This window comes from Drosophila yakuba, chromosome 2L (genome assembly GCF_016746365.2).
Source record: "Drosophila yakuba strain Tai18E2 chromosome 2L, Prin_Dyak_Tai18E2_2.1, whole genome shotgun sequence".
NCBI lineage: Eukaryota > Metazoa > Arthropoda > Insecta > Diptera > Drosophilidae > Drosophila > Drosophila yakuba.
The window spans coordinates 27,398,063-27,470,151 of NC_052527.2; the positions used below are offsets into that span (position 1 = coordinate 27,398,063).

The following is a 72,089-nucleotide window of genomic DNA, read 5'->3' on the forward strand; positions in this document are numbered from 1 at the left end:
TTGCAATGCAGCAGATCATTTGCTACAGAATTGTAGCCCATTTGGGCGTCTCTCTGTAATGCAAAGGTTCGAGTTTGTAAAGTCTGCCTCCTTATGTATCAATTGTCTGCGAAAAGCCCATACTGTTTCGAAATGCAAAGGCAAAAAGTGTCGAGCTTGTGACCGCTCACACCATATTCTGCTTCATAGATATACAGTGCCTGAGAACAGTTTAGCGTTGCCACCCCCGCCAGAGACCATATCTCCTACTTTTATCCAAGATCAGCCTTCCACGTCACATGTTATGCATGCCACGTCCTTGGACAGGGTGATTTTGGCTACGTCAATCGTAAGCGTCCGTACGAAAAACGGAGAATACGTTTTGGCCCGAGCTCTGCTGGACTCTGGGTCTCAAACGAATTTTATTACAGAAGAACTGGTGAACCGCTTACAGATTCGTAGAGAGGAGTCGTGTATCAACTTACTTGGTATTGGCAAGTCCAATTCTCAAGTCAATGAAAAGGTACACACAGTGGTGAAGTCGCGAATAAATGGTAGTGAGTTCTCGTTTGATTTCTGGATCTTAAAGTCGATCTCCGGTGAACGTCAGTGATTGGAAGATCCCGAAGAACCTACCATTAGCAGACTCATATTTCTACAAGTCACAAAAAATTGATTTGTTGATAGGACCCTACTTGGTTGGGTTGTTTCGGGCAGATACAAGTCTGCAGTCCCGAAACAAGTTGTGAATAGTTTCAGTTGTAGTGAAGAACCTTTAGTATCGATTGACAGCACACTACAGAAATTTTGGTCACTGGAGGAAATGCTAAATCCAAAGAAAATTCTGTCGCCTGAGCACAAGTTATGTGAAGACCATTATAGGAAGACTACTCAGGTATTGCCATCAGGTCGGTTTGAAGTTAGTCTGCCGTTTAAATCTGATCCAAATGGATTAGGCAACTTCTTCGAGGTTGCAAAACGGCGATTTTTATCGCTTGAGCGAGATTCTAACTTGAAGAGCATGTACTTGGAATTCATGGAAAAATATCTCGCCCTAGGTCATATGTTCAATCCCTTCCACTCCACATTATTTCATTCCCCATCAATGCGTGTTAAGGCCCCAGAGTACGTCAACAAAGTTGCGCGTCGTGTTCGATGCGTCCTGCAAAACATCGTCTCAGGTGGCCTTAAACGACATCCTGATGGTGGGGCCGAATTCAAGAAGAGTTGTACTCCACTCTACTCCGCTTCCGGCTGCACAGGTATGCCCTGACTGCCGATGTAAAAAAGATGTATCGCCAAGTAATGGTTAATGAAGCGGATAGGAAGTTTCAACTCATAGTGTGGAGGAGAGATCCCTCTGAATCCTTGAGATTATACAAGCTCAACACCGTCACAAATGGTACTGGACCAGCCCCATTTCTGGCTATTCGGTGTTTAAAGAGGTTGAGTGAATCTGCTAAATGTTCATCCCCTAGAGCTGCCGACGTGATTGGATCCGATTTTTACGTCGATGACATGTTAACTGGTGCTGCAATTAAGTCTGAAGTGTCTCAGGTTCTTCAAACAGCAGGTTTTGGATTCACAAAGTGGTTTTCAAACTCACCTGAGGTCACTGCATCTAAGAGCACAGTTAAGTCGATACCTATCTCGGATTCAGAGTCAACTAAGGCGTTAGGAATATCGTGGCTGCCTAGCGAAAATGCCTTCAAGTTCAAAATTGACACTTCTGTCATGGGTCTCCGAGCGACAAAACGGAACATACTATCGGTGACATCGAAGCTGTTTGACCCCCTCCGCTTGTTAAGTCCCATTTGGATTAAAGGAAAGATCCTTTTGCAGGAACTCTGGCTTAATAAGTTAGATTGGGATGAGTCAATTCCGATGCATTTGAAAACAGCTTGGGATATGCTAGATGATATGAGATATCGATTCCTCGGTTCGTGCATACCGACCCATTGTCACCGGTACAGCTACATGCCTTCTTATGCGTCTATAGTCGTTGTTGTTTTCAAAGTCAAAAGTAGCGCCGCTCAAGACCAAAACGCTCCTAAGGCTTGAGTTATGTGCCGCTCACCTTCTCGCAGATCTCTGCCATAGAATCCAACCCTTATTAAAAGTCCCTATCGAACGAATTGTATACTGGTCGGACTCTGAAGTTACTCTTCACTGGATTCGATCTCATCCATCTTCGTTGTCGACATTCGTTTCGAACAGGGTAGCGGAGATTCAAGAATGGTCAGGAGAATCGTTTCGAGAGGTTGTGACGTCGACGAGATAGGGCAGTCGATCAGGTTCACTGGCCCACCATTTCTGAAAGACGAAGAAGAAAGGAAGACTGTGGTCGGGCTGACCGCTGCTGTGCAAACTTCCGATTTGCTGGATGTCATCGAGGGGTTTTCGTCACACCTCAAACTGCTTAGAGTGTTCGCTTATATGTTCCGCTTTATAAGAAAATGCAAAGACAAGAGTATATTTCGAAGAAACTCTGTCACCGACTAATTATAATGAAGCGTTTCATAAGATTATCGAAATAGTACAAAAGCACGAGTATCAAGTAGAAATTGAAACGGTTCGTAAAGGCTCCAAGGTCGGCCCAAGTCTTCAGCGATTGAACCCATTCATCCATGAGGATACAGGCACTTGTTGCAACTTTTCGTTGTTGCGAGTTGGGGGGCGACTAGCTAACGCTCCTATATCATATGATGCCAAGTTTCCCTGTTGACGAAACGCTCGCAGTTTGTGCAGAGCTACGTCCGGCATTTGCACCATTCCAATTTTCATGTCGGCCCTCGAGCACGTGTGAGCATCCTACGAGGATGTGCATTGCGACGGTGCATTGCGACAACGCGACGAACTTCGTCGGAGCGAGTCGCCACTTCCTGGCTCTTCGCGATCGGATCGAGGAGCAGGCGGACGCAATTCGCGAGTTCGCATCAAAAAGCGGATGCGAATTTGCGTTCACACCCTCTCGGGCTCCGCACATGGGCGGACTATGGGAGGCAGGTGTGAAAACTGCAAAGCACCTACTCCTAGGAGCGGTGGGCAGCGCACTTCTTAACGCCGAAGAGCTGGCAACAGTCCTCGTCGGGATCGAGGCCACGATAAACTCGCGGCCCCTCGGAGCGCTCAGCCAGGACCCAAGCGTCGGAGCGGCGCTAAGTCTCGGGCATCTGCTGACAGGCGGGCCGCTCATCGCAGCACCAGCACTCCGGACCCCGGACCAGGCGGGTCTCAGTTGCTTGCGGCGATGGCGGCTTGTCTCGTCAGTCAGGCAAACGTTCTGGCGGCGATGGTCCCGGGAATATGTCCTGGGCCTTCAGGTTCGGGGCAAGTGGCACGAGGAGAAGGCCAACGTCGAGGAGGGCAAACTCGTCGTCGTGGCAGAGGACAACCTGCTGCCTCAACAGTGGCTCCTGGGAAGGATCGTCGCGACGCACGCAGGAGAGGACGGCAAGGTCAGGGTCGTCGTGATGGAGCCATCTTCCGGAGGGCGATACACAAGCTGGCGCCCCTGCCGATTTGTTGAAGACGTGGAGGCGTGGCCGGTGTTGGCGGAACTCATATTGTCGGTCATTATTTATTGTTTGTTGTTTATTGTTGGCATGTGAAGTAGAAAAAATTTGAAGTCTAGTGTAAGTTAGTTTAGGACGAAGGCGGGAGCATAATAAAGTTCTCTCTCGCTCTTTGCGAATTCGCCCCGTCTTCGCCAACCTCTGTTAAGCTAGGCCTAAGAACACATATGTTAAATAGAGATGAAGTCGAAAAATTGAATTCAACACGAGCACATGCATTTTTTCGTTGTCGTAGTTCTGAAATTAAACCTAATTCTTCTTGCCACCAAAGTTCAATCTTTTTAATAAACTAATTAAAATCTTCACTGTCCATAACCCGTTGAAGGGTAGCCAGGGCTATTTTAATTTATTTTTGTTTCTAGGTGTGATAATAGTTCCATTCTTATGAGACCATTGAAATAAGAGTGCAATTTTAATTTCAGTAGAGTAAATTGGCCTTCGGCTTTGAACTCGGGTGGCATTGGGAGTATTGCTCTTTTCTCGATTTTGAAACTCTATAATGCTGTTGTAATTGAAGTGGAAATTGGCAGAATTGTACAATCTAGTTGGTTGGCAGATTCTGGGTCGATAAAAGAGTAAGTGGATACTGTATCGATAAGAAATGACAGAGGGAATTTTTCTTGGAGGTTTAGAATTATGTATGGGAAAGATGTTGCATGTGTGGTAGGATTTATGTATCCTGTTGGGTTCCTGAGGCTGGTGCCTGAAAACTTAGGTTGATAAAGGAGTGTTGGGTAAGTTTTTCCTCTTTCATATTGTGTAGCCCATAATTAGGTGTTTTGTTTTCTCTAAAATGGTTATTAGTTTTGTTGCCAGTGTTGGGCTGACGATATTGAGAATTGGGGATTGAATAGTGATTTGGGTGTATAATGAGTTACGGTTGTTACGGTTTGTTCGGTGTTGTTTTGCGTTGGGGGGTATGGGTTTATGTTATGCTATCGAACCCTTTTTATCTGGCATAGCTCGTAGGCTGCTTCAAAAGTCTTGGGGTCTTTCAATCTGATGATAGTTTTAAGTGATTCTCAAATTCCTGAATAGAAGGCAATTAGACAAACTTCACCATATAGTGTCTCCTTGGCTTCAATATTGTGGCCGAGTGTTCATTATTGGAAATAGTGGATATAAGTTGACTTTTAATCTTCGATAAGCCGAAGAACAATTGTCCTAGGATTAGGTTATTCGGAAAGGATTGAGAGGCTTAAGAGGCTAGCTTCGCTTTTCTTGCTAGAATATAAACGTAGCAAGATACTCTTGATATAGTCCCATATAAGTTTTGTGTTGGCTAAGTTATAAGCTTCGACTGCTCTTCAAACTATTTTATTCCTTATTGGAAATTTTTTTATTCATGGTCAAATTTTTTATTATAATTTGTTTGCAATAAGGTGTGCAAGTTATATGTAATTTTGTCGTTTTGTACACGGCCTTAGAAATCAATAACTTCACTGTTTATATTATATTTATATACCCGTTACTCGTAGAGTAAAAGGGTATACTAGATTCGTTAAAAAGTATGTAACAGGCAGAAGGAAGCGTTTCCGACCATATATCTTGATCAGGATCAATAGCCGAGTCGATCTGGCCATGTTCGTCTGTCCGTCCGTATGAACGTCGAGATCTCAGGAACTACAAAAGCTAGAAAGTAGAGATTAAGCATACCGAATCCAGCCCAAAGCTGCCATGCCCAAACTTTTGAAAAATGTTTTGATATTTTTTCATTTTTGTATTAGTCTTTTAAATTTCTATCAATATGCCAAAAAACTTTTTGCCACGCCCATTCTAACGCCCACATACCGCCAAAAACTGTCAGTGTTGAAATTTCTTGTTCGCACATCCACTGGCTGAGTAACGGCTATCAGATAGTCGGGGAACTCGACTATAGCGTTCTCTCTTGTTTGTATTTGGAATGTGTGTATGTTGCTTGGTTTGCATATACAGGGTCCGCCACGTTTTTTTTTTAATGCACTAAAACATCATCCGATCATCAAATTTATTTTTTCATATTAAAGTACAATCCTTCGGGTTACTTATGGAATACAAGTTCGTTCAAATGGCTGCCTCGGACGTCCTTGCAGTACGCCATACGGCCGACCCAATTTTTAAGGAAATTTACGCTGATGTTTATGTTGCAACTTTGTTTGATGGTATGACAAAGCTTCCCGGTTTAATGTCTTCTCTGTGTGTGAGCATGGTGGGGAGGGGTTGTGTATGGTACCGATGGGTCCGTAACTCGCGCCTCCCAAATCCACGCCCACTCAACCTTTGCTGACGGCATTTCTCCGTGCGATTGTGGCCATCAGCAGCGTTCACTTTGAAATAGGGCACCATCGCTGCCTCTTCTTAAGCTTCAAAAGTTCGCTGGAAGCTATGCCAACTGGCCGGACTTTTATTCTAGGTTTAAGATGATAAAAGATAGTCATCTCGCCACACAACCATTGAGAACCTACAGCATCTGCGATCCTGTCTGAGGGACACGGCCTTGAAAACCATTCGCTCATTGGAAATTTCAGAGGGCAACAATGCGATAGCTTTGGAATTGTTACAAAACAGATTTGCTAATCGGCGTTTAGTTTTCAGGCGATTGTCACTGTGATTTTGGGGCTAGGGGCAGTACAGAGGTTTTCAGTTTCAATGCTTCGCGAGCTGTCGGATAAATTCAACGCTAATATTTGTCCGCTAAATAGAACGGGTTCAACGAAACAAATCTGAGGACGCATTATGGCCCAAGTTTTTGTCTAGACGCTAAATCCGGGGAATCCAGCGAAATAGGAGGAGCATTTAGAGATCCAGTCTTTTAAAATGCATTTACTACGTGGGAAACAATGGAATGCGTAGGTCAGCGTTTCTTGCTACAAGTCTCAGCCCTTCGATTTTTGCGTTTGGCAATGATTCTAGCCACTCAATATATTGTTGCCAGAGCTTAATAAATCTGACCACAGCTTTGAATAAATTGCCTCAAGACTGGTCATCAACTGAGGCAGTGCAATTAAAGCAATTGAGAATGAGCTTCGTCTGCTGCCCCTTTAGAATTCTGTTGAAAGCCACGCTTCCATTATATCGGGTCCCGCAGCTTTGCAATCAAGTCGCTCTGCTTTCAATCGTACCCCAAGCATGCACATCAAATATAACACAAGAAAAATAAAAATAATAAATAAATAACACAAAATAAAATAAAATAAATCGCTTGAATTCGCTACCATAAAAATCATATTTCATTTTGCAAAAAAAGGCTAATAAAGAGGCTTATTAGCTCAACAATTGTATATACGTATCCAGCGTATATAAACATAATAGTACTAAAAGTATACGCCTTTTTAAAGGCTTGCTCCTATAATATTATTAATATTCTACTATATTATTATACTTTATTAAAATAATAATTATTTAAATCTTATTATTGTTGTTCTTATTGTTTTTTTTTCACATTTAATCATAGTCTATTACATAAACTGTTCCATTAATATAAATATTAAAATTATACTTTCTAAAAAAATTATATTTTTATACATAAATGAATATAATTTTAATAGAGCCACAAGCGTATGTCTTTTTAAAGATCTAATACTATTTATTTATTGATATCGATGGATTTTTTTGACTGACAATTAAAAGAAAAATTATATTATTTTTTAATCTTTTATTTTACTTATTCTTATCATATTATCAGCCGATACTCGGAGCCGTTTTATAAGACGGCGAATCAGCGAGAATTGTGCTGAGAATTACAATATCTCCAGGTGAGGGCCAAAAGCCTCTCGACGTAATCCACGAAGCCTATTTTGAAGAACTGGCATTCCCTATATATGCATATATGCTGGCATTAAAAGAACATCTTCAGAAAGTTACACAAACATAGTTAGATCTGAATTTAGGAATGTAGATAGACAAGGTTGTCGAACTGATAAGTTATTCTTCAATTCTACGAATTTAGCATTGATACAAATTCGAAATAATGTCAACTTGCTTACGTAAGCGGAGTGATGAATGGAGATTTTCCTTAGAGATATTCGCACGTCTCCTGCTCACTGGAAAGAAAAAAGCTGTTAACTATTTTCATTACTCTATCGGCCGCTGTAACTAGGTGGATAGAGGTGCTAGTACTGATCAAATGCAATCTGGATAGCGTTAATATTAAGGAAGAAGAAACCTAAAATTTGCAGTTTAGGGAAAAGGCGCACCAAGACGGACGGACGGGCAGACGGACGGACAGACGGACATGGCCAGATGGACTCGGCTATTGATCCTGATCAAGAATATATATACCTTATATGGTCGGAAACGCTTCCTTCTGCTTGTTACATACCTTTCAACGAATCTAGCATACCCTTTTACTCTACGAGTAACGGGTATAAAAATCGAGATTTCCTACTTTTCAATCATGCAGATGATATTATAAGCCATTTAAGCATATTTGAAAATTTTCATTCTGACAACTATTTGAAGCTCAGTTACGAGGAGTTCATAAATGCTTTCAGGTCTAGTTTGAAAAAACAACAGATTTTTCTGAAGAGGCATTTGCAGAAATTCAAATTGGTGGCGCGCATACGAAAGATCCAATTGTCCATGACTCTGGCGCACAAATCGGGCTATATTTGATCGATTGCGTGGCGCATGTTGACTTTAAAAGTATCAATATGTTTGCGGCTTGTTGGCATAGTAAGTTGACTTTGAAGGTATCAATATGTTTGCGGCTTGGTGACAATTAAGAAATTGCTCGTGCAGAACATCCATCGTTGCGTGTGCTGTGTGGCACTTAGTGCCGTCCCGGTAAAACCATATGTTGTCCAGATCCATATTCTCGATTTCAGGCTAAAAGACTTTGGTTATCATCTACCGGTATCGTTCACCATTGACGGTTATCGTTTTCGAAAAAATATGGACCAATCGCGCCTCCGCCCCAAAATCTTCACCAAACAGTCACTTTCTGCGGAGGCATTGCCACTTGGTAAACTTAGTGTGGATTGAGTTGCGATCGAAGACTCTTTGAGTATAGACGTGCCTAGTTTATGCGGAAGCTGCGCTTTAGCTTTGAGTTCGTTTAGTTCTTGTGTTACAATCATAAAATACAACAACAACAAAAATACAAAAATTATTGTGTGGTTGCTGATGAGCACCAACTAACTGTTGTCGACATGAGTGACAGCGACGAAGACCTTACTGTCTTGAACTGGCAGAGAGTAAAATCAAAGCCAAACAAGAGACCATGCCTAGTCTCCCCCGATCTACGCAGGAAAAAAGCTTCTTTGGACGACTCACCAAGCACCAGCGCCAATAAATTCGCTCTCTTAAGCGACGGATTGCCCAGTCAAAGAGTAAACGAAGATAACAAAAAAGCAGATCTCGAATCGGTAAATGAAGACAGCACTACGTGATGGACATGTAAGAATAATGGTTAAGACTATCGAAGATTACAGAAAATTAGTTAAAACACTTAGTTATGATTGTGTGAAGTATCACACATATCAGCTTAAGGAAGAAAGAGCATTTAGAGTCGTTGTTAAGAATTTGCATTTTTCTACAAATATAAATGAAATTAAAAGCGATGTAGAGTCAAAAGGTTATGTTGTTAGGAACATAAGTAATATTAAAAGCCGTGTAACCAAAACGCCACTGAACATGTTCTATGTAGATCTCGAGCCAAACAACAAAAACGGAGATATATATAAAGTAAAACACATTGGTAACGCTATTGTCAACATAGAGCCACCCCGCAAAACCAATGAAATTGTTCAATGCTATCGCTGCCAGGAATTCGGACACACAAAATCGTACTGTGCCAAAACGTACCGATGTGTAAAATGTTCTTCTCGACACCCAAGCAACCTCTGCCCGAAAAATATTGATCAACCAGCAAAGTGGGCCAATTGCAACGAGGAACACGCCGCCAGCTACAAAGGGTGTAGAATTTATCAGGAACTTTTGTCAAAAATATCAATAACTAATCGAAAATTTTTGAATAGCAATAAAGACCAGAGTAAAAATGTCTTAGGAAACTCTCAATCTTTTGTTCTGCCTAACAAACCAACATATACCCAACAAAGTAACGATTATCAAACCTACGCCAAAATTGCTTCAGGGAATAGCAAAACAAACACTTCACTAGAGAGAATAGAGCAACTTCTAGAAAAACAGTCTGAACTTACTAATAATTTACTTAACATGATTATGTTACTTGTAAACAAACTATGCAAGTAAATCTAAATATCGGTATATGGAATGTTAATGGGCTTTCCAACCATGTAAATGAAATATCCATCTTTATGAAAATGAATGAAATTGACATTATGTTAATCTCTGAGACTCACTTCACCAGCAAATCATATATCAGAGTTGTTGGATATGATATAATCAGAGCTGATCACCCGTCGGGCAGAGCTCATGGCGGCGCAGCTATTTTAATTAAACAGGGCCTAAAATTTCAAATTATGGACAGCATTAGAGAAAACGCTATGCAAGCTGCCACGGTCAAGATCAAATGTTTGCATGCGGACGTATCTGTAACAGCGATATACTTCCCCCCAAGATTTTCTCTCAAAGAAGAAGACTTTAAGAACTTTTTCCATGAACTTGGAACTCAGTTTATAGTAGGAGGCGACTTTAATGCCAAGCACCCTTGGTGGGGCTCCAGATTGATAAATCCGAAGGGAAGAGAATTGTATAAATGCATACAAAATAACAACATAACAACTCTCTCAACCGGTAAGCCAACATACTGGCCTACTGACAGTAGAAAGATACCAGACCTTATAGACTTCGTAGCATTCCTTGGTATTCCACAATCACACATGCGCATAATGGAAAGCTTTGATCTAAGCTCAGACCATTCTCCAATAATAGTGACGTACAGTACAGTAGCTTATATATTGACAAAACCTTACAAAGTAATTTCTGCAAATACTGACATCAATGCGTTTAAAAGCTACCTGGAAACAAGTATCAGCTTGAATATCTCGCTAAAATCAGGAGAGGAGATAGATAAAGCTGTTGAACTTCTAACAAATAAGATCCATAAAGCAAGCCGTACATCTACGAAGCATCCAGTCAGAAACTCACAACCAAATCAACTCTATCTCTCAGCTGAAATCCGAAGACAAATACAAAACAAGAGAAATTTGCGTAAAAGATGGCAAGAAACCCGTTACCCTGGTGACAAAAGATCCTATAACAAGGCTGCATCTGATCTCAAAAAACTACTGTCAGCTTTAAGAAATGAATCCCTCGCTGAATATCTTAGAAACCTAGATCCACATTCTTGTAACCACGAACATAATTTATGGAGAGCAACCAAATATCTCAAGCGACCTTTAAAAAGAAACACAGTAGTCCGAAATAGTAATGGCGATTGGTGTAGATCTGATGAGGAACAAGCCAAAGCATTTGCACAACACCTACACTCTGTATTTCAACCAAATGATATTGATAACCCGCAAACAGAGAGAGAAGTAGATAACTTTCTCGAGTCACCATGCCAAATGAGCTTGCCCATTCGTAAAATCAGTATTGAAGTTACATCAGAAATTAAATGGTTGAATAATAAAAAAGCTTCAGGTTCGGACAAAATTGATGGTTCAACCTTGCAGAATCTACCACCAAAGTGTATACGATTTCTTACGCTTATATTTAATGCGATCTTAAGAGTTGACCACTTTCCAAGCCAATGGAAATGCGCAGAGATAATGATGATCCTTAAACCAAACGAGGCAGAAAATGAAGTGACATCGTACCGTCCCATTAGTTTGTTGTCAAACGTGCAACAAAAAAATGAATCCTCGTCGTTGTTCACTATAAAGGCTGGAGTCCCACAAGGCAGCGTCTTAGGGCCTGTTTTATACACCCTGTACACGGCCGATATGCCAGTTACTAATACCTGCACTGTGGCAACATACGCTAATGATACAGCTATATTAGCTACTAGTACATCTAAAGAGGAAGCCTCACAACTCCTGCAATCAGAGCTCTGCCTTATTGAAAGTTGGTTCCTGCTCTGGAAAATAAAAGTCAACGCCCTAAAATCTGCGCAAATAACTTTCAGATTAAGAAGAGGTAACTGTCCAGAAGTTTTATTTAATGGATCAGCAATCCCACAAACTAACTGCATAAAGTACCTTGGCTTACATCTTGATCGCAGACTAACGTGGAAAGATCACATTAAGGCAAAGCGTCAGCAACTGAGCCTAAAAACTTTGAAAATGACCTGGTTGCTTGGCCGAAAATCGTCAACCACTCTGGAAAACAAAGTCCGTCTATATAAAGCTATACTAAAGCCAGTGTGGTCTTATGGCATACAGCTCTGGGGTACTGCCAGCAACTCAAATATTGAGATCCTACAACGATATCAATCAAAAACACTGAGACAAATTGTTAATGCTCCATTTTATATCTCAAATGCAAATATTTATAAAGACTTAGGAATCCCTTATGTTAAAGATGAAATTAAAAAATATAGTAAAAAATATATAGATAGACTAAGAAATCATGAAAACAATTTAGCCATAAGTTTGATTAATAATAATACCAATGTAAGAAGACTTAAACGAACTCACGTGCTCGATCTCCCTCATAGGTAGATAAAAACTATTAAAACATGTGAAATATAGAATATGTAGTAGGGCTTAATGAATAACTACTACCACTGTTAATTTAATTTTAATTATATAATTTACTTATTGTCAGATTAAGACAGATTGTAAATAAAAAAAAAAATTTAAAAATGTAGAAGTTATCAAAATTTACCTTCAGAAGTGAGATATCTGCACCAGTATCAATGAGAAATGTTAGTTTATTTTGAGTTGATTGATTATGGAAAGTTACGAATATATTAAGACTATAATTGATGGAATGAACTTTAACATTTATTGGCTGTTTCCTAAAGGGTTCTGTGAGTTTTCCGACGTATTTTGCGCGATTCTCACATTGCTATTATTATTATTATTACCCTGGTAGTACCCTGGTTCCACATCCTCTCCCTTGGTTTTGGCCTCTTCTACCTCCACGGTTATTAAAGTTATTATTGTTGTTGTTATTGCTGCCTCGGTTGTAATTGTTGTGGTAGTTATTTCTTTCACGATTATAACCTCGGCCTCCTCTATTATTATTATTTGCACCTCGTTGATAATAGAGTATAGTGTTACTCTGACCTGTTATCTCTGTGCAACTGTTTACAAATTTGGAGATAGCATCATTCATGTTTGTGAATGTGCCTGCTTGCATGATAAGTTTTACCTTATCAATGGAGCAATTCTGTGTCATTGCTTTTACAGCTGTTGTAGTGCTGTATTTATTCGCAAAAGACTAGCTGAGACCTTCACTGATATAGGCACCTTCAAGGGCCTTTGTCAGTTTCTCCACCTCTTGGGTGTATTGGTTAGCCGTTTTATTTCTCTGTTGTAGAATGAGAAGCTTGGCAGATATCACTTCTACCGATTCTCCTTTTACTGCACTTGACAGTTGTGTAATGATTGCAGCAATTGTCTGCTCATTACTTATAAGGTTTCTTACATGGCCTTTAAGTTTAGTTTTTTTTAGGCTTATCGCAGTCGTTTCATGTGTGCTCTTTAAGCTGTCTAGTAGACCTAGAGCATCCAAAAAACTTTGTAGACTTTCTGGTTTACCATTAAACTCTGGTATCAGAGATGTGGCTAGCCTGATAAAGTCTGTCACTGTCTGTGCCATTTCAGATATTGTTATTGTTTCGGATTTAAATTCAATTCGGTCGCTTCCTTCTAGTGTTTCAATGTCACTATCGGACTCAGCGCCGCCTGATTGTACAGATTCGTCTAGTTCTTTGAACTGGTCTGGGTTGAATTCAACCAATTGACTTAGACTTTCTGGTACATCTATCAGAATATGCCTTCTTTTTCTGATATTATTTAATCTTGTGTTTAGGGATTTTATAACCCTCAAACATTTATTATTATGTTCAGATGTGAGTCTATTTGCATATTTATTTACTAATGTAACTATATTATTATATTCTCTTACAACTATCTCTACATGATTTTTCAAAGTTTCGGATTTTATTACTGCAAATCTATTGATACATTTATTAGACTTTTCAAACCTGTAGCGAATATCGTCTATTTGTTACGCTATTTCGCTCCATTCCATTCTTGTCGTAAAAAAAAAGTTTTTATGAAGCTTTCTTCTACTCTATTTTTTTTTTTAAATCTGGTCTAAACGATTTGCCCTATTCATATAAAGTTTTTTGATGATTTTGTTATGCTTAACATAAATTGTAAGCAGAAATTGTAGAATTAGCACTATTGTAATGATCAGCAATAAGATCCACAACGCATTTATATCGTCTGTGTGATCTATAATTTTTACGTTATTAACTACGTTGGCAGTATTGTCTTTTGTCTCACTAGAATCGCTAAACCATCCCATTTTTTAGTTTATATTCAATGAAACGTTTTTTGAAGGAAAAAGTGAGATTTTCTATTAATGAGTTTTTCTCATAATTATTATATTATTTTCTTCTTCTAGAAAATCAAAAATAAAAATTTTTACGTTTAAGAATTAAGAATTTTATTTTGTCATTTTTTAAAAAAAATTTTTGCAGACGTGGAAATATTAGTTGTTAATAAATGTGGTTGGCTCACATATTTGTTTACAATAATAAAAAAAATTGTCCAACCGCATTGTTAGTAAAAAGCCTAACAGATATTAGTGTTTTTCAAGCAGCGGTTTCCCGCATCGGCTTGGAATTAGAAATTAAAACTAAGGCAAATTGAGTCATTGGCATTTACATATTTATGCAGCCCGTTTGCGTTGTTTCGCACCTTGCGAAAGCTTGTTTTCAATGTTTTCCAGACGCTCTTGTAGCGTTGCCGGGATGTCTCGTCTCTGGCCAACTTGGTCATTTCCTTGACCAGTCGGCGTTGTTGTAGTAGCTTTACCCTTTTTCCGGGGCGTTTGTGCTTCTTTGGTTCCTTCCTTTCCTGCCTTGTTCGCAAGGATCCCAAAGAAGGTTCAGTATTTTAGAGTCAGAGCGTCTGCTCAGTTAGAGTTACCTTATTCGAATGTTTCTTATGCGCTCAACTTGGGCTGGGCTGACCCGTATATATAGTAGTTATTATTATATACATATAGTTCCATATACATATACATATGTATGCAGAAGGCATGCATATGTCATGTATGGTGTGACCACTTGAGCTGCAAAGTGCATGCTCAGCATTCCCACGCTCCGCGATCGGCTTATGTATAAGCGTTAGATCATATTACTTGAGCGCTGGAACACTTGTGTAATTGTTGGTGGTCTTTTGGGCACTTGAACGTTATGTTTATTATGACAAAGTGTCACAATGTTTTGAAGATAAGTTGTACCCATTAATTTGGTATATTTATAGGGTAGATATGCTACAATAGAGCAAAACATTGTAAACCATACAAATGCCTTTTAACTAAATTTTTCTTGGACAGACATACGTGTAGGAAGAAATAATAGCAATAGTTTGGATCTGACGATAGTCAGACCAAAGACAACACGGCTAATGTCGTGAACAACGTAAAAATTGTAGATCACACAGAAGATTTTCAAGCACTGCGGGTTTTACTCCTAATTTTGACAATTACTAGTCTGGCCCAGTTTCTTCTGACGTTATACGTAAAACATAACAAAATATTATAAAGGAGATATATGAGTAGGGTGAACAATCTAGACAGGGTTAAAAAAAAAAATAAGCTATACAAACAAAAATAGATATATATTATCATGAAAAAAAATCTGAGTGACAGATAAGGAACAGAAATTTAAATATAAAGAATATTTATATGTATATAAGTATATACTAACGAAGTATGAATATTTAAAATAGTATGGTATGGAACGAGTTGTGTAAAAACATAACGAAAATAAGAAACGAATTTGAAAAATCGAATAAATGTTTGTCACAAAACAGACCTATTCAGGGAGCGACAATAAAGAAACATGCGAATATTCTGGTAAATTCCTTCAATGAAGCACGAATACTAGTGTATGATAACAAGGATAGACTAAATCCAGATCATTGGTCTCAGGTAACGAAAGTTCTCATAAAATTTAAATCGAACTTGTTATCTATAAAATTAAAACTTGGTTTGGCTATATCAATACCAAACATTTTAAATTCACCCATAAGAATAAAATCAGACGAACAACCAGAAACAGATTTAACAAAAGATTCTTACAAGTCAGAAACAGAAATAGAAGAAGAAGACTTGAACAACTTAACAATTCCAGCTATATTAACACTAGCTGAATTGACGGAGCAAGAATTAGCAGAGTCAGACATATTAGAAATAGAAACAAAATCTGTCGTCATGGTGGACGAAGCAACTGCCCAGAAGGCATACATTAAAGACATTTCAAGGGCGATTCCGGAATTTGACGGTAAAAAGATCAATTTGCGTAGATTTATCAAGGCAATCATATTGGATAACCTGACAAGGGACCACATGAAGCTATTGCTATTGAAGTGATAAAATCGAAAATAATCGGAGCGACAATCTACAGAGTCCAAAATGAAGTTACAATTGATGCCATTTTCACGAAATTATGAGAAGTGGTCGTAGGAGAAATAACAGACGTAGTAAGAGCAAAAATGGCAAATGTTTACCAAAAAGGTAAAACAGCCACACAATTTATAAATGAAATTGAAAATTTACGCAAGTCTCTTGAATCTTCATATATAGATGAAGGATTGCAACCAGAACATGCTATCAAATTTAGCACAAAGGAAGCAATCAATACAATGACAAAGAATTGCGATCACGGAAAACTAAAAACAATTCTAGAGGCAGGAACATTTAAGACAATGGACGAAGCTTTAAGTAAATATATCCACTGCAGCACTGAGATGACAGGAAAGTGCAAGTTGTAGCGAACTACGAGCATAACTTCCCCGAGCAGATGGTAAATTGTAGTTGGGCGATCAAGCACGCGCTGGTTCCAACTACCAATTCTCGGTAGAGTAAAGGGGGGGAATATTTGACATCGCGACTACATGCTCGTCTCGTATCACACTCTTATTTATTTCGCGTGCTTTGGAATTGATCCCCGCAAAAAAACTAAAGGACTATCGGACGACAGGACTAAGGACAAACAAGGACATAGCACACTCGTACGACAGCAGCTGTTAAGCTGTCGACGCCCACCCTACCTTGACCACCACAAACCATTTGACATAACCGGTGATCCCTACAAGTATGCTATACTTTACACGACATACACCTTCCGTCGACGCATGACACCCCTAGAGAGATTTACTCTGATTTAAACATTATAAAATTTAATTTTTAACAAAGAATAAACTTAAAAACTGACAATGTTTTAACTGGAACAGGTTTATACAACATATCCTAAATGATTACCCTAACTTACTAATTTTAAACATCTAGATTTAACTTTTTAAAAGACTTTTTGGAATGTGGCGTTCATGTAGACATTAACGCAACAGATATATATGGAAAATGTAAAATTTTGGTTTGCTTAACAAAAGAGGAATATTTATGCTGGGCATTAAGAATAGGGGAAGTAGGTTATATAGGGATGTGCATTTTAATTGTTAAATTTTTTGTTTTTATTCTTTTAAGATTTTAGCAAAAAGCGAAGATTGGGGCAAGGGTAAAAATTAAAAATGAGCAATTTTCATTTCCATTTTAAAATTTCTCTTTTTTTTGAATTTATTATTGCTAAACAGTGAACTTGGAAAACAAGTAGCGCCGCAGTAGCTAATTATTTGATTTTTCTTCCGGCAGCTGCTTTCTCATTTAAATAAAACCTTTATAGTACTCACTCTGCATTTCCCACGATGAAGCGCTTCAAGTGGTTGCCTGTGGAAGAGAAATCAGCTTACACCGCCTTTTAATCCTAAGAGAGCTGTTTCTTTTTGATCTGCTCTTTTGAGCCGCTCTCCTACTGCGGTACTCTTTCTTCTCTTTTTACCTCATTCTTTTGCTCACGCCAGTTTAGGCGGGCTTTCGCTTATGTGGGAAGAGGAAGGAATATGGGATCAAGGGAGAAGGAAAGAAAAGAAAGGAATTGCCCTAAATGAATGCTATTTCTCTTACAACATAACTTAAATTAATTTCCTAACATAAGGTGGAATTTATTTTTTCCTATCGGAATAACTTATGCTGATCTGCTTGACTGTTTGCCGATCTGCTTAACAAGCAGTCGGTCAGGTGTGAAGCGGTGTAAGGTAAAATGGGTATATATGTAGATAATGAATATAGTGAATTCAATTAAATCATGTTTCTGCGCTTAACGGTGGCGTCTGATGCAATCCAGAATTAGACCTCCGGTCGACAATTTATGCTTCCTTCACTGGTCGCACTGGCAATGGTTATTTTCTTGAAATTAAATATTTTCCTTGGTGCCACCTGTAATTTTATGGCCTTAACAAAAAAATTCTGAACCACAACACACGCACAAAACTTACCCTCTAGGGGCTGGCACTAAAGTTAATCGAAATATAAATTTTCCGATTCACTGGGTTTTGGTTGAATTGGTTGAATTATCGAATTGTTGAATTTCTCTTTTTTTTCTGTATTTTTGAGAGATCACTTTTATTCTCGGATAGCTCGGACGCACTCTCGCTCGCTGGTTTAAACTCAATTAATGCCCAGTGGCTACCGCTTCGGGTCGGGACCCCGAGTCTGAACTCCAAAAATTGCAGTTGGAGAAATGTTCTACATGACGCCTAGTTAACATTTGTCCCGACCTTAAGAACGACCTAATTAAGTGCCTACTTTTAGGCCGAGATCACCGACAAGCTACCTTACAATTCCCCCCCACCAAAATCTAACTTGGGGTAAGGTATTACCACAAGGAAGATTCAAGCTTGTCGGGCGGATACTTTCTATTGCCGTAGGTCTTTAGCATGGTATCTGCCTACAACCTTTCCTTGGAGATCTCGTAATAAGCCGTTCCTAGCTTTTCCCGAACTCTTGATTTTATAAAGACCGGAGTCAGTTTTGAGCTAAACCCTTTGCAAAAATTGCTTTTTTGGAAGTTCCGTCGGTACACTTCCTGTCCAGGTCTATAAGATACCTCTCGGCTTCTCAGATTGTAGGACCGCTCGTTTCTTTGCCTTTGGACGTCCATCGCCTCCTGGGCGGTACGCATGATTATATCCCTCGAGTTGTCTTTATCAAACTGCACCGTTCTATCTTCCAGCAGTCCTAGTTCTCTAATAACTCGATACGACTTCCCGTCTACAATCATGTGCTGCCCAAACACCATTCTATAGGGAGTCGTTTTATGGCTGAGTGTAAACTCGATCTCAACGCACAACAGATGCTACTGAGCTTACTATCCCAGTTCTTTTGGTTTGGGTCTATGTAAGCTTTAATAGCAGCTAAAACAGATCTGTTGACCCTTTCTGAAGCGTTGGCTTGCGGTGCATAAATAGCGGTATAAGAATGCGCCACGCCATATTTTTCTAACAGGGAATTGAAAGCCACGGATTTAAATTGTACCCCATTGTCGGAAATGATTGTTTCCGGAACGCCAAAACAGTGGAAGATTTCCTTTTCAAGAAAGGGAAGGATAGCCTCCGTTGTGAACTTCTTTACGGCTTTAAGAAATGGGAATTTTGAAGCATGATCGACGACTATGAACAATCCTATATTCCCTTCTGAGCTACGCGGATACGGTCCTAAAAAATCGACATAAAGTCTTTGGAAGATCCTGTCTGAATGACCAGTATTTCCTAAGGGTGGCCTTAAGATCTGACTGGGGTGTTTGGTAGTTTTACACACCGCACACTTGTTGACAAATTCCTTGACATCTGCTGCTAAATTTGGCCAATAAAAATATCTTCTTAGTTTCTCCAACAGTGAAGTAGCTAATCCGCAGTGGGCTGCCATGGGATCTTCATGAGCTCTTTTTAGCAAGTCGGGAACTAATTCTTTGGGAAGCCAAAGTTTCCAGCAAGACTCATCTCCAACCTTTTCGTCTGCAGCGCATTCCGCGCGGCGATACAAGTACCCGTTGCTGGTCTTGACATCCAACAATCTGGGTGTTCCTGAAGAGACAGCTGACTTTAAATTTTCGTACTCCGTTCCCCTGAATGCTTTGGCCTCCATATCCACTAAACTTGCTACTTCGAAAGCGGATAGGTCGTCTGTAAAGGTCCTTGACAGGGCATCTGGCACCACGTTCTGACTGTCTTTTCTATGGCTTATTTTAAACTTAAACCCTTGTAATTTTAGGGACCAGCGGGCCAGACGGCAACTTAGGTCTCCTTGGGACATAAGCCATTTTAAAGAAGCGTGATCCGTGATAATACTAAATTCTTGTCCCTCCACATATGCCCTAAATTTTTTTTACTGCCAACACGGCTGCCAGACACTCCTTTTCGGTCACCGTGTAGTTTGATTGGCACCTGTTCAGCTTCCGAGACATAAAGGAGATCGGAACCTCGTTTCCCTCCGAGTCTTGCTGCATCAGAACTGCACCAACTCCTGTATTGCTTGCATCGCAGTGAATGGAAAAAGGTGCGTCAAAATTCGGGCTGTGTAAAACTGGGGCAGTGCACATTTTTTCCTTTAGCCCCTCAAAGGCTTCCTGAGCTTCCTTGGTCCAAACAAATCTCCGTCTATTTTTTAGAGTATCTGTAATTGGGGAGGCTAGCGCTGCGAAGTTTTTTATGAACTTATTGTACCACCCAGTCATCCCTGAAAATCGACGAACCTGCTTCATTGATTGCGGGCTTGGAAATTCGACTATGGCGGATATTTTATCTGGGTCCGTCCCTACAGTTCCATTTCCAATCACATGTCCTAGATATTTTACTTCTTTGATGCAAAAGTTGCTCTTCTCCACTTTTATGGTTAGTTTAGCTTTTTGTAGATAAGAGGCAACCTCCTGCAAAACTTCTATGTGCCTTTCGAAAGTGCCTGAGACTATAAGTAGGTCGTCCAGGTAAACGAACACCTCGTTTCTCAAGTCTGCGGGTATCACCTTATCCATCAGCCTGCACATAGTCTGAGGAGAATTTGATAACCCAAAAGGCATAACCACAAATTGGTAAAGGGGTCTCCCTGGCACGGTAAACCCTGTTTTGTCCTTGGAGCTTCGGTCTAGCGGGATCTGCCAGAATGCATCCTTAAGGTCTAAGGTAGTAATGAATTCAGCTTTAGGGAGTCTACTCAATATTCCATTTATTATGGGCATGGGGTATGCATCTTTTACCGTCACCTCATTTAACTTTCGGCTATCGATACAAAGCCTAACTTTTCCTGGTTTTTGCACCAGGACTACTGGGGAGGACCAAGCGCTGGATGACTCTTCAATAACCCCTAACTTGAGCATCCTATCCAACTCGACGTACATCAGTTTTTCTGTTGCAGGCGATACGGCATAGTGTCTTTGCTTTACTGGCTTTGCTTGAGCAACATCAATGGAGTGGGTAATCAATTGGGTCCTTCCTAATCCTTTTAAGGCATACGACGGGAAAAGTTGAACAACCTGAAGCAGCGTTTTCTGCTGGCTTTGAGTAAGCTCTCGAGCCGAAGGCTCCTCTAAGGCTGCCACTACTTGGTTGTTGCCACAGAAAGCTTCGGGTAGCAGCTGAAAGTGCTTCCAAAAATCTATACCTAAATAGAGATCCCCTGCTAAAGATGGAACTACGTAGAAGGTGATATTTTTATTCTCGTTTCGGAAGGACACCAGTGGTTACTCGGCTGGTAATTTTCTGAGATTGTCCATCGGCTGTTCTAACATCTGCGGTAAATTTTTGGCATAAAATATTTAGACCTGGCAGCTCTGTGGCCAGACTACCACCTATGCAGCTAACCGATGCCCCTGTATCCAATAAGCCCACTACTGTTTTTCCTAGCATTTTCACCTGAGCATACGGCCTAACGTCGCGAAGTTGCCCCACCATGGCTGAGAGAAGCAGCTTCCGTTCTTAGTTTTTTTCTTTTCTCCCTGCGAACTTTTGATCGGCTTGTATCTGTGACCTCTAGCTTTTGTTGGACCTGGTCCACCTCAAAGGTTGTAGATACGCTGCTACTAGTTTGGTTGAAATCGTTTAGTTTGTCATCGTTGATTTCGAAACCATCTGTCTGCGTGCCCTTGTGGCACGCCCTTGCTGGTTTTTTGGAGCGTAACTAGTACATTTACTGCATGACGGCTTATAAGTATCTGCTTTACCGCAACCATAACAGAAGACACGTCTATCCGCGGTGCACTCCTGATACCTGTGACCCTTTTCCTGGCAGTTCCAGCACTGCAATTCCATGGGCGCTAACTCTAGATCTTCCTCTAGATCTTCGAATTCCGATTCTGACTCGATCTGACATTGGACCTCGCAAACCTGTCACCTGGGTACCTGGCGTTGTAGAAACCCCTGAGGCTTCCCTACGCTTTGCATAAAGATTTCCCGAGTCCTAACCAACCTTCTTAATTCGGAAACGGTTTCGGCACGCTCGTATAAAATTTCGTGCTGAATATCGGGTTGGAGATTGGCTCGTAAGGTTTCAACCATAGCTCCTTCTGACATGGGCTGCGATAGTCTATCCGCAAGAGTCGCTATTACCCGGTAGAAATCATGGAATGATTCGCTTCCGCGTTGCTTTCTCTGGTCTATCTCGGCCCTGATATTTCTGTCAGTTCGGTCGTCCTTAAATTGCCCTTTGAGTGCGGCGCATAATTCATACCAGCGCACAACGGTTACACTTTTGTGGTAACGCCAATACCACTCGCTCGCAATACCCTCGAATAACGTACTGGCATTTTGAGCCACGAGTTGAAGATTACCGTCCAATGTTTGACCGGCTAAAGCTTCGACTCGGTAAATAAAGTCCTCGACAGCCATTGGACCTTTTCCTGAGAAACGTAGTTTCCAGTTAAACATTATCTGGGCGATCTTATCCGGTCTTAAGGAGGACATTGCTGACGCAGGTGACTGGTTAACGCTACGGGTTGGACCTACATTTGGTGAGCCTTGTGGTACTCCGTTAGATCTGTCGTATATTGGGTCTAGGAATACTTGGTTAGACGAAAGGCTTGATGCCTGAGCTTGAAAGCCCGCAGTGATCGCTTGGATCAGGCTATTTGTGTGTTGGCCCAAAGCGTCTGCAAAACATTTTGATTGTTGGGCCAAGGCTGCCGTAATGGCTCCCGAGATAGCCGATTTTATGCTTTCAGCCATTGCTGTCTGAAAATCGGTTGTGGGTTCAGTCGGAGGTGAAGGCTGTTCTTGGTTTTTTGGGTTGGACATTGTCGTTTTTTGTTGGTGCCTTTCTTGACTGGTTTTGGACCTAGTCAGAACGTTCGGTTGTGCTCTTGGAGTTTTAAGTTTTGACCCTGACGGTTGGTTTTCTAGGTCCCCGGACAAGTTTTCGGTGGACGGTAATGAAAGGGAACTAGAGCAGACAGGACAGATTTTATTTTTCCCCGATTTCGCAGTAAAGCAAGTTCGGTGAAATTCGTGTCCGCAACTGGTGGTTAAAATTTGGCTAGGATAAGAAATAGTTCTAGCGCAGATGTGGCATATATTTTCTACAATTTTAGATAAGTCTTCGGTGCTGTGTGCTAGTGGCATCTCTAATGAACCTATGCTATACACTGACCTATACTATACACTCAAGAACATATAATAAAATAAATAAATAAATAATGTGGACTATTAATACAAAAATTATCCTATTAAATAAATAATTGAAAGCACAAAAATAAGGTAAAAGAAAATAAATAAACAAATAAAAATCGGGTTGCCATGCAATCGTTTTCAGGTATCGTTGTGTAAAATTTCTTGTTGCTAAAGTCCTGACGTGGTTTAAATGTATGCTATTGACACTACTGATTTAAACAGAAAATTACTAGAATGGAAGGTAAAGGATGTTTTATTTAGACATAGAAAACAAATATCTTGGCTCAACACAAGGCAAAAGGCAACAAGTGGTTCCTTGATTCTTTGAAATCCTAGTGAACTTTTCACTAGTCCTACATTTAACATCCTATGTACATTAACCTTTTGAATTTCATTAATAAATGACAAATTATACAAAACACAAAAGGCAAAAGACAACAATTGGCTTGTACAATTTATACATTTAATTTTTATACCCGTTACTCGTAGAGTAAAAGGGTATACTAGATTCGTTGAAAAGTATGTAACAGACAGAAGGAAGGGTTTCCGACTATATAAAGTATATATATTCGTTCTTGATCAGGACCAATAGCCGAGTCGATATGACCATGTCCGTCTGTCCGTCTGTCCGTCTGTCTGTCCGTCTGTCTGTCCGCCCGTATGAACGCTGTGATTTCAGGAACTACAAAAGCTAGAAAGTTGAGATTAAGCATACAGACTCCAGAGACATAGACGCAGCGCAAGTTTGTCGATTCATGTTGCCACGCCCATTCTAACGCCCACAAACCGCCCAAAACTGCCACGCCCACACTTTTGAAAAATGTTTTGATATTTTTTCATTTTTGTATTGGTCTTGTGAATTTCTATTGATTTGCCAAAAAACTTTTTGCCACGCCCACTCTAACGCCCACAAACCGCCCAAAGCTGCTACTCCCACACTTTTGAAAAATGTTTTGATATGTTTTCATTTTTTTATTAGTCTTGTAAAATTCTATCGATTTGCCAAAAAACATTCTGCCACGCCCACTATAACGCCTACAAACCGCCAAAAACTGTGTTTAAGACTCTCCTTCTCCCTTCCACTAGCTGAGTAACGGGTATCAGATAGTCGGGGAACTCGACTATAGCGTTCTCTCTTGTTTTAATTTTATACAAAAGATTAACGAACAAAACAAAATTAAAAGGAATAAAAATAACAAAATAAATTATTACAACATTAAATGCACTAATTATGACGCGGCGTTAAAGCTAAATAGCTGAAACTCTTCCAGCAGTCAATAGGACAATTTAATATAATACTAATAATAATAAAACAATATGTGTTCCGATTCAGAAGCGGCGTAAGAGCCAAATGACTAATACTTTTCCAGCTGCCTGATTTAAACAATTTTCGGATTTCTAGATCGCGATTTGTTTTATGCTTCGACCACATACTTTTGTTAATGAACTTGTGGAGATTTTGGGGACGAACGTCTGATGTTATTGACGGTTTGAAAAAATGTTTATTTTTGATCTGGCCTCGCCGGATCGAACTGTCACCATGACAGAATCGGGCCTCACACGTTTGGGCGCCAAACGAATACTGTAATAAGAATACTGTAGCGAACTACGAGCATAACTTCCCCGAGCAGATGGTAAATTGTAGTTGGGCGATCAAGCACGCGCTGGTTCCGGCTACCAATTCTCGGTAGAGTAAAGGGGGGGAATAATTGACATCGCGACTACATGCTCGTCTCGTATCACACTCTTATTTATTTCGCGTGCTTTGGAATTGATCTCCACAAAAAAACTAAGGGACTATCGGACGACAGGACTAAGGACAAACAAGGACATAGCACACTCGTACGACAGCAGCTGTTAAGCTGTCGACGCCCACCCTACCTTGACCACCACAAACCATTTGACATAACCGGTGATCCCTACAAGTATGCTATACTTTACACGACATACACCTTCCGTCGACGCATGACACCCCTAGAGAGATTTACTCTGATTTAAACATTATAAAATTTAATTTTTAACAAAGAATAAACTTAAAAACTGACAATGTTTTAACTGGAACAGGTTTATACAACATATCATAAATGATTACCCTAACTTACTAATTTTAAACATCTAGATTTAACTTTTTAAAAGACTTTTTGGAATGTGGCGTTCATGTAGACATTAACGCAACAGATATATATGGAAAATGTAAAATTTTGGTTTGCTTAACAAAAGAGGAATATTTATGCTGGGCATTAAGAATAGGGGAAGTAGGTTATATAGGGATGTGCATTTTAATTTTTAAATTTTTTGTTTTTATTCTTTTAAGATTTTAGCAAAAAGCGAAGATTGGGGCAAGGGTAAAAATTAAAAATGAGCAATTTTCATTTCCATTTTAAAATTTCTCTTTTTTTTGAATTTATTATTGCTAAACAGTGAACTTGGAAAACAAGTAGCGCCGCAGTAGCTAATTATTTGATTTTTCTTCCGGCAGCTGCTTTCTCATTTAAATAAAACCTTTATAGTACTCACTCTGCATTTCCCACGATGAAGCGCTTCAAGTGGTTGCCTGTGGAAGAGAAATCAGCTTACACCGCCTTTTAATCCTAAGAGAGCTGTTTCTTTTTGATCTGCTCTTTTGAGCCGCTCTCCTACTGCGGTACTCTTTCTTCTCTTTTTACCTCATTCTTTTGCTCACGCCAGTTTAGGCGGGCTTTCGCTTATGTGGGAAGAGGAAGGAATATGGGATCAAGGGAGAAGGAAAGAAAAGAAAGGAATTGCCCTAAATGAATGCTATTTCTCTTACAACATAACTTAAATTAATTTCCTAACATAAGGTGGAATTTATTTTTTCCTATCGGAATAACTTATGCTGATCTGCTTGACTGTTTGCCGATCTGCTTAACAAGCAGTCGGTCAGGTGTGAAGCGGTGTAAGGTAAAATGGGTATATATGTAGATAATGAATATAGTGAATTCAATTAAATCATGTTTCTGCGCTTAACGGTGGCGTCTGATGCAATCCAGAATTAGACCTCCTGGTCGACAATTTATGCTTCCTTCACTGGTCGCACTGGCAATGGTTATTTTCTTCAATAGATATTTTCCTAGGTGCCACCTGTAATTTTATGGCCTTAACAAAAAAATTCTGAACCACAACACACGCACAAAACTTACCCTCTAGGGGCTGGCACTAAAGTTAATCGAAATATAAATTTTCCGATTCACTGGGTTTTGGTTGAATTGGTTGAATTATCGAATTGTTGAATTTCTCTTTTTTTTCTGTATTTTTGAGAGATTACTTTTATTCTCGGATAGCTCGGACGCACTTTCTCGCTCGCTGGTTTAAACGCAATTAATGCCCAGTGGCTACCGCTTCGGGTCGGGACCCCGAGTCTGAACTCCAAAAATTGCAGTTGGAGAAATGTTCTACATGACGCCTAGTTAACATTTGTCCCGACCTTAAGAACGACCTAATTAAGTGCCTACTTTTAGGCCGAGATCACCGACAAGCTACCTTACAAAGTTCCATTTTGTTTTCCAGAGAGGGCAAGGAAGTTGCAACAGAGGTAACTACCGAGGACGAGGAAATGGTCTAGGTGGTAATTATAGAAATAATTATAGCCACAATAATGGCCAATACAAAAACTATAATAATTATACCAATAGCAATGGCAGAGGACGTGGAGGATATAGAGGAAATAACTACCAGAACAGAGGTGGTGGTAACTATAAAACCAAAACCGCAATTTCTCAAATTAAAGCGGAAAACCAGCAGGCTCCCTTAGGAAATCAAGAACAGTAAAACAAAAGGTTCATACCATCAATCTCAATCTAAATATTTTCATTAAAGTACAAAATGAACACACTCCTACTTACATTTCTAGTAGACATAGGCGCCGATATATCAGTCATTAAAGAAAATTCAGATGAACTTTTGAATGTTGATCATAATAATATAACACAAATTACAGGAATTGGAAAGGGTTTAATAAATTCAATAGGTTTAACATTTCTCGAGATGAGAACCGGTAACTATATAGTACCGCACAATTTTCATGTTGTGGACGACAATTTTACGATCCCTGGTGACGCAATAGTTGGAATCGACTTCATAAAACATTCAATTGCCAATTAGATTTTACTACGGAAAGTGATTTTTTCATTCTAAGACCAAATAATATTTAACAATCAATACAAATACCAATTTTTCATAATATTGATAACACTAAGATAACCATACCATCTCGTTGTGAGGTTATCAGGCAAATTAATGTAAGTTCGGTGGAAAAACAAATTTTAATACCTAATCAGGAAATAGAAGATGGTATATTTGTGGGAAATTCGATATCAGATTCAAAAAACACGTACATTCGAATACTAAACACAACTAACAGCAATAAAATTGTAAACGTTATCAAAATCAATATTGAACCGTTAACTAACTACAAAATAGCAGATCTAAACGACTCCATAAGAGCCGAATCAAATTTAAGCAGATTAAAGAAAAACTTTCCATCTGCACATAAGAAAATGTTGACTGAACTGTGTTCACAATATACTGATATTTTTGGATTGGAGACAGAGCCAATCACTACAAATAATTTTTACAAACAAAAGATAAGATTGAGAGATGATGAACCAAGCTATATTAAGAACTATAGAACACCTCATTCACAACAAGCCGAAATATCGAGACAGGTAACTAAATTAATAGAAGACAAGGTAGTAGAACCTGTGAGCTGTATCTGAATATAACAGCCCATTATTACTAGTTCCAAAGAAATCCTTACCGGATTCAAAAGAAAAAAATGGCGTTTAGTAATAGACTATTGCAAATAAATAACAAGTTGTTGGCTGACAAGTTCCCCTTGCCAAAGAATAGATGACATACTTGATCAATTACCTCTCGTGCCTGGATCTTATGTCGGGATTCCACCAAATAGAGCTAGAGACGATTCTCGAAATATAACATCCTTTTCTACGAGCAGTGCCTCCTTTCGCTTCACGCGACTACCATACGGACTAAAAATAGCTCAAAATTCCTTTCAACGAATGATGACAATGGCATCTCAAGCATTTATGTACATTGATGGTTTGATTGTCATAGGCTGTTCTGAAAAACACATGGCCAAGAATCTTACAAATGTTTTTGGACTGTGCAGAAAAACAACCTCAAACTACATCCAGATAAGTGCTTATTTTTCATTTGTGTCTTGGACACAAATGTACTGATAAAGGCATATTGCCTGACGATATTAAATATGATGCTATACAGAGATATCCAGTGCCTACTGACGCAGACAGTGCTAGAAGATTCGTAGCATTTTGTAACTATTATAGACGTTTTATAAAAAATTTTGCAGATTATTCCCGTCACATAACAAGATTGTGTAAGAAAGATGTAAAGTTCGAATGGACAGCTGATTCGAACCCCTTAAAAAAGAACTAATGAATCCAACTTTGCTGAAATCCCCTTAGCAGAGTTCTGTATCATAACTGATGCTAGCAAAGAGGCATGCGGAGCGGTATTGCCCCAGAACTATAATGGTCTCCACTTGCCAGTACCTCATGCATTATGCAGCTTCACTAAGGGTGAGAGCAACAAGTCAACAACAGAGCAAGAGTTGTCAGCAATACATTGGGCGATAAATCATTTTAAACCATATATATATGGTAGACACTTCACCGTCAAAACAGATCACAGACCATTAACATACTTGTTCTCGATAGTTAATCCAAGTTCAAAACTGACCAGAATCAGGCTTGATTTAGAGGAATATGAATTTACTGTGGAATATCTTAAGGGAAACGACAATTATGTAGCAGATGCGTTATCAAGAATAACCATAGACCAACTTAAAAATATATCCAAGCAAGTACTTAAAGTCACTACAAGAAATCAAAGTAGACCGAAATCCTGCGCAGGAAAAGGAAATAAAAATGATAAAGTAGAATTGCCTAAGCAATCTACTCAAGAAGCTTCTAAGCCCAAAGTATACGTAGTCATTAATAATGACGAAGTACGCAAAGTAGTGACATTGCATGTAAATAATATGATATGTTTTTTTAAACATGGAAAAAAAATTACTGCAAGATACGATGTTGAAGATTTGTATATTAATGGAACTCTCGACTTAGGTCAATTTTTCCACAGGCTTGAAAACCAGGCCGGTATGCATAATACCAATCAACTTAAAATGGCACCGTGGGAAAATATCTTTGATAACATTTCAATAGATACATTTAAGAAAATGGGCAATGAAACATTAAAACTATTAAGAGTAGCGCTACTAAACCAGGTGACCTTAGTGAATACAAAGAAAGAAAAAGAAGCAATCCTGTCTACACACCACGACGATCCAACACAAGGAAGACACGCAGGCATTACAAAAACCCTGGCCAGGATTAAAAGACATTACTTTTGGAAAGGTATGACTCGGGATATAACAGAGTACATACGGAAATTTCAAAAATGCCAAAAAGCAAAAATTATAAAACACGCAAAAACTCCTTTATTAATTACAGAGACACAAATAAGCGCATTTGACAGAGTCATAGTGGACAAGATAGGTCCACTACCAAAGTCAGAAAACGGTAATGAATATGCTGTAACACTTATATGCGACTTGACAAAATATTTGGTAACCATTCCAATCGCAAATAAAAGCGCAAAAAGCAATATTTGAAACTTTTGTATTAAAGTTCGGTCCAATGAAGACGTTCATTTCCGACATGGGAACTAAATACAGAAATTCAATAATCAAAGATTTATGCAAATACCAGAAAGTAGACAATATAACTTCTTCAGCACACCATCATCCGACGGTAGGAACGGTGGAAAGAAGTCATAGAACTTTTAATGAATACATCAGGTCATACATATCGGTTGATAAAACTGACTGGGACGTATGGATAAAATATTTCGAATTTTGTTTTAATACTACACCCTCTATGGCACATAATTATTGTCCATATGAGTTGATTTTTGGTAAAACATGCAATTTACCAAAGCATTTTAATAGCACAGATAGAATAGAACTCATTTATAATATGGAAGACTATGCTAAAGAAAGTAAATATAGGTTAGAAGTAGCATATAACAGAGCAAGAATTATGCTCGAAGAACAGAAAAAAAATAATAAGGAATTATACGACTTAAAATTAAACGATATAAGTATATCAATAGGGAGATAAGGTGTTATTAAAAAATGAAACCGGACATAAGTTAGTTTTCAACAAGAGAGAACGCTATAGTCGAGTTCCCCGACTATCTGATACCCGTTACTCAGCTAGTGTAAGTGCGAAGGACAGTTTTTGGCGGTTTGTGGGCGTTAGAGTGGGCGTGGCCAAAAGTTTTTTGATAAATAGATAGAAATTTACAAGACTAATACAAAAATGAAAAAATATTAAAACATTTTTCAAAAGTGTAGGCGTGGCAGTTTTGGGCGGTTTGTGGGCGTTAGAGTGGGCGTGGCAAAAAGTTTTTTTGCAAATCGATAGAAATTTACAAGACCAATACAAAAATGAAAAAATATTAAAACATTTTTCAAAAGTGTGGGCGTCGCAGTTTTGGGCGGTTTGTGGGCGTTAGAGTGGGCGTGGCAGCATGATTCGACAAACTTGCGCTGCGTCTATGTCCCTGGAGTCTGTATACTTAATCTCAACTTTCTAGCTTTTGTAGTTCCTGAGATCTCGACGTTCATACGGACAGACAGACGGACAGACGGACGGACGGACAAACGGACAGACGGACGGACAGACGGACATGGCCAAATTGACTCGGCTATTGATCCTGATCAAGAATATATATACTTTATATGGTCGGAAACGCTTCCTTCTGCCTGTTACATACTATTCAACGAATCTAGTATACCCTTTTACTCTACGAGTAACGGGTATAAATATACTGGACCATATACGGTAGTAAAGATAGAAGAAAGGGATAATATAGTAATCTCAAATGATTAGAAAAAAAAAAACAAATGGTACATAGGGATAGGTTAAAAATGTTTAATTCTTAAAAAAAAAAAAATAATAATAATAATAATATGGTGGCCACCAGCAAAAAACTATATATATATAGAGAAAAGAGTTAAGAAAACATTTTTCTTTTATCATCTTTGATGGTTGAACGATTATAAACAAAAAATTTTAATTTAAAAACCCAGAACACGTATCTTTGTACAGAATGTTCCTTAAATTTCCTTAACATTAAAATTACTTCCTTAAAATACAAAAAAAAATAAAATTATTTTTGTAAATTTCCTATCAACTTAACAAAAAAAAAATTTTAATTATAAAATAACTTCATAAAATTACAAACAAAAGATAAGATTGAGAGATGATGAACCAAGCTATATTAAGAACTATAGAACACCTCATTCACAACAAGCCGAAATATCGAGACAGGTAACTAAATTAATAGAAGACAAGGTAGTAGAACCTGTGAGCTGTATCTGAATATAATATAATATAATTATTGCTAGACCCAAAGAAATCTTTACCGGATTCAAAAGAAAAAAAATGGCGTTTAGTGATAGACTATCGCCAAATAAATAAAAAGTTGTTAGCTGACAAGTTCCCCTTGCCAAGAATAGATGACATACTTGATCAATTAGGCCGAGCAAAAATATTTCTCGTGCCTGGATCTTATGTCGGGATTCCATCAAATAGAGTTAGAAGACGATTCTCGAAATATAACATCCTTTTCTACGAGCAATGGCTCTAATCGCTTCACGCGACTACCATACGGCTGCAAAATAGCTCCAAATTCCTTTCAAAGAATGATGACAATGGCATTTACAGGTCTGGAACCATCTCAAGCATTTCTGTACATGGATGACTTAATTGTCATAGGCTGTTCTGAAAAACCCATGACCAAGAATCTTACAAATGTTTTTGAACTATGCAGGAAAAACAACCTCAAACTGCACCCAGATAAGTGCTCATTTTTCATGAGGGAAGTCACTTTTTTTGGACACAAATGTACTGATAAAGGCATATTGCCTGACGATACTAAATATGATGCTATACAGAGATATCCAGTTCCTACTGACGCAGTCAGTGCCAGAAGATTCGTAGCATTTTGTATGTAAGATTATGTAAGAAAACTGTAAACTGTTCGAATGGACAGCTGATTGCCAGCATGCCTTCGAACACCTTAAAAAAGAACTAATGAATCCAACTTTGCTGAAATACCCCGACTTTAGCAAAGAGTTCTGTATCATAACTGATGCTAGCAAAGAGGCATGCCGTAGCTTCACTAAGGGTGAGAGCAACAAGTCAACAACAGAGCAAGAGTTGTCAGCAATACACTGGGCGATAAATCATTTCAAACCATATATATATGGTATATATCAAACGCAGCATATATCAACTGGCATTGAAACGATGATGATCTCACTCCAGCAAACCCTAAAAGAAACCACAATGCAAGAGCTTATGCCAAACCAAAATATGCTGATACAGCTTCTCGTGTCATCAAAATCAACATAATGTCCCCACTTCAAATATCTATGTGGAACGCGAATGGCGTTTCACGGCATAAACTCGAACTTTCCCAGTTCCTATCCGAAAAAAATATTGACGTCATGCTCCTCTCCGAGAAACATCTAACAGACAAGCACAACTTCCATGTTTCAGGATACCTATTCTACGCCACTAACCATCCGGACGGAAAAGCCCATGGCGGCAATGGCATACTTATCAGAGGTCGCATCAAACACCACCTTCATAATAGAACTGAGACGGACTACCTGCAATCCACTTCCATAAGCATGCAATCTAGCATCGGCCCCTTCACTCTGGCCGCAGTCTACTGCCCACCTCGTTTTGCAGTTTCTGAGGACCAATTCTTGGAATTTTTCAACTCACTCGGTGAGCGATTTATAGCGGCTGGTGACTCCAATGCCAAGCACACGCACTGGGGTTCACGCCTTTTAAACCCAAAGGGTAAACAACTTTACAACGCGCTCATTAAGCCTCGAAATAAGCTCGATTATGTCACTCCGGGTAGGCCTACATACTGGCCAGCTCCCGGATCTCATTGACTTCGCAATAATAAGAAAGATCCCTAGAAATAATATTACGGCTGAGTCCCTTGCAGAACTATCATCAGATCACTCACCAGTTTTACTTGCTCTCAGGCATCGACCACATACAACTGAGCACACCTACAGGCTGACAGGCAACAGGACCAACTGGGCAAGGTACACGAAATATGTTTGTACTCACATGGTACCAACTCAAACAGTGTCTACCCATGAGGATATTGACCGCCTGACCGAATCGATGGAGGAAAATCTTGTAGCTGCAGCCAAGGCCTCTACCCCTCCAGACACACACATAATGACAAATCATACGAAGACAACTCGCGAAATCGAACAGCTAGTACTTGAAAAACGAAGACTAAGAAGAGAATGGCAGAATCACAGATCCCCAAAGGCTAAGGAACAGCTAAAAATAGCAACACGTAGACTAACCAGGGCACTTAAGCTTGAGGAAGCAAACGCCCAGCATCTATATATCGAACAACTATCGCCCACCAGCAAGAAGAAAGCACACAAAAATATTCACCCACCAGCAGAAACAGTCGTTCCACTGCGAGGCCCCTCAGGAAGCTGGATACGCAGCGAACAAGATAGAGCAAGTGCATTCGCCGATCACCTTCAAGGCGTATTTTAACCAAATACTGCTAGCAACTCATTTGTTCTACCTGTTGCAATTAAAATCCAGCCACCAATAAATCCAATAATATTTAGTCAACGTGGGATAGCATCTATAATAAAAGATCTTGAGCCCAAAAACTCACCTGGAAACGATTTGGTGACACCAAAAATGATCATAGAACTGTGCGGTTCTGACCTTATGCATCTCTTTAACGCTATTACGAAACTTGGATACTATCCCAAACCAGGCAAAGACAAAATGCAACCCTCATCCTACAGACCAATCAGTCTCCTATCGTGTCTCTCGAAACTGTTTGAAAAGGCATTCTTAAAACACCTAGCTCCCTACTTAAGAATGCGAAACACAATACCATCCCATCAATTTGGTTTTCGCAAAAATCATGGAACGATCGAACAGGTCAATCGCATCACAAACGAAATTCGTACTGCTATTGAGCACCGGGAATACTGCTCAGCAATATTCTTAGATGTCGCACAAGCATTTGACCGAGTCTGGCTGGAAGGACTAATGGACAAGATAACAAAATTGCTTCCGCAGAATACCCACAAAGTGTTCGAATCTTATCTCTTCAAAAGAGTGTTCTCAATCAGATGTAACAGTTTGACTTCACACGACCTCATCATCAATGCTGGAGTTCCCCAAGGAAGTGTGCTGGGCCCCGTTCTTTACACTTTATATACAGCAGACATGCCTACAAACTATCAGCTCACAACCTCTACGTTTGCTGACGATACCGCAATACTCAGCCGATCCAAATACCCATCAAAGGCAACAGAAAAACTTGACTGTCATCTTAAAACAGTGGAGAGATGGTTTGCGGACTGGCGCATTAAGATAAACGAGACCAAAAGCAGACATGTAACATTCACACTGAATAGACAAACCTGCCCACCATGTACCCTAAACAATACAATCATCCCACAATCAGACGTAGTAACATATCTCGGGGTTCACCTAGATAGACGCCTCACCTGTCGGCGACATATAGAATCTAAAAGGACTCATATGAAGCTTAAAGCAGGCAATCTCCACTGGCTTATTAATTGCAACTCTCCGTTTAGTCTGGAATACAAAGTACTTCTCTACAATACCGTGCTGAAACCCATTTGGACATACGGCTGTGAACTATGGGGAAACGCGTCCAAAACCAACATTGAAATTATACAGCGAGCTCAGTCAGCGATTCTGCAAACTATCACTGGGGCACCATGGTACCTACGCAGCGAAAGCATCCATAGAGACCTCAACATAAACCTCGTCAACGAGGAAATCCAGATGGAAAGAGTAAACATCAAGCAAAGCTCGCCGCACACGAAAATCCTCTCGCGAAGTCGCTTACGCGTGTATGTAGTCACAGCAGACTAAAGCGCAAAGATTCTCCAGCCCAGCAAAGAAGTCCTAGGGCCGTCTCTAGCTAATACAACTATTTAATATTGTACTTAAACTAATTTATATAATTAGATTTGAATAATTATTGTTAGTCTCATAATAAGAGAAGATCCAATAAATAACGCAATAAGTTCAAAAAAAAAAAAAATATATATATATATATATATATATATATGGTAGACACTTCACCGTCAAAACAGATCACAGACCGTTAACATACTTGTTCTCGATGGTTAATCCATGTGCAAAACTGACCAGAATGAGGCTTGATTTAGAAGAATATGAATTTAATGTGGAATATCTTAAGGGAAAAGACAATTATGTAGCAGATGCGTTATCCAGAATAAGCATCGACCAACTAAAAAATATATCCAAACAAGTACTTAAAGTCACTACATGAAATCAAAGTAGACAGGAATCCTGCGCAGGAAAAGGAAATAAAAATGATAAAGTAGAATTGCCTTAGCAAACTACTCAAGAAGCTTCTAAGCCCAAAGTATACGTAGTCATTAATAATGACGAAGTAAATAATATGATATGTTGTTTTAAACATGGAAAAAAATTACTGCAAGATACAATGTTTTAGATTTGTATAATAATGGTATAATAATGGTTCGGTCCCATGAAGACGTTCATTTCGGACATGGAAACTGAATACAGAAATTCAATAATCAAAGATTTATGCAAATACCTGAAAGTAGAAAATATAACTTCTTCAGCACACCATCATCCGACGGTAGGAACGGTGGAAAGAAGTCATAGAACTTTTAATGAATACATCAGGTCATACATATCGGTTGATAAAACTGACTGGGACGTATGGATAAAATATTTCGAATTTTGTTTAAATACTATACTATACTATATATTTCAAATATACTGGACCATATACGGTAGTAAAGATAGAAGAAAGGGATAATATAGTAATCTATAGTAATATAGTAATGATAAGAAAACACAACAAACGGTACATAAGGATAGGTCAAAAATGTTTAGTTCTTAAAATAAAATATGGTGGACACTAGCAAAAAAAATATATATATAATTAAATAATCGCAATACTCATATGTAAAAAAAATATAATTTTATTTTACTGAATGATTACAATATTTGTTACGGCCTGCTGATTTTGATGGGGCAAGGCCGGCTAGCCAGTCATCAACAGGGCGGATTCTTCCCCTGTGCCCACAGGTCGCACCATAAATTCCACTCGGCATGGAATCCACAAAAACACCAAAGAAACATCAACAGAAACTACAAGTAAAGGACTAATACCGGACGACACGACGCAGATTTGGGTCTTCGATGGAAAGGACCCTGACGCACCCATCCCTACCAAGGATCCGTCTATTTCCCATTTGAGGATCTCCCTGGCATGTGGTTCATCGGCTTCCTCCAGGTTATCGGCTCATCCGTTCATCTTTCCCCCCCCCCCCTAATTAATACACTCTAGCAATTCATCGTTATAATTTTTACTTATTTAAATATTCAATTATACTAAATAACATTTTTCAAATTTTCCAAAATTTTAGGCTTCCATCGCCCTGTGCCAAAGCAAATACGATACAAAAAAAAAGGACGACGAAAGAGCGGGAGAGGACAACAAAGACGCGAAACTACTGCACGGGTATTGACATATAAATATATATAAATTAATAAATTTAATAAACCCTCATTTCACTTCAGAATTCCTGCCTACATGGAGCTCCAAGGAGGATCAGGGGCTGAGACGGGTCAGGTGGTTATTTATGAAAGGTCCATACCCCTACACAGGATCGGCCTGGTCTTCTCGGAGGTCGTATCTCAAGATTTAGATTTAATTTGGCTTGGACTCAGCGCGATTTAATTATACATAAATTATTGGTTATTTATATCATATTTATAAATTTTTTATCATCGTTTACGTGTTTTAGGTTTTTTTGTCTGTCAAACAAATATTTGTGTGTCTGTTTAGGGCATGCTAAACGCCACTAAAATAAATAAATAAATAATTACACACGGACGAATATTTTTACATAATTTTAACACGGGCACATAAATAAGTTAAATAAATAAATAAATAACGATTAATAAATAAATAGAAATAAATAAATAGATGCGAATAAATAAGGCGGATTAAATAAATAAATAAATAATTGTAAATAAATAATTATTCTAATTTTTTTTTGGGCTAGCTTCTCCCGGGCGTTCTGGCTTGGTCCTCGGCGGGATTTTAGGTTGGAATCCACCACGGGTTCCAGAAAAGGTCTCCCCGGGTCCAAACTGTGGATATCCCGGGGTCAAGAAACTGCCTGTACACCCTATTTATTTTCCACTTCCGGCTGCCGGGTCTTCCTGTTCTGCTCCCGTCCTGCTCCCGTCGATCTCCGGATCGGGTTAAATTATCTGAATTTTCCTATACCAACAATAAAAAAAAACATCACTAAACGTTTCTTCGGAGCTTTCACCTCCGGTAGACCGACCGCACTCACACGTTTATGTGTGCCACCGATTTTAAAATACGGCCGTTAGATTTCGTTCGCGGCAGCGGGTCGTCCGATTCCCAAATTTTCTCTGGCCCACATGGCGGTCACCTCGCCCTATTTATGGGCTCGGCTCTGCCGTTTCCCTTTCCTATTCTTTTGCTTCCTCCTTTCCCTTTACATAGGTCGAGAACCGACTTCAAGGCCAATGCCAGTGCTCATTTCCCGTCTTAGTGTGTGTGGATGCACTGCGTCGGTGTTCCCCTCTCTACACATACCATCCACACTTCCCCTTTCTTGGGTGTGAACGGTAGGGGGCGCTCTACATACATCCCACTTTCCCCTTCTCCCCTTGGGACTGCCAACCTCGCCTTAGGTGCTCATTCCAGACGATATTTCTTTCGCCCGCGGCTATCGATCACCATCAGAATGCAACACCACGCGAAAATTCGCCAATCGAATAGGGAGGGGAATATTCGCGAGCATTCCACGCCAACACGTAAACAAACAAATTATGGAAACAAAAAACTCGGACACGCTCTGCGGTGTTCACCCGGCGATCGGCCCTTGCCCCTTTGCTCCTGGGTTACCCCAACGTAGGCCACACCCACGGTAAGCATCCTGCTTTATCCCTATCTTGAGCGTGTCGTTCTTCCCTTACAACCGCAGGTCTTTCGCATGATAGATGCCAATAGGTTTCCCCGCCAGGTCCTCCAACTCGAACATGTTGTTCCCGACCGGCCTCCTGATTCGGCACCTCGCGAACTTCCGGGCGAACTTGGCGTTGTAATTCTTCCCGAAATCGCTCAGGGTGAAGTTACGCCGGAACACTTCTTGGCCTGGTTTCACGCGGAACTCACGGGCGCGCTTGTTGTATTGCCGGCTGCTCCGCTCGTAGGCCTGATGCAAGTGTTGGCTGATACGTTCGCGGATGATGTCTCTCTTGTTCTGCGAGTTCAACGCAACTACCTCATGATCCGTCATTGACCGCAGTTTCCTGGCCAGTTTGTAGCAGCTGCCGTGGAGGTACATCTGCTGCCCGAATACCGCGAAGAACGGCGTGACGCCTGTCGCTTCGTGGACAGAGTTCCTTATCGCGACTTCGATTTCCGGCAGATATGCGTCCCAGTCTCGGTGGTCCTGCTCCAAATATGTCCGGATTGCGGCCAGTACTGTCCGGTTTACCCGCTCTGCAGCGTTGCTTTGCGGCGAGTACACTGCCTTCCGCATATGCTGGACCCCGTACGCCTCCATCATCTCCTGAAAAGCTTTGGCCATGAACTGCTTCCCATTGTCGGAGTGGATTACCTCCGGCACTCCAAACTTGAAGAACACCTCCTGCACCAGGAACTCGATGACGTTGGACGTTGTGGCTTCGTTCATGGCCTTCAGGAATGTGAATTTGGAGAAGTGGTCTACTACTACAAATATCCAGGCCTTTCCTCGCTTGGATCTTGGATATTTGCCTAGGAAATCTATGTAGAGTTTCTGGAATGGCCTCTCAGTCACCACTTCCTGCCCTATCCCGACCTGTGTGCGGTAATTTGGAGCCTTCGACTCCTTGCATTGGATGCATTGCCCCACAAAGTCTCGGACTTGAGTCGTCATCTTCGGCCAGTAATATTGCCGCTGGAGTCGCTGCAGCGTCTTCCTTACGCCTCCGTGTCCTGACGTCGGTTCGTCGTGGGCCGTCGCGATCAGGCCAGCTGTGAGCGAGGCTGGGATCCACAGCTTCCAAGACCCTCCTTCGACTTCCTCCTCCAATCTGTCGAATCCGTTGCGTTTGAAGACGAGGTTCCCTTCCACTCGGACATCCGGCAGTCGATCCTGATTCTCCAGAATCTCATCCCGAATCTCCTTGTACTCCTCAGATTCGAACTCCGTCGTGGCGAACCCGAGGGCATCGTCGGCATCCAGTTTCAGCTCCTCTACGCATCTGGACAGCGTGTCGGCCACAACGTTTTCGGATCCCTTCCGGTGCGCTATCTGGAAGTCGAAGCTCTGCAACCTGAGTGACCATCGTGCCAGGCGCCCACTAAGGTCTTTCATGGTCATCAGCCACTTCAGACTGGCGTGGTCGGTGATGACCGTGAACTGCATCAGTTCCACGTAGGGCCGGAACTTTTCGATGGCAAGTACGGCTGCCAAGCACTCCTTCTCCGTCACAGAATAATTTATCTGATGTTTGTTTAGCTTTGCGGAGAAGTAGGCAATCGGACGTTCGTTCTTTTCCTCGTCGTATTGGAACAGGACTGCTCCAACTCCATAGTGCGACGCGTCGCACTGGACAACGAATGGCCTTCTAAAATCGGCGTGAACCAAGACAGGAGCCGAGGTAAGCGCCGTCTTTAGGGCCTGTATCGCGTCCTTGGCCTCGTCGTTCAGCACTAATCGGGTGTTCTTTCCTTTTTTCAGTGCGTCGGTGAGCGGGGCCGCCATGGTCGCGAAGTCCTTGATGAACCGGCGGTACCATCCCGCTGTTCCCAGGAAGCTTCGTAACTCCTTCACCGATTTCGGCTCCGGAATCTTTTGGATTGCGACGATCCTGTCCCCATCCATCCGAAGTGTCCCCCCACCGATTATGAACCCGAGGTATTTCAACGCCCTGTAGCAAAATTTTGATTTTTTTAAACCTATCGTCAAATTCGCTTTTTTCAGGCATTCCGCTACCAACCGGAGATACTTTAGATGGGTCTCGAAGTCTGGAGCGATGATTAGCAGGTCGTCCAGGTACACAAAGACGTTCGATCTCAACCGCGCTGGAATCACCTTGTCCATCAGTCGACATAGCCGCTGCGCCGCATTGCACAGGCCAAACGGCATCATGGCGAACTGGTACAAGGGCCTCCCCGCAACCGTAAACGCTGTATATGGACGGCTTTCAGGATCCAACTCCACCTGCCAGAATGCGAATTTCAAGTCGACGCTTGAAATATAGTAGGTCTGCTCGATTCTGGACAGGATTCCCTCGATGCATGGCAGTGGATAAGCATCCTTCACGGTGAGGTTGTTCAGCTTCCGTGCGTCTAAGCAGAACCTATTTTTGTCCGGCCTTCGCACCACTGTCGTGCGGTTACTCCACGGACTCTCGCTGACCTCGATCACGCCCAGCTCCAGCATTTTGTCGACTTCGGCCCACACAATCTCCTGCATCGCTGGCGATTGTGGATAATGCCGATCCTTAAACGGCTCTGCGCCTTCCACGAGCTGGATCCGATGTGTCTCCACCGATGTCTTACCCAGACCGACGTCCTCGAACGCTAGGAACTCTTTCTTTACCGCTTGTAACCGATTTTTGTCTTCTTCTTGCAGGTTCCACTCCTCGATTACAGACTCTTTACCGGCTTTGCCATCCAGCCACGGATTTGTTGCGTCCCACAATTCCTCCACGTTCGTCTTCGGATTCGTTGTTGGTATCTCTCCGAGGATAGCCGGTGCCAACGCGAATTTCCTCCAGAAATCGATCCCAAGGTATAGCTCTTGCTCCAGGTACGGGCATACGTAAAAGGTAAGTACCTTCTCCACTCCCTTAAATTCTACCGGAACGTGTACTCGACCTATAATTGACCGGTCTTCTCCCGCCGCAGTCCTCACGATCGACGTGTACTTGTCCATGCGGACCCTGAGCTCCTCCAGCATTTCACGGCTGCCTTTTCCCAGGACATTAATGGACGCGCCTGTGTCCAGCAAACCGGAAATGGGCTTGCCATGTATCCGGACCTCGGCAAACACCCTGGGATCACCTCCCATGCCCCGACGAACGGCTTCAACCACGGCACGTCGCGTCTGATGCCTCTGCCGGAATCGTGATCTGGCCTTTAAAAGCCTCCGGCTGACGCTCCGCATCCCGTCTATCTGGTGGTTGGCAAATATTCGGTTCCGAACCTCAAGGTACTTCTGCATCCGTTCCTCCGCTGGTAAGTATCTCCGCTTATTGCTATTCTTAATGACGATTTTATTACTCTCTACCTTAGGTTTAATTGTTGGTGGCTTCGGCGGAAGGTTTACTGTCGGTTGGACCTGTACTTCGAGCGCGGGTCTCCCACCTTTCCGGCGCTCGTCCTCCCGTTTCCCGCACATACCGGGCAGTTCGGTGTGATCACCTCTGGCTTCCCGCAGCGGTAGCAGAAGATCTTCCGCTCCGACGATGCGCAATCACGGAATCCGTGGTCCGGCTGCCCGCAGTTCCAGCAACTAATTCGCTGCCTGGAAACTTCCTCGATGTACGGCTCCGGCTCTCCCGCTTCGCCGTCGGATGACTCCATCGCCACTTCCTCCACCTGTCGTCCGCTCGACGGAAACTTGGCCGGCGCGCGGTATGAGGCTCGGCTGTCCCGTTCCCGCCTCATGAAGGCCTCCTCCACTTCGAGGCACTCCTCTCGCAGCTGGTCCACGCTGTACACCCTCAGGGCATAAACAAACCGGGCGACCTCGGCGGTAAGTCCTTTTTTAACTATGCGGATCATTTCCGCCTCCGGTATCGGTGCCAGCAGTCTGTTTCCCAGCCGCCGTATCGCTCGGAAATAATCCTCGACGGACTCGCCTGGCTGTTGCCGTCGATCTTGGAGTGCTCGTCTGCGCTCGAACTCGCCTCCGATGCCCCGGAACCTCGCCACCAGGTTCTCCTTGAGGTCCTCCCATGTCTGCGGAGGGCTCTCTTTGACATATTGCCAGTACCACTCTGCAGCCTGGCCTCGCATCAGCTGGTAGAAGCTACCCAGCACCTGGTCCCAGGAACACCGAGACTGCCGTTGCAGGTATTCCACGCGGAACACAAAGTCTTCCACGGCGAGCTTATTCTGGTCGCCGTCGAAGAAGATTTCCCACTTCTCGATCCTGACGCCTCTAACCGAATCTTCTCTCCTTTCAGGACCTCGGAGACCCTCCGTGCTACCCCTTCTAGCCTCACACTCCGTCTGGAAACGCTGCTGCTCTCCCGGATATCCACCGGCGCCGACATTCCTCTCCGCGAGTACTTCGCTTGCTCTTGGAGGTTTGGGTGGAGACGTCCAAGGATTCTGTCCCTCTGGCCGGGTCTTGGGATATGCGCCCGTCGCCTCCTGGCATCCTCGTGCTCCTGCATGCTCGTGACCACCACTGGGGTCGCCTTGCATCGCCTGCTGCTGCATCGACTGCACGGCTGCTGCCGTTTGCTTCAGCGGCTTGACCACCTCGTTGATCATCGCCATCATCTCGAGGAAGCCTTGGCGAATCTCCTGTTGCAACGTCCGACTGACGTTGTCGGACATCGCCGCCCTGTGCGTCTCGTACGTCTGAGCCACCGCAACATTTATCGTCGACGCGATATCGCTCGGGATTCCCCGTGGGGGAGAGATTTCCCAGTTATCGCCGGCTGCACCGGCTGCGCCGCCTGCCGTGCCATCTTCCGCTCTGAGCTGCTGCCCTTCCGGCGGGGGAGTTCTAGTTGTCATCTTATCAGCTCCGGACCGCAAGTTATATCTGCTAACCATGAACCTACTCTACCTGCTAATTTCTGTTCCTTACACTAAACACGCTTTCTTTTCCTTTTCTAGACGCAAACAACAAAGCCAAAAAACGGAAACTCAATTGGACAACAAAGGGGGGGAAAAAAAAAGGAGTGATGCCTAACCGGAGCCAACTTCCACATGCTTTCCTGCGTCTTTCATCTACCTCTGCGATCGAGTTGTATGCCATGGCGAGCTCCATCGGATCCTCTATCTTCTTCCTGGAAGATAGGGCATCGAGGGCGCTCACATATCTACTCTGCTTCATGTCCAGTTGCGCCGCGGATGCGCTTGCCAGTTCTTTGGCCGTCCCGGGTGCATCGCATGGTGAACCCTGTGTTCCCATGGGCCACCCGGAGACCAGCCATTCCAGCGCGCACATTCGCGCCGCAACCAGCAGAAGACTCTCCTACCGACTCATCCCATTGCGAGTCCTCCGTTCGCCACCAGGCACCGAACGGGTCGCAAAACTAGCTGGCGGTATCCGCCGCTAGCGACATACCCTTCGCTTGGAGGATCTCTACACTTTAGGTGAGTACAACAACAAAATTACTACAAATATGAACAATTACTTTGTGGTTTATTTTTTTCCAGCATCCCAGGTCTTTCCGCGGCGAGCAATTATGTTCGGCTTTTTGGATAGCCGACATAAGCCATCGCACGCGTTCCAACCTGGTCTGCCGGCACCACGTGGATTCCATTCCCCCACTGGATTTTTATTTTTATCTCCTTTTCCGCGTATGGGCTCGAATGTCCTTTTTAGAGGACCTTCGCCATCCCATTCCTGGTTTAAGCATTGGGCGCCATTATGTTACGGCCTGCTGATTTTGATGGGGCAAGGCCGGCTAGCCAGTCATCAACAGGGCGGATTCTTCCCCTGTGCCCACAGGTCGCACCATAAATTCCACTCGGCATGGAATCCACAAAAACACCAAAGAAACATCAACAGAAACTACAAGTAAAGGACTAATACCGGACGACACGACGCAGATTTGGGTCTTCGATGGAAAGGACCCTGACGCACCCATCCCTACCAAGGATCCGTCTATTTCCCATTTGAGGATCTCCCTGGCATGTGGTTCATCGGCTTCCTCCAGGTTATCGGCTCATCCGTTCATCTTTCCCCCCCCTAATTAATACACTCTAGCAATTCATCGTTATAATTTTTACTTATTTAAATATTCAATTATACTAAATAACATTTTTCAAATTTTCCAAAATTTTAGGCTTCCATCGCCCTGTGCCAAAGCAAATACGATACAAAAAAAAAGGACGACGAAAGAGCGGGAGAGGACAACAAAGACGCGAAACTACTGCACGGGTATTGACATATAAATATATATAAATTAATAAATTTAATAAACCCTCACTTCACTTCAGAATTCCTGCCTACATGGAGCTCCAAGGAGGATCAGGGGCTGAGACGGGTCAGGTGGTTATTTATGAAAGGTCCATACCCCTACACAGGATCGGCCTGGTCTTCTCGGAGGTCGTATCTCAAGATTTAGATTTAATTTGGCTTGGACTCAGCGCGATTTAATTATACATAAATTATTGGTTATTTATATCATATTTATAAATTTTTTATCATCGTTTACGCGTTTTAGGTTTTTTTGTCTGTCAAACAAATATTTGTGTGTCTGTTTAGGGCATGCTAAACGCCACTAAAATAAATAAATAAATAATTACACACGGACGAATATTTTTACATAATTTTAACACGGGCACATAAATAAGTTAAATAAATAAATAAATAACGATTAATAAATAAATAGAAATAAATAAATAGATGCGAATAAATAAGGCGGATTAAATAAATAAATAAATAATTGTAAATAAATAATTATTCTAATTTTTTTTTGGGCTAGCTTCTCCCGGGCGTTCTGGCTTGGTCCTCGGCGGGATTTTAGGTTGGAATCCACCACGGGTTCCAGAAAAGGTCTCCCCGGGTCCAAACTGTGGATATCCCGGGGTCAAGAAACTGCCTGTACACCCTATTTATTTTCCACTTCCGGCTGCCGGGTCTTCCTGTTCTGCTCCCGTCGATCTCCGGATCGGGTTAAATTATCTGAATTTTCCTATACCAACAATAAAAAAAAACATCACTAAACGTTTCTTCGGAGCTTTCACCTCCGGTAGACCGACCGCACTCACACGTTTATGTGTGCCACCGATTTTAAAATACGGCCGTTAGATTTCGTTCGCGCCAGTGGGTCGTCCGATTCCCAAATTTTCTCTGGCCCACATGGCGGTCACCTCGCCCTATTTATGGGATCGGCTCTGCCGGTTCCCTTTCCTATTCTTTTGCTTCCTCCTTTCCCTTTACATAGGTCGAGAACCGACTTCAAGGCCAATGCCAGTTCTCATTTCCCGTCTTAGTGTGTGTGGATGCACTGCGTCGGTGTTCCCCTCTCTACACATACCATCCACACTTCCCCTTTCTTGGGTGTGAACGGTAGGGGGCGCTCTACATACATCCCACTTTCCCCTTCTCCCCTTGGGACTGCCAACCTCGCCTTAGGTGCTCATTCCAGACGATATTTCTTTCGCCCGCGGCTATCGATCACCGTCAGAATGCAACATATTTTTAGTTGAGTAGAACACCGACCGATTATAATTAGGTCTCAAACTGAACTCTGATAATTACTCTGATTTGATTGACGTTCAAGCCTCGGTTTCGAGCTTTTCTAATATGGACTTTAGACTTTAGGGTTCTGATCAAATGAAGAGAGAAAGCTTTGGAGTTGCTGACTTTAATAGTCTTCGCATTTCTCTTGGATTCAAGTGCATTCGCTCTTGGATACAAGTGCTCTTAGATTCTTATAATTTTGTTTATTGAAATCTAATACTTCTGTTTTCGGGATTGCGAGTCCGAGCTTTGAACGTGGGAACGCAACGATGATGCGAGGGCTTAAGCATAGATTGTTTAAATTAGACAACGGATGTTTAGTCTACCAGTGGGTGACTTATCAGGTATCTGGTATCTGTTGGGTACATCCAGAGTTGTGTTGGGTGTGTGGGTGTGTTTGGGTGTACATGTTGTATGTGTATTAGTGTGTAGGCATGTGCTTAAGTCTTAGGGACTTATGGATATGTCACTCCCCCAATCATTGAATTTGGCCTGTCCTCAGGTCGTTAAATTTGGATATATCATAACATTGTTTTCTGGTTGAATATTTTCCTTGACATTAGTTTCAAGGTGCGGATGTTCTTCTTTTTGTTTACAATATTTGACAATAATTTTCTTAGGTATATTTTTAAACTTATATGCTTAATACAGAGTCAAACTAATTATCATGATGGCAAAAGTTGTAATGCATATAATTTGGAAAAAGTTGTAGTGTTTTACATGCAATTTTATCCTTTCTTTTGTTTCTAAGTGATTTATTGGTTCTAAGCGTGTAACATTGTTGGTGATATAAATCGTTTGTGTAAAATCTGCTACATTATTAGAAATTAGGAATTCGTCTATTTGCATGGTACAATTTTTAATTTTAATGATGTTGTTTCCTGATATTAATATTTTGTTGTTTATACAATCTTGGTTGACAACTGTTTCAGGAATATTCCATGTTAAAAGTATATTTGGTTCTATATAATTTATTTGGAAATTTCTTTGGGTTTTAATGTATTTGCATTGAGTTTGCTCTTGTTTAATAAGTCCTGTTGGAATAAATGTGTATGCCTTGATATGAAATGTTAATTAGCATAAGAATGAATCAGCTGATCGCGGATAATGTAATGAAATGTAATGTAATGTTAAATAACATAATTATGTCACTTGCTCAAAGAATGTAAAACTGAATGGAAGTGCACGAAGCACAAAACAAAAGTATTAATAAATATATTCTAACTAAAATAAAGCAATCCACTTTATTATCAACATGGTAGCAGAGCAAGGTTAGAAAAAAAAAAAAAAATTAATCCAAGGTTAGAAAAAAAAAAAATTAATCCAAGGTTAGAAAAAAATTAATCCAAGGTTAGAAAAAATTAATCCAAGGTTAGAAAAAATTAATCCAAGGTTCGAGAAAAGAAAATAATCCAAAGTGTATAACTAAATCCAAGTTATAAAAATAAATGCTGTTCGAGTGAAGCGAAAAAAAAAAAAAAAAAAGAAAAACGTGTATAAGAAATAAAAAGAGAAAAACAATATTAAAAGTGCGAAATATTAAAAAATACGAATACGTAAACAAGACTATTGACTAATGCTGAACAATTAAACGGAAAAAGATTGAAAACATAAACTAAAAGGATTGATGGAAGCAGATTAAAAATTTAAAAGTTCACGTGCAAGCCTTTTTATTACATGGAAGTAGAAAAGTGTGACCCTATATGAAAATGTGCATGAAATGAATGACATAGAAAGAGACATAAAAGAAGTGTGCGAACAGATTAAAAGTGAAACGGAAAAAATGAGTGCTAACGCAAAAATCGAAGACATTGTTATGCCCATATTCGATGGAGCTAATTTTGGAAGCTGGAAATTCAGATTAATGACAATATTGGAATACAAAGAGTGCAAAGAACCAGCAGTGCGAACAAGAACAACGGAAGATAATGAAACAACATGGATGAAAACAGAATTAAAAGCGAAAACAATTTTAATCAGTACAATATCAGACAAACAGTTAGAATATATTAGTGAGTGCCAAACGACATTAGAAATTATGAACAAGTTAAATGAAATGTATTCGACAAAATCAACAGCCCTGCAAATACTGTGCAGAGGAAAAATCGACGAAATTAAACTAAAAGACTATGAAACAGTGGAAGAATTTTTTATAGAATTCGAGAAAGCAGTAAATAAATTAAAAAACGCTGGAGGCACCATAGACGAAAACGAAAAAATGAGGTATCTTTTAAAAGCACTACCAACAAGCTACAGTTATATTGGAGACTTCTTAGATGTAATTCCGGAAGCACAACGAACGGTAGAGTACGTAAAATCAAAAATAAAAGAAAAAAGTTTAAACAGAGGTCCAGTGGACAAACAAAATAACGTAAGCACATTTAACACCAAAACTAAAAAAGAATGCTATGTGTGTGGCAAAACAGGTCATATTCAGAGGGACTGCTGGCATGCTGAGCAAAATGCGAGAGGCGAAAATAAACAACAACAACAATTCAACAGGCGATATCAGAATACGAATCAAAGAGGCGGCCGAGGCAGAGGTCAACATCATGGAAATGGTCGAGGACGTGGAAATTACTCAGGAGACAGGAATCAAGGAAGACAACAAGAAAACAGCGACAGCGTACAGTCATGGACAACAAGAATGATAAGAAACGAAAAATTAATAAATTGTAATAACAGCGAAAGTAACAACGAAACTACAGTAAATTGGTTATTAGATAGTGGATGCACTGATCACATTATAAACGATTGTAAACTTTTTAAGAACTGTATTAATTTGAAAAATCCTATTAATGTTAAAGTAGCCGATGGCAAACAATTGCAAGCGACCAAGATTGGAAATGTAGAAACATATTTTAGAACATACAACAATGAAAATTTGATCGATATTAAAAATGTATACTTTGTAAAAGGCATAAAACAAAATTTGCTAAGCATATCAAAGATAACTGAAAATAAATGTACAGTCGTAGCCAGAAATAATGATACAAAAATCTATAACGAAAAGAGAGAATTGCTGACAGTTGCGAGTAAAATTGATAGTTTATATAATGTAAAAAGCTTCATGCCAAAAAATAAAAGAAATGAAATATATACAAATGTAACTAAATTAACTGAAAAAGAAAAATGGCACAGGGCATTAGGCCACGTAAATTTTCAATATTTGAATAGAATTATTAAGAATAAAATGTTAGATGGTCTGCCAGATAAAATCGAGAATACCGAAATGAAATGTGCGAATTGTATACAAAGTAAAATGTCAAACGAACCATTCGAGAACAATAGAAAGAAAACTAAAGAGACATTAGAGTTAATACATACAGACTTAAACGGACCACACAGCACAACAGGTTATTGTGGGGAAAAATATTTTTTGACATTCGTTGACGATTTTAGTAAATGCGCGAGAATATATTGTATTAAAAATAAATCCGAAACTGCGAGCTGCTTAAAAGAATATGTTAATTATGTTGAAAATCAGTTCAGTAAAAAAGTAAAACAAATCCAATGCGATAACGGTAAAGAATATTTGAATAGAGAAATATTAAACTTTGTAAAGTATAAGGGAATTCAGTTAACTACATGTCCACCGTATGTACACGAATTAAACGGCGTAGCAGAAAGATATAACAGATCGGCAATGGATATTGGAAGGTGCTTAATGAGAGAAGCAAACATACATAGGCGATATTGGCCAGAAGTGATGAACACAGTAGCTTATTTAAAAAATCGAACAATCGCAAATACAGCAGTAAATAAAAGCCCATATGAAATATTTTTTGGTATAAAACCAAATGTAGAAAATTTAAAAATATACGGAAGTAGAGTTTTTGTTAGAGTTCCAGAAGTACGCAGAAAGAGTAAATGGGATAACAAATCAGAATTAGGAGTATTAGTTGGTTATAATACAAACGGATATAGAGTTTTACTAAACAATAGAGTAATAAACGCAAGACATGTTCAAGTTGTGGAAGAGAAAACAAAATTAATTTGCCTAGAGAAAAACAAGCAGAATGATAATGAAAGTGAAATAGATGAAAATGAAGAAGATGATGAAGATAACGCTAAGACAGACGAACTAAATGACACGGAAGAAGTTAATTCAAAAACTAGCGATGAAAGCGAGGGTGAGGAAAACAAAGAACATTTAACAGTGCAGAGAACATCAAATAGAAATAAAAGACCAGTAAATCTATACGGTAACCCAGTAACACATTTTATTTATATCAATTATGTAAATGCCATTGTACCAAACACGTACGAAGAGGCGATGAATAGTAATGAAAAGAAAGAATGGCTCAAAGCAATGAATACAGAAATGCAATGCTTAAATAAAAATAATACATGGCAAATTGTAGAAAAACCGATAAACAAAAAGATTATAGATGTAAAATGGGTGTACAAAAAGAAAAGTGATGGGACATACAAAGCTAGACTAGTAGTAAGAGGTTTCCAACAAAGAGAACGACTAGAAAATGTATATTCACCAGTAGGAAAAATGCAAACATTAAAAATATTACTATCATATTGTTGTAAAAATGGTCTGTTTGTAAATCAGATGGATGTCGAAACAGCCTTTTTGAATGGCTATGTAAAATCAGAAGTTTATGTAAATGAACCAAAAGGTTACGAAACAGGAGAAAACAAAGTTTATAAATTAATAAAGGCATTATATGGATTAAGAGAAAGCCCAAGAGCATGGTACGAATGTTTGCATAAATATCTCGACAAATTAAATTTTATAAGAAGCAATTACGATTATTGTTTATATGTAAAAAGAAAGGATAAAGATGAAATATATATTTTAGTATTTGTAGACGACATATTGATATGCAGTAAGAACAAAACGAAAATAACTGAAATTAAAGACTGTTTAATGAACAAATTTACAATGAAAGATTTAGGAAAAATCGGAAGTTATATTGGAATAGAAATTAATTATAGTACTGAAAGTAAGAAAATGACGTTAAATCAAAAACGATATATTGAATCACTGGCAATTAAGTATAATCTGGAAAATGCTAAGCTATACGAAACTCCAATGGAAACAAACTTAAAATTAGATCAAGCAACTGAATGTGATGAGAAAATTAAATACAGAAATTTGATAGGTGAATTATTATATATAAGCGCAGGTACAAGACCAGATATATCATATTCCGTAAATTACTTAAGCAGATATCAAAGTTGTTACAATTCAACACACTATAAATACGCGCTAAGAGTATTAAAATATTTATATAAGACAAGAGATCTGAATTTAACTTTTGAAGAGAATAAGAATAATGAATTATTAGATTGTATGGTAGACTCCGATTATGCAGGAGATAATGTTGATAGAAAATCCACGACGGGATTTATAATTAGAATGTATGGAAATATAGTATATTGGAAAACACACAAACAACACGCAGTAACAAAATGTTCAACGTTTGCAGAGTACATTGCCATGTCAGAAGCAGTCACAGAAATATTATTTGTCAAAAACATGTTATGTGAAATATTTAATATTGATAACGAAAAAGCGATAAAGATTTACGAAGATAATTCAGGCGCAGTAGCCATTGCTAAATTTGGTAACTTTACAAAAAATTCGAAGCACATTGAAGTGCAGTATCATTATGTTAACGAAAATTATGAAAAAGGTATTATAGACATTGTGAAGATAGAATCAAGACTTAATATAGCAGACATGTTAACCAAAGCGTTAGACAAACAGAAATTTATACGAAATAGAGATGCTGTAAAGTTAAAGTAATGAAAGAAAATCAAGACAACAAATTTAAGAGGCGTGTTGGAATAAATGTGTATGCCTTGATATGAAATGTTAATTAGCATAAGAATGAATCAGCTGATCGCGGATAATGTAATGAAATGTAATGTAATGTTAAATAACATAATTATGTCACTTGCTCAAAGAATGTAAAACTGAATGGAAGTGCACGAAGCACAAAACAAAAGTATTAATAAATATATTCTAACTAAAATAAAGCAATCCACTTTATTATCAACAAGTCCAACAATACATTTGTCGAATATTAATTTATCTGTATCGTTATGAAATACTTGGTTATTGAATACATTAAACTTATCGAATATTTGCTCGGTTAGAATATAGTTATGTTCATCTGGGTACGGAACTATTTGAAATATCGGAACTCTAGTGACCTCGCTAGGAACGTGGGATATAATCAAAATTTCGTTCGTGTCTGTCTTGAGCCAAGTTGATGTTTTTATCTTTAGCATTTTCTCCGAATTTATGTGTTTCAAATAATCATGTTTTAGTAATTTTGGGTTAAATATCCCTAATCTGGTTAATTGCATACCTAACTCGATGTCTTCTATGTATTCTGTAAACTGCTGTAGGTTAAATATCAGTATCGCAATTTGTTGGTTCTTTTCTTTTTCCACCTTGAGCTTATTAATTATGTCTATACCGCTGTTGATTATGTCAATAACCATGTTTAGATCATGGGTTTTAACGGAGTCTTCTGACATGTTATTAATTTTTTCCTCTAACTCCTCCCTGTCGTCTTCATCTAATGTACCAAATAAGTATTTATATGCCTTCCCTACTACGTTCAAGAGACCTCTTTTGCTTCTGTTAATAATTCTTAATCCATTTATTTCCCGTTTTAGTTTATCGACTAAATATTGTATCTGAGGTACATTGGGATAGTCATTTGCTTCAGTTACTCGATTTTCGAACATAAGCATTGTCTTTGTTATGTTTATACTCAAATAGTGGTATTCGTAGCTGGTTGGAATTTCCATCGTTCCGGTTTGGAATATAAAGTATCCATTTTTCGCACTTATTGGGCTTACTTCGATGTTGCTGCATTTGACCATAGTGATAAGTGATAACATGCAACTAAGCATTATTAGAAATATATTGCGTACTTTGCGCTTCTCTGGCTGGTCTGGAATTATCGTATTTGCTCTTATTAATCTTTTTTTGTTTCATGAATTTTGATTTATAATGAACGATTTTCCTGCCGCGGTTTGTTTCCTCAAAATGTTTACTGTCTACTTGTTCAATTCTTCCTGTCTTTTTAAATGGATTGGTGATTTTACTCTTCACGAGTGGAGCCTGTCTATATTTTATATCAACTTCAAAATCATGCCTATTCTTATAAAGATATTCGATCTTATCAATTTTGTTTTGTTGTACGTTAAAGTCTGGGCTGCCTGCATATAGAAAAATGTCTGCCGGAGATCGTTTTGTACTATTATGTTTAGTTTTATGATTATAGACGTATAAGATTGTTTCGAACCTTGTAAGCCTATCTTCGATATTTTGTTCACTACCGATGATTCTTAGCTTTTCGTTTACGGTTTTGTGAAATCTTTCTATATCGGATACACCATTTTTGCTGGTTGTTACAGAAATTTGTACGCCTTCGGATCCTAACCAATTTTGCAAAGCTATGCACATAAAAGCTGAATCTTTGTCTGCTTTAATTTCTTGTGGCTTTCCCATATCATTGAATATTTTAGTAATGGCTCTTTTCGCTTCTAGCCAATCTCTACTTTTTACTTCAACTAGGGAGGCAAATTTTGAATAAATATCAATACAAGATAAGAAGATCTGGTTACCCGTGAGATAAAAATCTATCACGTATTTTTCCCTTGTGTTAAATATTTCTGGTGTTGTTTCAAATGTCAATTTAGTGTCTCGATGTTCTGTTTTTGCTAGTTTACAGATTTCACATTCATTAATAATGTTTTGAATGTTTTTTTCTATACCTGGGTGTAAAACTTCCTTATGTCTCTTTAGGATTAAATCCTTAAATTCTGCATAAGTTAGTATATCAATTAGCTTCGTGGTACATCTCAATAGTTTTGTGAAATTGTTAGGGCTTATGATTTCAGTAAATGCCCTCTGGAAGATCAGAAAATCCTCATCATTAGGGAAGTAAATTGCGCTTTTCTTGGTGCACACATATTCCTTTATGAGGGTTTTGGCGAGTTCAAGTGTCATTTCTTTATAGATTATTTTAATCTTTAGTTTTTGAAAGTAGTGACTTACACTTGTTGTGTCACTGTCGCCTTTTTATACCCGTTACTCGTAGAGTAAAAGGGTATACTAGATTCGTTGAAAAGTATGTAACAGGCAGAAGGAAGCGTTTCCGACCATATAAAGTATATATATTCTTGATCAGGATCAATAGCCGAGTCGATTTGGCCATGTCCGTCTGTCCGTCTGTCCGTCTGTCTGTCCGTATGAACGTCGAGATCTCAGGAACTACAAAAGCTAGAAAGTTGAGATTAGGCATACAGACTCCAGGGACATAGACGCAGCGCAAGTTTGTCGAATCATGCTGCCACGCCCACTTTAACGCCCACAAACCGCCCAAAACTGCGACGCCCACACTTTTGAAAAATGTTTTAATATTTTTTCATTTTTGTATTGGTCTTGAAAATTTCTATCGATTTGCAAAAAAACTTTTTGCCACGCCCACTCTAACGTCCACAAACCGCCCAAAGCTGCCACGCCCACACTTTTGAAAAATGTTTTGATATTTTTTTATTTTTGTATTAGTCTTGTAAATTTGTATCTATTCGCCAAAAAACTTTTGGCCACGCCCACTCTAACGCCCACAAACCGCCAAAAACTGTGCTTCACACTTACACTAGCTGAGTAACGGGTATCAGATAGTCGGGGAACTCGACTATAGCGTTCTCTCTTGTTCTATCTCTATTTGTCTAGAAAAGAAATTGATTGGTCTCTCCGTTATGGATATATAATTGAAATTATCTTCATTAGCACTATGTATAGTTGCGTCTGCGCTGTTTGCGACTTCGCCAACCATGACTTCTCCTATTTTTGTGCGGGAAAGAGCATCCGCGACATAGTTTTCTTTGCCTGGAAGATATTTTATTTTATAATCGAATTCATTAAGTTTGATTTTCCACCTTTGTAATTTCATGTTCGGCTCTTTGATATTATTCAGCCATACCAATGGCTTGTGATCACTCATTATTACAAATGGCCTGCCGAATAAGTATGACCTGAAATATTTTGTCGCCCAAACTATAGCTAACAATTCTTTTTCAATGGTAGCATAGTTGATTTCGTGTTCGTTCAGCGTTCTGCTGGCATAACAAACGGGCTTATGATTCTGTGAGAGCACTGCACCAATAGCTACATTACTCGCGTCAGTTGTTAGAGAAAAAGGCTTCGAAAAATCGGGGTAGATTAATATCGGATCTGAAGTTATCAAAACCTTTAGTTTTTCAAATGATTCGATGTAGTCTTTACATTTAATATCTATTACAGCACCTTTCTTAAGTTTGAGGGTCATGGGTTTAACTATCTTGGCAAAGTTAGGAATGAACTTGCGATAGAACCCACATAATCCCAAAAATGATTTTATCTGTTTAGGTGTCTTAGGTAACGGAAAATTTGTGATTGCAATGGTTTTGTTTGGGTTTGGTTTAATGCCATTTGTTGTGACAATATGTCCCAGGAATTCAGTTTCTTTTTTCATGAATTCACATTTGTCTAGCTGCAACTTCAAGTTGGCGTCTCTCAGTTTCTAAAAGACTTTCTTTAGAGATAAAATATGTTCCTCCAATGAAGTGGAGTAAACAATAATATCGTCCAAATAGACTAAACAATCTTTGTAAATCAAATCTTCCAAAAGATTATTCATACATCTCTGAAATGTAGCTGGAGCATTCTTTAGGCCAAAAGGCATACGTGTATATTCGTAATGCCCATGTTTAGTTGAAAAAGCTGTTTTTGCAATAGAATTTTCGTCCATCTTGATTTGATGAAAACCTTTAGCTAGATCAATGGTGGTAAAATATTGGCATCAACCGAATTTATCCAATATCTCATCCATTCGAGGAATGGGGAATTTGTCATTAACAGTTATCTCGTTTAGATTCCTGTAATCAACTACCAACCTAAATTTTTGTTTCCCAGAGGCGTGTGCCTTCTTGGGGACCACCCAAATAGGAGAACAATAAGGGGACTTCGATTTGCGAACGATCCCTTGCTCTATCATTTCTTTGATTTGTTTGTTGACTTCTTGGTCAACACTTTGGGGGTACTTATAGGGTTTACGGTATACTGGATCCTCATGCTGAGTCTGGATGACATGTTTAATAGTACTGGTGAAGGTCAAATTTTCGCCTTCCTTGTACTGAATGTCTCTATATTCGTATAGAACTTTCTTTAAACATTCAATTTCCTCTACATTTAGATGTTCGAGTCTGTACTCGTTACATTCGCGTAACTCATTGTTGATCGCGAAGTTGATTATATCGTTGTCAACGGACATGGGATCGAGATGTGTTACATCATTGTCCACTGTGTCACTAACAACTTTTCAAGTGAGGCATTTTGGTAATGCGGTCTCCTTCTTCTGTTGTTGATGCTTTGGTTAAAGGCACTTAGGTGCGGTCTTAACCTTTTGCATATTTTGATTGATTTCCTCCACTGGAGCAGAATCATCCTTTTGCTGTGGGTCGAGGCATTTAGATGCGGTCTCGCCTTTCTTTTCTCCATACACAAACCTAAAGGTTTTTGAACCTAAAGTTACCGTCTCGTTATCATAATCTATCTTAGCTTTCGTATCCTCTAGATACTTTCGACCTAACAGGAAATCATAATTGTCGGAAAATTTGTGGATATAGAATTTCTGAACAGACGGACATACTGAAGTGGGTTTCATTATTATGCTTTTCTTTAATTTTATTGCCCCTTTAATGGTATACACTGTTAGATCTTCTTCTTTTTCTTCTAAATTTAAAAAAATGTTCCCTTATGATATTGATGGATGAACCTGTGTCGATCATTCCCTTGTAAACTTTGTTATGATAACCTATTCTTACATGGGGACTGGTACGTCCTCCTGTGTCACTTGAGTGTCCGAGGCAGTTTGATGAAAATTTACATCCATTCTGCTTTGGCCACTTAGCCTCTCTCGTTGTCTTTTTAGCGGCATCTGACCGTTAGTATTATTTGAAGTTGAAGGTTGGAAATTAAGGGAATTGTTAAGAGGATTGTTTTGTTGGCCTTGTGCTAACTCCCTTCTAAACGTGTAATAATTTCTCCTTTGGGACGGTATGGGACGATTGGAGTACTGATTTTGATTTATTGTAGGTTGATTAGAATTTTGATGTTGCGTATTGTTATTCTGATTCGTTCCAGGATAATAATTGCTGTGATTGTAATTTCTATTATTGTAATATCTTTGATTATTGCTTTGACTATGATTTCCCCTGTTCCTGCGTCTGTTCCCTTCTGATCTATTAAAACGCTGCTTTTCTGGACTGGCGTCATAGAGGCCTAGCTCCATTGAAGCTTGTTTTAATTTATAAATAGTATCAATATCTTTGCGTGCCAATGACATATAAATTCTATCCGGCAGTTTTCGATCTATTACAGATTTAACAGTTCTTTTTAACATTTCAGTGTAATTTGATTTATCTACAGGGTCGCTTTCTAATTCTAACTTGTCAAACATAATCCAATATTGTGATTCGAGATTCTCGATGAACTTACAGATGCTTCCGGGGTATGATGTATCCTCCAGTTGTCTTATAAGTTGTATGTAAGGCCTGTGATCCTTGAATGCCATCGCCAGGACCGTCTTTGTATCCAGCCATGTGTTTACTCTTTCTTGGGTCACGACCTCCAATGCTGCATCCACTAGTAACCGTTTCACTGCTCCGTAGATAACGTGTGCTTGTCTGGCATCTTGGGTAGGGTATAAGTTGAGTAGCTGCTCGACCTGGTTAACAAACACAGACAGCTTGCCAGGTGTGCCATCGTAGTAGTTCAGTTCTTTAATTTGATTTAATAATTGATTTAGGTGGGTTTCCGAAAGTTGCGGAACTGCCATGGTGTATTTGTATAAGTATTTGGATACACGTTGTTTATTTAAATTCTTTGTTTTAAGTTATGGAATTAAAAATTTTAATTAATTTTGTTTCCGACCGCACGGGATTTTAAATTGTTTTGCAGATGTTACTGACCACACGGGATTTTAAATTGTTTTGCAGATGATACTGACCACACGGGATTTTTTCTTGAATACTACTTTCACGTAGATTCTTTTGCGGATCTCAAAATAATTTTAGAATCACTGTTTTAATTCGCCGATCCTGGATAGCTAGTTGTATAGCGTATCCTTCAATGGATCAGTACCGTACTAAAAGGACTCTTTATTTAACAGATCCTACCGGCTGCGCCAATTAAATAATCGCAATACTCATATGTAAAAAAAATATAATTTTATTTTACTGAATGATTACAATATTTTTAGTTGAGAAGAACACCGACCGATTATAATTAGGTCTCAAACTCTGATAATTACTCTGATTTGATTGACGTTCAAGCCTCGGTTTCGAGCTTTTCTAATATGGACTTTAGACTTTAGGGTTCTGATCAAATGAAGAGAGAAAGCTTTGGAGTTGCTGATTTTAATAGTCTTCGCATTTCTCTTGAATTCAAGTGCATTCGCTCTTGGATACAAGTGCTCTTAGATTCTTATAATTTTGTTTATTGAAATCTAATACTTCTGTTTTCGGGATTGCGAGTCCGAGCTTTGAACGTGGGAACGCAACGATGATGCGAGGGCTTAAGCATAGATTGTTTAAATTAGACAACGGATGTTTAGTCTACCAGTGGGTGACTTATCAGGTATCTGGTATCTGTTGGGTACATCCAGAGTTGTGTTGGGTGTGTGGGTGTGTTTGGGTGTACATGTTGTATGTGTATTAGTGTGTAGGCATGTGCTTAAGTCTTAGGGACTTATGGATATGTCACTATATAGAGAAAGAGTTAACCCCATATAAGTGCATTGAATGTAAGAAAACATTTTTCTTTTATCATCTTTATTCGGTTGAAAAGGAGGGAGATGTAATGGGCATACATAATAAGCACTGTATCAAATTAGAACCTTGGGAACTATCACATTGTAGCACTTTTACAACAATGTTTATGTAAAACTTTTCAATTCCCAAGCATATCTCGAGTACTCAGTAGTCTGACCACACAAGAATGCTATTCAGACCAGAAGTGCAGAGTCGGCATAATTAGCATGCGCGACTGCTCGATCTTTATGTGCACATGACTCTCTCAAACAGCGGCGCTCTCGCTGCCTAAGTTAAGTACATAAGAACAAAGCAACGTCTCTGCCGACGGCCTCTCTGCCGGCGCAGACGGATTGCATTGGGCTAGCTTGGACTCTTCAAGACCAAGTACAAATCAGTCTTCAATGAGTCTTCAATGAATCTTCAGTCTTAATCAGTCTCGAATCTCTCTATCAATGAATGAATTACTATTATTACATAACTTCAAAATGAAATACTATTATTACAGTGCATGGTTTTGAAGCTCTGGCAACAATATATTGAGTGCCTAGAATCATTGCCAAACGCACAAGTCGAAGGGCTGAGACTTGTAGCAAGAAGCGCTGACCTACGCATATCAGATGTTCCCTTGCTTCCCATCAGCTGGCATCGTTGCTCCAGAAACGATTCCATTGATTCCCACGTAGTAAATGCATTTTTAAAGACTGGATTTCTAAATGCTTCTCCTATTTCGCTGGATTCCCCGGATCCAGCTTCTAGACAAGAACTTGGGTCATAAGGCGTCCTCAGATTTGTTTCGTTGAACCCGTTCTATTTAGCGGACAAATATAAGCGTTGAATTTATCCGACAGCTCGCGAAGCATTGAAACTGAACCCCTCTGTACTGCCCCTAGCCCCAAAATCACAGTGACAATCGCCTGAAAACTAAACGCCGATTAGCAAATCTGTTTTGTAATAATTCCAAAGCTATCGCATTGTTGCCCTCTGAAATTTCCAATGAGCGAATGGTTTTCAAGGCCGTGTCCCTCAGACAGGATCGCAGATGCTGTAGGTTCTCAATGGTTGTGTGGCGAGATGACTATCTTGTATCATCTTAAACCTAGAATAAAAGTCCGGCCAGTTGGCATAGCTTCCAGCGAACTTTGAAAGCTTAAGAAGAGGCAGCGATGGTGCCCTATTTCGAAGTGAACGCTGCTGATGGCCACAATCGCACGGAGAAATGCCGTCAGCAAAGGTTGAGTGGGCGTGGATTTGGGAGGCGCAAGTTACAGACCCACCGGTACCATACACAAGACATTGAACCGGGAAGCTTTGTCATACCATCGAACAAAGTTGCAACCTAACCATCAGTGACCGGTCAGCCGCCGACATCCGCCCAAAAATCTGACACCACATTATTTTCTCGTAGACAGGACATGCATTTACATACATACATACAAACACTTTCTACTGTATTAAGTACTTTATATCTATGAACCACAACATTATAATACATATATACGTATTCATGGTAACATATTTAAGTCAAAGAATACAGACGGCAGTCAGTTCATTTTCAACACCGAACACATCGTATAGTGTCTTTCTTCTCTTTGAAAACCTCACAGCGACGATGTCAAAGGCGAATCCAGGTCACCCACGATCGTATCAATACCTACCGTTGTCTCCCCGGAGGTAACTGGCGGAACCGGAAAACTGGAATGGATAACACAGTACTAAATCTATTATAATTGTTACTGTAAGTAGTTGTAAAAAAGGAGTAGGAAGTAAGAAGTATGTTCAAACAAAATAAAAAGTGCAAAACGTCTAAAAAGCTTAACAAAAGTTCTACTACAATACATAAACCGCATTAACAACATACGAAATGGTCATACAAAAAAATCCACACCAAATTAATCTTATATAAGCTGTTTTCGTGAAACATGTACATATGTTTTGTACTTGTGTGAAAGAAATCGTTGATCATCACTGTAGCAAACTAGTGTAAGTTCATATCTCCGTATCGCAAACATAACATACCAAAAAAGAATTTAGAAGTTGACTTTTTACGGCAATTCTAGATCTGTGCAAGCAAACGTAATCAGACATAGTTTGGTCATCTCGCTGTCGCATTATTTCTGTGAGTGCAAAAAACCTAAAAGGACTCCATAGATATGATTCAAATATAGCACCGCTTGGATCATAGACGGGTCTTGAAAGATCCATCGCTGAACACGATAACCGAACTACCTCTGAAAGCAGTTATTCCAAATGAGAAAACATTGTTACACCGACCATAAAAATTTCGTCTGGTGTAAGAATTTGAAGATCAATAAATTGATCTTTTACAGGGAGACAAAACATGGAATGAAGAGTAGATCCTCCGATTCCGAAAGCTGCTTTGCCTGTAGGAGCACACCATAAAATTTTATCAGAAATTAATTCGCATCCTACTCTACCATTGGTAAGTTGGACTGGGACTGAAATAAGATTAATATAAGTCCGCGTTTGCCGACACCTGCTCCTCCACCTACGAACTCATAAAAGGTTCCATTTGTCCTTGCATTATGCCAGACATGGGTAAGAAGTGTTCTTCGCTCCAAATTTAAAGATCTAAATAAATTTGCTAAGTTTAAAGGTTATATAAGGTTATTATATTTATTAACCGGATATTTCTATAAACTCCTCATTAAGTTCACCCTCCTCTTCCTCATATTCCTCTCTAGGATCTGTCTTCATGGCCCTTCTAAACGCGTCTTCAAAACTTTCTATGGCATTTTATCATTTGTGGCATATTCAAAGTTTACTTTAAAAGCCTCATTATTCTTGTACAAATCTTCACAATTTCTTAGAAGAAACTCCACTTTTTCGTTTCTTCACGGAGAATACAAAATTGCTAAAAATCTAAAATAATTTATCCTATCTGTATTAATATTAAATTGCATTTCCCGTATAAAACCGCTTCCATATCGAAACGGAAAATAAACATCCCCTAAATTTAATTCCCTTCTTCAGCTTCATCGTCATTATTTGCCCTCTGGCGAATACTTATGTCTTTAATTTTCTGCAAAATCGGCTAAGCGCCTTCATGGAAATCTGGTCTTTGTTCGTATCTATGTCATATATATATGCCGGTTCCCGTGCGTCAAAGTAACGGGAGATCTGCTGAGAATATTCCCGCTGTGCGCTACAGTGTCCTCAAAAACCCGCGGCAGACGACAACTTGACGAATTTTGCGTCAGGACTTGGGCCTGCACCCGTACAAAGAGCTTAAAGTTAATGGCCAAAGGCAGTGCCGTGTGTATGCTGACTGGGCATTACAGCAGTTGGAAGTTGACGCCGATTTTGGCAAAAAAATGATCTTCATCATCCGCATTTTAAGATGAATGGCTATGTCAGCAAGCGAAATTGCCGTATTTGGGACGAGACCAATCCACACTTTTTTTTCTCTTCATTTTATTTACAATCTGTCTTAATCTGACAATAAGTAAATTATATAATTAAAATTAAATTAACAGAGGTAGTAGTTATTCATTAAGCCCTACTACATATTCTATATTTTACATGTTTTAATAGTTTTTATCTACCTATGAGGGAGATCGAGCACGTGAATTCGCTTAAGTCTTCTTACATTGGTATTATTATTAATCAAACTTATGGCTAAATTGTTTTCATGATTTCTTAGTCTATCTATATATTTTTTACTATATTTTTTAATTTCATCTTTAACATAAGGGATTCCTAAGTCTTTATGGATATTTGCATTTGAGATATAAAATGGAGCATTAACAATTTGTCTCAGTGTTTTTGATTGATATCGTTGTAGGATCTCAATATTTGAGTTGCTGGCAGTACCCCAGAGCTGTATGCCATAAGACCACACTGGCTTTAGTATAGCTTTATATAGACGGACTTTGTTTTCCAGAGTGGTTGACGATTTTCGGCCAAGCAACCAGGTCATTTTCAAAGTTTTTAGGCTCAGTTGCTGACGCTTTGCCTTAATGTGATCTTTCCACGTTAGTCTGCGATCAAGATGTAAGCCAAGGTACTTTATGCAGTTAGTTTGTGGGATTGCTGATCCATTAAATAAAACTTCTGGACAGTTACCTCTTCTTAATCTGAAAGTTATTTGCGCAGATTTTAGGGCGTTGACTTTTATTTTCCAGAGCAGGAACCAACTTTCAATAAGGCAGAGCTCTGATTGCAGGAGTTGTGAGGCTTCCTCTTTAGATGTACTAGTAGCTAATATAGCTGTATCATTAGCGTATGTTGCCACAGTGCAGGTATTAGTAACTGGCATATCGGCCGTGTACAGGGTGTATAAAACAGGCCCTAAGACGCTGCCTTGTGGGACTCCAGCCTTTATAGTGAACAACGACGAGGATTCATTTTTTTGTTGCACGTTTGACAACAAACTAATGGGACGGTACGATGTCACTTCATTTTCTGCCTCGTTTGGTTTAAGGATCATCATTATCTCTGCGCATTTCCATTGGCTTGGAAAGTGGTCAACTCTTAAGATCGCATTAAATATAAGCGTAAGAAATCGTATACACTTTGGTGGTAGATTCTGCAAGGTTGAACCATCAATTTTGTCCGAACCTGAAGCTTTTTTATTATTCAACCATTTAATTTCTGATGTAACTTCAATACTGATTTTACGAATGGGCAAGCTCATTTGGCATGGTGACTCGAGAAAGTTATCTACTTCTCTCTCTGTTTGCGGGTTATCAATATCATTTGGTTGAAATACAGAGTGTAGGTGTTGTGCAAATGCTTTGGCTTGTTCCTCATCAGATCTACACCAATCGCCATTACTATTTCGGACTACTGTGTTTCTTTTTAAAGGTCGCTTAAGATATTTGGTTGCTCTCCATAAATTATGTTCGTGGTTACAAGAATGTGGATCTAGGTTTCTAAGATATTCAGCGAGGGATTCATTTCTTAAAGCTGACAGTAGTTTTTTGAGATCAGATGCAGCCTTGTTATAGGATCTTTTGTCACCAGGGTAACGGGTTTCTTGCCATCTTTTACGCAAATTTCTCTTGTTTTGTATTTGTCTTCGGATTTCAGCTGAGAGATAGAGTTGATTTGGTTGTGAGTTTCTGACTGGATGCTTCGTAGATGTACGGCTTGCTTTATGGATCTTATTTGTTAGAAGTTCAACAGCTTTATCTATCTCCTCTCCTGATTTTAGCGAGATATTCAAGCTGATACTTGTTTCCAGGTAGCTTTTAAACGCATTGATGTCAGTATTTGCAGAAATTACTTTGTAAGGTTTTGTCAATATATAAGCTACTGTACTGTACGTCACTATTATTGGAGAATGGTCTGAGCTTAGATCAAAGCTTTCCATTATGCGCATGTGTGATTGTGGAATACCAAGGAATGCTACGAAGTCTATAAGGTCTGGTATCTTTCTACTGTCAGTAGGCCAGTATGTTGGCTTACCGGTTGAGAGAGTTGTTATGTTGTTATTTTGTATGCATTTATACAATTCTCTTCCCTTCGGATTTATCAATCTGGAGCCCCACCAAGGGTGCTTGGCATTAAAGTCGCCTCCTACTATAAACTGAGTTCCAAGTTCATGGAAAAAGTTCTTAAAGTCTTCTTCTTTGAGAGAAAATCTTGGGGGGAAGTATATCGCTGTTACAGATACGTCCGCATGCAAACATTTGATCTTGACCGTGGCAGCTTGCATAGCGTTTTCTCTAATGCTGTCCATAATTTGAAATTTTAGGCCCTGTTTAATTAAAATAGCTGCGCCGCCATGAGCTCTGCCCGACGGGTGATCAGCTCTGATTATATCATATCCAACAACTCTGATATATGATTTGCTGGTGAAGTGAGTCTCAGAGATTAACATAATGTCAATTTCATTCATTTTCATAAAGATGGATATTTCATTTACATGGTTGGAAAGCCCATTAACATTCCATATACCGATATTTAGATTTACTTGCATAGTTTGTTTACAAGTAACATAATCATGTTAAGTAAATTATTAGTAAGTTCAGACTGTTTTTCTAGAAGTTGCTCTATTCTCTCTAGTGAAGTGTTTGTTTTGCTATTCCCTGAAGCAATTTTGGCGTAGGTTTGATAATCGTTACTTTGTTGGGTATATGTTGGTTTGTTAGGCAGAACAAAAGATTGAGAGTTTCCTAAGACATTTTTACTCTGGTCTTTATTGCTATTCAAAAATTTTCGATTAGTTATTGATATTTTTGACAAAAGTTCCTGATAAATTCTACACCCTTTGTAGCTGGCGGCGTGTTCCTCGTTGCAATTGGCCCACTTTGCTGGTTGATCAATATTTTTCGGGCAGAGGTTGCTTGGGTGTCGAGAAGAACATTTTACACATCGGTACGTTTTGGCACAGTACGATTTTGTGTGTCCGAATTCCTGGCAGCGATAGCATTGAACAATTTCATTGGTTTTGCGGGGTGGCTCTATGTTGACAATAGCGTTACCAATGTGTTTTACTTTATATATATCTCCGTTTTTGTTGTTTGGCTCGAGATCTACATAGAACATGTTCAGTGGCGTTTTGGTTACACGGCTTTTAATATTACTTATGTTCCTAACAACATAACCTTTTGACTCTACATCGCTTTTAATTTCATTTATATTTGTAGAAAAATGCAAATTCTTAACAACGACTCTAAATGCTCTTTCTTCCTTAAGCTGATATGTGTGATACTTCACACAATCATAACTAAGTGTTTTAACTAATTTTCTGTAATCTTCGATAGTCTTAACCATTATTCTTACATGTCCATCACGTAGTGCTGTCTTCATTTACCGATTCGAGATCTGCTTTTTTGTTATCTTCGTTTACTCTTTGACTGGGCAATCCGTCGCTTAAGAGAGCGAATTTATTGGCGCTGGTGCTTGGTGAGTCGTCCAAAGAAGCTTTTTTCCTGCGTAGATCGGGGGAGACTAGGCATGGTCTCTTGTTTGGCTTTGATTTTACTCTCTGCCAGTTCAAGACAGTAAGGTCTTCGTCGCTGTCACTCATGTCGACAACAGTTAGTTGGTGCTCATCAGCAACCACACAATAATTTTTGTATTTTTGTTGTTGTTGTATTTTATGATTGTAACACAAGAACTAAACGAACTCAAAGCTAAAGCGCAGCTTCCGCATAAACTAGGCACGTCTATACTCAAAGAGTCTTCGATCGCAACTCAATCCACACTAAGTTTACCAAGTGGCAATGCCTCCGCAGAAAGTGACTGTTTGGTGAAGATTTTGGGGCGGAGGCGCGATTGGTCCATATTTTTTCGAAAACGATAACCGTCAATGGTGAACGATACCGGTAGATGATAACCAAAGTCTTTTAGCCTGAAATCGAGAATATGGATCTGGACAACATATGGTTTTACCGGGACGGCACTAAGTGCCACACAGCACACGCAACGATGGATGTTCTGCACGAGCAATTTCTTAATTGTCACCAAGCCGCAAACATATTGATACCTTCAAAGTCAACTTACTATGCCAACAAGCCGCAAACATATTGATACTTTTAAAGTCAACATGCGCCACGCAATCGATCAAATATAGCCCGATTTGTGCGCCAGAGTCATGGACAATTGGATCTTTCGTATGCGCGCCACCAATTTGAATTTCTGCAAATGCCTCTTCAGAAAAATCTGTTGTTTTTTCAAACTAGACCTGAAAGCATTTATGAACTCCTCGTAACTGAGCTTCAAATAGTTGTCAGAATGAAAATTTTCAAATATGCTTAAATGGCTTATAATATCATCTGCATGATTGAAAAGTAGGAAATCTCGATTTTTATACCCGTTACTCGTAGAGTAAAAGGGTATGCTAGATTCGTTGAAAGGTATGTAACAAGCAGAAGGAAGCGTTTCCGACCATATAAGGTATATATATTCTTGATCAGGATCAATAGCCGAGTCCATCTGGCCATGTCCGTCTGTCCGTCCGTCTGCCCGTCCGTCCGTCTTGGTGCGCCTTTTCCCTAAACTGCAAATTTTAGGTTTCTTCTTCCTTAATATTAACGCTATCCAGATTGCATTTGATCAGTACTAGCACCTCTATCCACCTAGTTACAGCGGCCGATAGAGTAATGAAAATAGTTAACAGCTTTTTTCTTTCCAGTGAGCAGGAGACGTGCGAATATCTCTAAGGAAAATCTCCATTCATCACTCCGCTTACGTAAGCAAGTTGACATTATTTCGAATTTGTATCAATGCTAAATTCGTAGAATTGAAGAATAACTTATCAGTTCGACAACCTTGTCTATCTACATTCCTAAATTCAGATCTAACTATGTTTGTGTAACTTTCTGAAGATGTTCTTTTAATGCCAGCATATATGCATATATAGGGAATGCCAGTTCTTCAAAATAGGCTTCGTGGATTACGTCGAGAGGCTTTTGGCCCTCACCTGGAGATATTGTAATTCTCAGCACAATTCTCGCTGATTCGCCGTCTTATAAAACGGCTCCGAGTATCGGCTGATAATATGATAAGAATAAGTAAAATAAAAGATTAAAAAATAATATAATTTTTCTTTTAATTGTCAGTCAAAAAAATCCATCGATATCAATAAATAAATAGTATTAGATCTTTAAAAAGACATACGCTTGTGGCTCTATTAAAATTATATTCATTTATGTATAAAAATATAATTTTTTTAGAAAGTATAATTTTAATATTTATATTAATGGAACAGTTTATGTAATAGACTATGATTAAATGTGAAAAAAAAACAATAAGAACAACAATAATAAGATTTAAATAATTATTATTTTAATAAAGTATAATAATATAGTAGAATATTAATAGTATTATAGGAGCAAGCCTTTAAAAAGGCGTATACTTTTAGTACTATTATGTTTATATACGCTGGATACGTATATGCAATTGTTGAGCTAATAACCCTCTTTATTAGCCTTTTTTTGCAAAATGAAATATGATTTTTATGGTAGCGAATTCAAGCGATTTATTTTATTTTATTTTGTGTTATTTATTTATTATTTTTATTTTTCTTGTGTTATATTTGATGTGCATGCTTGGGGTACGATTGAAAGCAGAGCGACTTGATTGCAAAGCTGCGGGACCCGATATAATGGAAGCGTGGCTTTCAACAGAATTCTAAAGGGGCAGCAGACGAAGCTCATTCTCAATTGCTTTAATTGCACTGCCTCAGTTGATGACCAGTCTTGAGGCAATTTATTCAAAGCTGTGGTCAGATTTATTAAGCTCTGGCAACAATATATTGAGTGGCTAGAATCATTGCCAAACGCAAAAATCGAAGGGCTGAGACTTGTAGCAAGAAACGCTGACCTACGCATTCCATTGTTTCCCACGTAGTAAATGCATTTTAAAAGACTGGATCTCTAAATGCTCCTCCTATTTCGCTGGATTCCCCGGATTTAGCGTCTAGACAAAAACTTGGGCCATAATGCGTCCTCAGATTTGTTTCGTTGAACCCGTTCTATTTAGCGGACAAATATTAGCGTTGAATTTATCCGACAGCTCGCGAAGCATTGAAACTGAAAACCTCTGTACTGCCCCTAGCCCCAAAATCACAGTGACAATCGCCTGAAAACTAAACGCCGATTAGCAAATCTGTTTTGTAACAATTCCAAAGCTATCGCATTGTTGCCCTCTGAAATTTCCAATGAGCGAATGGTTTTCAAGGCCGTGTCCCTCAGACAGGATCGCAGATGCTGTAGGTTCTCAATGGTTGTGTGGCGAGATGACTATCTTTTATCATCTTAAACCTAGAATAAAAGTCCGGCCAGTTGGCATAGCTTCCAGCGAACTTTTGAAGCTTAAGAAGAGGCAGCGATGGTGCCCTATTTCAAAGTGAACGCTGCTGATGGCCACAATCGCACGGAGAAATGCCGTCAGCAAAGGTTGAGTGGGCGTGGATTTGGGAGGCGCGAGTTACGGACCCATCGGTACCATACACAACCCCTCCCCACCATGCTCACACACAGAGAAGACATTAAACCGGGAAGCTTTGTCATACCATCAAACAAAGTTGCAACATAAACATCAGCGTAAATTTCCTTAAAAATTGGGTCGGCCGTATGGCGTACTGCAAGGACGTCCGAGGCAGCCATTTGAACGAACTTGTATTCCATAAGTAACCCGAAGGATTGTACTTTAATATGAAAAAATAAATTTGATGATCGGATGATGTTTTAGTGCATTAAAAAAAAAACGTGGCGGACCCTGTATATGCAAACCAAGCAACATACACACATTCCAAATACAAACAAGAGAGAACGCTATAGTCGAGTTCCCCGACTATCTGATAGCCGTTACTCAGCCAGTGGATGTGCGAACAAGAAATTTCAACACTGACAGTTTTTGGCGGTATGTGGGCGTTAGAATGGGCGTGGCAAAAAGTTTTTTGGCATATTGATAGAAATTTAAAAGACTAATACAAAAATGAAAAAATATCAAAACATTTTTCAAAAGTTTGGGCATGGCAGCTTTGGGCTGGATTCGGTATGCTTAATCTCTACTTTCTAGCTTTTGTAGTTCCTGAGATCTCGACGTTCATACGGACGGACAGACGAACATGGCCAGATCGACTCGGCTATTGATCCTGATCAAGATATATGGTCGGAAACGCTTCCTTCTGCCTGTTACATACTTTTTAACGAATCTAGTATACCCTTTTACTCTACGAGTAACGGGTATATAAATATAATATAAACAGTGAAGTTATTGATTTCTAAGGCCGTGTACAAAACGACAAAATTACATATAACTTGCACACCTTATTGCAAACAAATTATAATAAAAAATTTGACCATGAATAAAAAAATTTCCAATAAGGAATAAAATAGTTTGAAGAGCAGTCGAAGCTTATAACTTAGCCAACACAAAACTTATATGGGACTATATCAAGAGTATCTTGCTACGTTTATATTCTAGCAAGAAAAGCGAAGCTAGCCTCTTAAGCCTCTCAATCCTTTCCGAATAACCTAATCCTAGGACAATTGTTCTTCGGCTTATCGAAGATTAAAAGTCAACTTATATCCACTATTTCCAATAATGAACACTCGGCCACAATATTGAAGCCAAGGAGACACTATATGGTGAAGTTTGTCTAATTGCCTTCTATTCAGGAATTTGAGAATCACTTAAAACTATCATCAGATTGAAAGACCCCAAGACTTTTGAAGCAGCCTACGAGCTATGCCAGATAAAAAGGGTTCGATAGCATAACATAAACCCATACCCCCCAACGCAAAACAACACCGAACAAACCGTAACAACCGTAACTCATTATACACCCAAATCACTATTCAATCCCCAATTCTCAATATCGTCAGCCCAACACTGGCAACAAAACTAATAACCATTTTAGAGAAAACAAAACACCTAATTATGGGCTACACAATATGAAAGAGGAAAAACTTACCCAACACTCCTTTATCAACCTAAGTTTTCAGGCACCAGCCTCAGGAACCCAACAGGATACATAAATCCTACCACACATGCAACATCTTTCCCATACATAATTCTAAACCTCCAAGAAAAATTCCCTCTGTCATTTCTTATCGATACAGTATCCACTTACTCTTTTATCGACCCAGAATCTGCCAACCAACTAGATTGTACAATTCTGCCAATTTCCACTTCAATTACAACAGCATTATAGAGTTTCAAAATCGAGAAAAGAGCAATACTCCCAATGCCACCCGAGTTCAAAGCCGAAGGCCAATTTACTCTACTGAAATTAAAATTGCACTCTTATTTCAATGGTCTCATAAGAATGGAACTATTATCACACCTAGAAACAAAAATAAATTAAAACAGCCCTGGCTACCCTTCAACGGGTTATGGACAGTGAAGATTTTAATTAGTTTATTAAAAAGATTGAACTTTGGTGGCAAGAAGAATTAGGTTTAATTTCAGAACTACGACAACGAAAAAATGCATGTGCTCGTGTTGAATTCAATTTTTCGACTTCATCTCTATTTAACATATGTGTTCTTAGGCCTAGCTTAACAGAGGTTGGCGAAGACGGGGCGAATTCGCAAAGAGCGAGAGAGAACTTTATTATGCTCCCGCCTTCGTCCTAAACTAACTTACACTAGACTTCAAATTTTTTCTACTTCACATGCCAACAATAAACAACAAACAATAAACAATGACCGACAATATGAGTTCCGCCAACACCGGCCACGCCTCCACGTCTTCAACAAATCGGCAGCGGCGCCAGCTTGTGTATCGCCCTCCGGAAGATGGCTCCATCACGACGACCCTGACCTTGCCGTCCTCTCCTGCGTGCGTCGCGACGATCCTTCCCAGGAGCCACTGTTGAGGCAGCAGGTTGTCCTCTGCCACGACGACGAGTTTGCCCTCCTCGACGTTGGCCTTCTCCTCGTGCCACTTGCCCCGAACCTGAAGGCCCAGGACATATTCCCGGGACCATCGCCGCCAGAACGTTTGCCTGACTGACGAGACAAGCCGCCATCGCCGCAAGCAACTGAGACCCGCCTGGTCCGGGGTCCGGAGTGCTGGTGCTGCGATGAGCGGCCCGCCTGTCAGCAGATGCCCGGGACTTAGCGCCGCTCCGACGCTTGGGTCCTGGCTGAGCGCTCCGAGGGGCCGCGAGTTTATCGTGGCCTCGATCCCGACGAGGACTGTTGCCAGCTCTTCGGCGTTAAGAAGTGCGCTGCCCACCGCTCCTAGGAGTAGGTGCTTTGCAGTTTTCACACCTGCCTCCCATAGTCCGCCCATGTGCGGAGCCCGAGAGGGTGTGAACGCAAATTCGCATCCGCTTTTTGATGCGAACTCGCGAATTGCGTCCGCCTGCTCCTCGATCCGATCGCGAAGAGCCAGGAAGTGGCGACTCGCTCCGACGAAGTTCGTCGCGTTGTCGCAATGCACCGTCGCAATGCACATCCTCGTAGGATGCTCACACGTGCTCGAGGGCCGACATGAAAATTGGAATGGTGCAAATGCCGGACGTAGCTCTGCACAAACTGCGAGCGTTTCGTCAACAGGGAAACTTGGCATCATATGATATAGGAGCGTTAGCTAGTCGCCCCCCAACTCGCAACAACGAAAAGTTGCAACAAGTGCCTGTATCCTCATGGATGAATGGGTTCAATCGCTGAAGACTTGGGCCGACCTTGGAGCCTTTACGAACCGTTTCAATTTCTACTTGATACTCGTGCTTTTGTACTATTTCGATAATCTTATGAAACGCTTCATTATAATTAGTCGGTGACAGAGTTTCTTCGAAATATACTCTTGTCTTTGCATTTTCTTATAAAGCGGAACATATAAGCGAACACTCTAAGCAGTTTGAGGTGTGACGAAAACCCCTCGATGACATCCAGCAAATCGGAAGTTTGCACAGCAGCGGTCAGCCCGACCACAGTCTTCCTTTCTTCTTCGTCTTTCAGAAATGGTGGGCCAGTGAACCTGATCGACTGCCCTATCTCGTCGACGTCACAACCTCTCGAAACGATTCTCCTGACCATTCTTGAATCTCCG

General features: G+C 39.8%; 1 protein-coding gene and 1 long non-coding RNA gene across 2 annotated transcripts; one reads left to right on the plus strand and one right to left on the minus strand.

Annotated features, from left to right (window-relative positions):
- The first annotated feature begins 26,171 nt into the window (after positions 1 to 26,171).
- On the plus strand, positions 26,172 to 30,248 carry LOC120320718. Its single transcript, XR_005560244.1, has 2 exons — positions 26,172 to 26,720; positions 26,788 to 30,248. It is a non-coding gene; the product is annotated as an uncharacterized LOC120320718 (long non-coding RNA).
- Positions 30,249 to 60,211: 29,963 nt separating this feature from the next.
- LOC122319482 lies at positions 60,212 to 71,492 on the minus strand. Its single transcript, XM_043206810.1, has 2 exons — positions 70,744 to 71,492; positions 60,212 to 60,305 (listed from the first exon to the last, which is right to left on the minus strand). The coding sequence occupies exons 1-2, from the start codon at positions 71,490 to 71,492 to the stop codon at positions 60,212 to 60,214; spliced, it is 843 nt and encodes a 280-aa protein (XP_043062745.1).
- Between the last annotated feature and the right edge of the window lie 597 nt (positions 71,493 to 72,089).

Coding starts and splice junctions, on each gene's coding strand:
- LOC122319482 (XM_043206810.1), bottom strand. CDS start 71,492: ATGTGCATTGCGACGGTGCATTGCGACAACGCGACGAACTTCGTCGGA. Junction 60,306..70,743: donor GTGTTGGCGGAACTCATATT/GTCGGTCATTGT, acceptor TATCCATTCCAG/TTTTCCGGTTCCGCCAGTTA.